We start from the raw sequence: 72089 nt of genomic DNA, 5'->3' as shown, positions 1-72089 counted from the left end.
AACTCCCTGATGGAATATGCCACGGCCATGCAACAGCAGTTCCTTGAGGGCTCAGATGATGAAGATTCTGATGAAGACTCTGCCCCTGAGGATACTTCGGTTGTGAATGCAGATCAGGTAGTTCGGTCGGAGCCCATGGTGGAAGATCTAACTCTTGATCAACCAAGTGAAGCCGTGGCTCCAGCCGAACCCGTTCTCCCTTCTGAAAGTGTTGCAGCGCCTGAAACCGGTCTTCGGGTTGACGCCGATGCTGCTTTCGACGCCGAAATAGATGAACTTTTCTCTTAATTTTGTAATCTTTTCTTTGTAACCGAACTAAGCAGCCTTGTAATGACTTCTTTTTGAATGAAAATTTTACTTCTCTTATTCCGGTTATTGTGTGTATGCTTGCGTTTGTAATGTCTTCTATTACTCCAAGTGTTATTTCGGTTTTTGGTTGGTTAAACTATACTTACCAGCCAACCACTCCTTAGCCGACATAATTACTTCGGCTGAGGAGTATTAAGTGTTGGTTTAATCCAGCCAATCACTTTTCAGCCTTATACTTACTTCGGCTGAAGAGAAACAAGAGTTGGTTTATTCCAGCCAACCACCCTTCAGCCTTACACTTACTTCGGCTGAAGAGTAACAAGTGTTGGTTTATTCCAGCCAATCACTTTTCAGCCTTACACTTACTTCGGCTGAAGAGTAACAAGTGTTGGTTTATTCCAGCCAACCACTCTTCAGCCATACACTTACTTCGGCTGAAGAGTAACAAGAGTTGGTTTATTCCAGCCAACCACTCTTCAGCCATACACTTACTTCGGCTGAAGAGTAACAAGAGTTGGTTTATTCCAGCCAACCACCCTTCAGCCATACACTTACTTCGGCTGAAGAGTAACAAGAGTTGGTTTATTCCAGCCAACCACTCTTCAGCCTTACACTTACTTCGGCTGAAGAGTAAAAGTGTTGGTTTATTCCAGCCAACCACTCTTCAGCCATACACTTACTTCGGCTGAAGAGTAACAAGTGTTGGTTTATTCCAGCCAACAATTGAAGTTAGTTTTTCCAGCTAACTTCGAGTATTTGGTTATTCCGACCAAATGTCCTGCAGCCTGGATCCTTATCCTGGGCTTAGGAAGGGTGTTGGTTTAATCCAGCCAACCTCTAAGTTTGTTTTTCTGGCTAACTTAGAATGGAATGCTTGCAATATACTCAAGTCTAGCTAACTTTTACAAAGAGTAATCTGTGCTAAAAAGAATCTCATTTTATTGAAGGAAGAGAAAATTACATAATGTTTGAAGGATAAAAGCTAAAAGTAAAATATCTTGAGATTGGCCGTATTCCATGGCCTAGGGATTGCCTTGCCATCCTTGTCTTCTAGGTGGTATGCCCCTTTGCCGGCTAACCCAACCACCTTATAAGGACCTTCCCAATTTGGGCCTAACTTGCCGTCTCCCGGGACCAAGGTGTTTCCCATTACTTTGCGCAGTACCCAATCGCCAATTTTGAATTGTCTTGGATGAACCTTTTTGCTGTATTTTTTGATTAACTCTCGTTGGTATGAGGCGATGTGGACCAATGCTCTTTCTCTTCTTTCTTCTGCAAGGTTGAGTTCTAAGGCTATGGCTTCTCCATTTAAGTCTGGATCAAAATTTTCGCTTCGAATTGTGGGGAGGCCAACTTCTAGTGGGATCACCGCTTCCATTCCATATGCTAAGGAGAATGGTGTTTCTCCTGTTGATCGCCGAGGTGTCGTGCGGTAGGCCCATAAAACATGAGGAAGTTCATCTGCCCACTTGCCTTTTGCCTTCTCTAGCCTTTTCTTTAGTCCATCCAAGACGACTTTATTTGATGCTTCTGCTTGCCCATTTGCTTGGGGATATGCCGGTGTGGAATTGTAGAACTCTATCTTGTACTCTTCACAAAAGCTTCTAAAGATCCTGCCGTCGAACTGAGTTCCATTGTCTGAGATCAGTGCTTTTGGTATGCCAAACCGAGTGATAATATTCTGCCAAACAAACTTCTTCACATCCTTCTCTTTGATTGACGCCAATGCTTCTGCTTCCACCCACTTTGTGAAATAGTCTGTTGCTGCGAGAAAGAATTTTCTGCCTCCGGGTGCTGTTGGAAGTGGTCCTACTATGTCTAAGCCCCACATTGCGAAAGGCCATGGGCTAGTTAAAGGTAGGAGTTCTCTTGCTGGTTGATGTATTTGGTGTGCGAATTTCTGGCATTTTTCACACTTCTTCACATATTTTTCTGAGTCTGCTTGCATATATGGCCACCAATATCCTTGCGAAATAGCCCTGTAGGCGAGCGACCTTCCCCCTTGATGACTTCCACATACCCCTTCATGTATTTCGAATAGGAAGGCTTCTACTTTGCTGGGATGAACGCACTTGAGGTAAGGCCCAGAGAATGACTTCTTGTATAATGCCAAAGATGGAGATAGCCAAAATCGCTGCGACTTTGCCCTTATTTTGTTGGCTTCTTTTTTCTCTGCTGGTAGGATGCCGTCTTTTAGGAACAGGATGATGGGATCCATCCATGAAGGGCCTAATTCAGTGCAATATACTTCTTCTGCTTCGGGGTCTTCTATACTTGGTCTTGGTAAGAAGTCGATGAGTAATGGATGAGGGATCGATGTATCTGCCATTGAGGCCAGGCCTGCTAGCTCGTCCGCTCGGCTGTTTTCCTCCCTGCCAATTTGTTCTATCCTTACCACATCAAACTTCTTGATCTCTGTTCTGACTAACTCTTGGTACTTGGCCATTCTGTCGTCCTTTGCTTCGTATTCGCCCGAAATTTGGTTTACCACCAGCAGAGAGTCACTGTATACCATTAGTTCGGCTGCTTTCATGAAGTGTGCTGACTTGAGTCCTGCGATAAGCGCCTCATACTCTGCTTCATTGTTGGATGCTGGGAAGCCAAGGTTGATTGCTTGCTCTATAACCAGGCCGTCTGGAGAGATGAGGACTATGCCAAGCCCTGCACCATGTCGGTTGGATGCTCCATCCACAAAGAGCTTCCACATCTCTCCAACAAATAGTTTCCAGCATGTGGAAGGGTCAGACGATGCCGTGGGGTCAAGGATGGTGTTTTCTTCAAAGTCCATATTGGCTGTCTGCCCTTCGTCCTCTGTTTGAACTGCTGGTGAGCCTTTGTTTGGCTCTTCCTTGTCGTCCTTAATGTGGTCTGCCTTTGTGCTTGATGGACTACTTTCCACTAGGGGTTGCGCTATTCCGGCGTCAACTTCCGTCCCTAGTTCGGTCGATGGACTACCTTTCACTAGGGGTTGCGCTATTCCGGCGTCAACTTCCGTCCCTAGTTCGGTTGAGTCAGTCAGGTCGACTGGACAGATATGATGACTTCCAGGAGTAAACTCTGCGACGAAGTCTGCCAAAGATTGAGCTTTTATTGCGGTCTTTGGTTGGAACTTGATATCGAATTGTCCCAACTCTACTGCCCATTTCAAAATTCGCCCACTGAAGTTCGCCCTTTCAAACAGAGCTTTTAATGGAAAGGCCGTGAGGACGACTATGGTGTGGGCATGAAAGTAGTGCGCCAATTTCCTGGATGCCATCATTAATGCTAATGCTAGTTTCTCCAATGGTAAGTACCTTGTTTCGGCTCCCAACAATGTCTTGCTGACATAAAAGATGGGCAAGTGTTGTATTCCTTCTGCACGAACCAACACTGCGCTGACTGCGTGTTGAGAGACTGCTAGGTACAAAAAGAGTTCTTCACCAGGTACTGGAGTAACAAGTAGTGGTGGGGAAGACATGTATTCCTTCAAGCTTTCCAGAGCTCGGTCGCATTCTTCATCCCACTCAAACTTGGCTTTTAAAGCTTGGAAGAATGGTCGTAGTCTGTCTGACGACCTGCTTATGAACCGGTTTAGCGCAGCCGCCATACCAGTGAGATGCTGCACTTCTTTGACTGAGTTTGGTCTCTCCAACTCCTGGATTGCTCTGATCTGAGAGGGGTCTGCTTCTATACCTCGGTTGGTCACCAGGAAGCCCAAGAATTTGCCAGATCCAACTCCGAATGCGCATTTGGATGCGTTGAGGCGCAACTTGTGTTTCTTCAGGATCTGGAACATCTCGCCTAGGTCTTTCAGATGGTCATTCTCATCCTTGCTTTTGACCACCATGTCGTCGATGTACGCCTCCATTGTTCTGCCTAACAATGGTTCAAACATCTTGGTGACCATCCTTTGGAATGTCGCCCCTGCGTTCTTTAGGCCAAAGGGCATGACCTTGTAGCAATATAACCCCCTTGGTGTTGTGAAGGAAGTGACCTCCTGGTCTGGTTCATGCATGGCGATCTGGTGGTAGCCTCTGTATGCATCCAAAAAGCTAAGTCGGTTATGTCCTGCTATTAAGTCCACCAGTTGATCTATCCTTGGTAGGGGGAAGCTATCTTTTGGGCACGCTTTGTTGACTGTTTTGTAGTCGACGCAGACACGCCATTTACCATTCTTTTTTGGCACTACGACGGTGTTGGAGATCCATTTTGGGTAGTGCACTTCTCTTATTGCTCCTGCCTCCAGCAGGTTGCCTACTTCCTCCGCCACTATTTCGGCGTGGTGGAGTGCCGATCTGCGTGTGCGTTGAATGACTGGTCTGGCGGATGGGTGGACATTGAGTTGGTGACTGATGAAGTTTGGATCAATGCCTGGCATGTCGTATGGTGTCCAGGCAAATACTTCGATATTAGAGGTCAAGAATTCCATGACCTCTAATCTCTCAGCGCTGGACAATGATGAGCCAAGCAAGAAGAACTTATCCGGGTTCTTCTCATCTATTTTTACCTCCACCAAGTCTTCCACCGCTTTCTGATCAGCTTCTTTGCCGACGTCAGCGAATAGTTCATTACTCTCTGGTTCTTCCACCGAATGAACGTATCCTTTGGCAGCTCGGCTTCCATTTGCTGTGGCGAAGCACTGTTTCGACATGATCTGATCGCCATAGACTGCTTCAATTATACCGGCGTCACTGGGGAACCGCATTACCTGATGGTAAGACGACGCCACCGAACGCATGGCATGCAGCCATGTTCTGCCCAGGATGATGTTGTAGGTGGAGGGGACCTTCAATACCCAGAACTCCACCTGTTTTGATACACTTCCTGCTCTGACTGGAAGGATTATTTTGCCGACAGGCCACTCTGGCATGGAGTTGAATCCAATCAGGGGAGAAACTGCGGGTGCCAAGTCTTTGTCCTGCAGCTTTAGTTGCTTGAATGTGTCGTAATACATGATCTCACATGAACTACCCTGGTCAATCAGAATCCGCTTGACGTCAAAATCCTTGACTCGGAGAGTGACAACCAGGGCATCATTGTGGGGGCAGTAAATTCGCTCCAAGTCCTTATCCGAAAAGGTCATGACGTTTGTTGCCTCTGTCCTCCCCTTCTTGATGGCGGGTTGGGCACTCAATATTTCCCTAAAGTGCTCAGCCTTCTTGATCGAACCTCTAAGCTCGCATACGCGCTCAGGTTCAAAAACTCCATGAATTACATTGATAATGCCTTGAGGTGGTGCATCGTTTGGCATTCCATTGGGATGGTCATTATGATCTTGGGGGGCCGGCTGTACTCCTCCTTCAATGTATTCATCCAAGTGGCCTGCTGCCACCAATTCTTCCAAGTGCTGTCTTAGTGGCGTGCAATTCTCAGTTCGGTGCCCCTTTTCTTTGTGGAAGGTGCACCGTGATCTGTCGTCGTAATTCTTCTGAGCTTCCCCAAGCTTGGCTGGCCACTTGACAAAAGGCTCATCTTTGATTTCGCTCAGAATCCGATATATTGGTTTTTTGAACACCGTTGTTATGGCAGTGCGGATTCTCAACCATCTTTTGTCTGGGTCTTCTCCGTTATCACGTCTGCCACGTCCGTTCTTGTTACTTCGGTCAACCGTGTTGACCTTGGCAGGGGTTTTCTTTTCTGGTGCTGCGGTCGTGCTTGATTTTGCTTTAGCACGCGCGCCATCCTCTTCTACCCTGATGTGCTGATGCACTCTTTCCATCAGGGCCTCCATGGTGAGGGGTGGCGTCATGGTGATCGAGTCCCTTAGTCGATTTCCTACTGGTAGGCCTCTTTTATATTGCGCAATGGCCAGATTGGTGGGGCAGTCTCCAATCTGGTTAAATGTCTCCCAGTAGCGACTGTTGTAAGATCTGAGGGTCTCTTTTTCACCCATGTCGATGGAGAGTAACTGGTCTATCTCCACCGGTGTCTTAGTATTTGTCCGAAACCTTGTTACGAACGCTTCTGCCAATTGGGCCCAGGAGGCTATGCTACCCTCTGGGAGCTTTTCGAACCAAGTCAAGCCTAGGTCGCCCAGACTTGATGGGAAGAGTATGCACATTAGGGCCTCGTTTCGCCTGTACACGGCCATGACTTGGCGAAAGTGGCTCAGGTGAGAATACGGATCCGTCTTTCCTTCATATGTATTGAACTTCGGCTGAAGGAAGCCTGATGGAAGGGGTGCGTTTTCGATCGCTGGGACAAACGGCGAATTTTGTAGTCTTGCCAATGCTTTGTCCGCTGGTTCGTAGGCCGGTCTCGGTATTGGCATTCCAACCTCGATGCTTCCATGCGTTCGAGGAGCCAACCGTTGTAGGGCCGAAATTCGGTGTGGATCCTTTGCCCTGGCATCCTCCTTGCATCGTGCTTTTTCTTCTAGCACGGTTCGTAAGTCGGATGACCTGGGTAGCTCAGTTTGTCTGGATCTGGTTTGGTGTGAATGTGAAGGCCAATACGTGCTTCCTTCAGTGTATGATCTTTCGGATCTCGTCCTCTCAGACCTGGAGTGACGAGTCCTTGAAGATAAGGAGTGAGTGTCGCCTGTCCTGAGGCTTCTGCTCTCTCCTTGAGAGGGTGTAGTATTCCTACTACGACTTTCTGAGTGGCGAGGGGGCATCTTGTGCTTGCGCCCCCCTCCTGTCGCCACATCTTTGGTCTTCATCTGGCGTTTCAAGGCCTCCATGTCCGCCGCCATCCTCCGAATCAGTTCATCCTGTTCCTTTACGCGATCTTCCAGGACTTGAGGATCAATCCTCCTCCTTTGCCTGTCGGGACTTTGAGAGTGACGAGGGCTGCCATTCCGCCTTCCCCTGCCGCTCCTCCTGGAATTATGTTGTTGGGGTTCCAAGTCCGCCATGGGAGGGACAGCAGGTAATCCCTCACGCCTTGCGCCCCCTTCTGGAGTTAGTCCGTCGACGGCGGACTGCGGCAAGTCTTCAATGTGTGCCATTGAATGAGAAAAGGAGAAGCTTAGTCAAGAGGTTTTTGTTCTTGTCTGTTCTTCCCACAGACGGCGCCAATTGTACGGGGAGGAAATAATTCTCCTCGTATAATCCTGTTGACCAAGTCCACGCTCCTCCGTACGACGTCGCTTTGTCACCTGAAAACACAAACGTGAGCTAGCCGGCGGGTGTGTGCCGGAAACCTCTCCGATGCCTAAGTCAGAAAACTTGACAAATAGACAAAGCTCTAAGTTCTCAAAAAGATTGTGTTCAATTACCCCCTCCAAGGTGATGCTTGTGAGCTTTTATAAGTTTCATATGGCACAATCCTAGTAGGACTTGTATTTCTCCATACAGAGTCCTCCTAGGATTCAATCTCTTAAGGATAATGCTTATCCTTTTACACCCTCCCCCACTGCTTAAACCAAGTGGGATGGTTTTCTTTACGGCCGAACTTCCTTTTGACCGAAGTAAACTTGGCTATACCGAGCCACAGAAGGCCGAACTATCCTTAGTTCGGTCTTCTCCTCCAACTCTTTACTTCGGCTGCCCTGTTCGACCTTGATGCGCTTAGATCAAACTTCCAGGTAACAAGTTCGGACCAACCTAACCAATGTAAGTCACGACCGGACTAATTCCGACACCGGTCTTCTCAGAACATACTGCGACCGGACTAACTCTGAGTTGCCTCCAGACCGGAGTAATTTTACTCTTCCTTGGGCCGAAGTAACATTTATTTCTCCCAGCCGGAGTAACTACGCTTCTCCTGGACCGAAGTAACATTGCTCTCTAGGCCGGAGTATCCTTTACGGCCTTCTTACTTAGTCCTTCGCGTTTTGGGCCTCAAAGCTCAACTTGCAGCTCGGCCCAATCTTTCCCAAAAATTACCCTCTCAGTTACAACTAGGGTTTTGATAAAACAAACCCTAAAATTAACAATATATATATATTGATTTGGGTGTGCTGTAAGTAGTAGATTGATTGAAAACCAAAAAAAGTGTGCGGCGGCCATACTATCACGTTACTTCGGAAACAGTGCCAAAGATTCATAGATTGGTTCAATTTCGGTTTTTTGAAGCTCGGTTTTTTTTGGGCATCTTCGATTGATGTTTGGTTCGTTATTTTGGATCTTCTTCAACTCTGGTTCTGAAGATTTTGATTCATCTATTTGGTGAGGTCTTTCCTCTTTGTTTATTTGTGATTATTTGGAATTCACCTAAGGGTGGTTTTGTGAGACCATTAGTGTCTCGTTTGTAATCGTTTGGAACTTATTTGGTTGATAGTGGAATCGGATTTCGATCCCGTGGACGTACCTCACATTGAGGGAACCACGTAAAAATTCTTGTGTTGCCTTTGATTTAATTTTTCCGCATTAGTTTTTATTCCTATTGATTGATTTACTTGTGGGGAATCACATCGATTTTCCCTAACAACTAGTATCAGAGCTTACGGTTTATTTGGATTTATTTATTTGTGTAAATCAATGGAGGGGAATGTGGGTCGTATGTCTAGCTTTAATGGAAGCAATTGGGTAACTTGGAAAACTAAAATGGAGGACCTATTATTTTGTAAAGATTTATATGGACCCATTGAGGGTGATTCTGGCAAACCTGAGGGTATGAAAGATGATGAATGGAATAGGCTTAATCGAAAAGCCGTTGGTGTTATCCGTCAATGGATTGATGACAGTGTGTTTCATCATGTTGCTACTGAAACTTCAGCACATGATTTATGGAAAAAATTAGAGGGCCTTTATGATAGGAAATCAGCCACAAATAAAGCCTTTCTGTTTCATAAGTTGGTTAATTTAAAATATAAAGAAGGCAGCCCTATTCCGGAACATCTGAATGAAATAAAGAGTATTGTTAACCAACTTGCTTCTATGAAAATTGTTTTTGATGATGAGTTGCAGGCTTTGATGCTACTTAGTTCTTTGCCCGAAAGTTGGGAGACTTTGGTTGTGACCGTCAGTAATTCAGCGCCCGATGGAGTTGTCACAATGGGCCAAGTCACTAGTAGCCTGTTGAATGAAGAAACTAGAAGAAAATCAGCAGGTTCCTCTCATTCGGAAGCATTCGTTGTGAGAGGCCGAAGCAAAACAAGGGGGAGGAGTAAGACTCCTCATGGTCGTGATCAAAGCCGTGACAAATCGAAAGATGGTTCTTTTTCAAAAAAAGATATTGAGTGCTATTATTGCCATGAGAAAGGGCACATGAAGCGAGAATGCCGAAAGCTCAAGAATAAGGAGAAAATGCGTGATAAAAGTGTGGATAAGAAGCAAGAAGACACAACAGCAGTTACTACCAATGGTGATCTCATGGTCGTTTGTGAAGATGATTGTATCAATTTTGTGGGCCAAGAGAGCAATTGGGTGATTGATTCTGGTGCTTCTTTTCATGTGACTTCTCGAGTTGATTTCTTCACTACCTACACTGCAGGAGATTATGGTTTTGTTCGAATGGGTAATGAAGGTTTGTCCAAGATTATTGGCATGGGTGATGTTTGCTTGGAAACAAATCTGGGCTGCAAGTTGTTGCTTAAAGATGTGAGGCATGTTCCCGACATTCGCCTCAATTTGATCTCTACCGGGAAGCTAGATGATGAAGGCTACAACAACAAATTTGGTGATGGAATATGGAAGCTCACAAAGGGTTCCTTGGTAGTGGCTAAGTGTAAGAAGACTCATACACTTTATTCGATGCAAGGAAGAATTTGTAAAGGTGTTGTCAATGCACTTGAAGAAGATACTTCTACTGAATTATGGCACAAGCGGCTTGGCCATATGAGTGAAAAGGGGCTGCAAGTATTATTCAAGAAAGAGCTTCTACCCGGTTTGAAAGGTACACATCTTAAAACTTGTGTTCATTGTTTGGCCAGTAAACAACATAGAGTTTCTTTTCATAAAAATGTTGCTTCTAGAAAAGAAAATGTTTTGGAGTTGATTCATTCGGATGTTTGTGGTCCTTTAAAAGTTAGAACACATAGTGGTGCACTTTATTTTGTTACTTTCATTGATGATTATTCAAGGAAAGTTTGGGCTTTTCTACTAAAAACTAAAGATCAAGTTCTAGAAGTATTTAAGCATTTTCAGGCCATGGTTGAAAGAGAAACAGGGCAGAAATTGAAGTGCATCCGATCAGACAATGGTGGTGAATACATTGGGCCATTTGATGAGTATTATCGTAGCCAAGGTATTCGGTATCAAAAGACAGTTAAGAAAACTCCTCAACAAAATGGAGTTGCCGAGAGGATGAACCGCACCATTGTGGAAAGAACAAGGTGTTTGCTTTCACAAACTAAATTGCTAAGATCCTTTTGGGGTGAGGCATTGAAGACAGCGGTTGACGTGATCAATTTGTCACCCTCATATCCTTTGAATGGTGATGTTCCAGAAAGAGTTTGGACCGGTAAAGATGTATCTTATGAGCACTTGAGAGTGTTTGGTTGCCGAGCCTTTGTTCACATTCCAAAAGACGAGAGGTCCAAGCTTGATAGCAAGTCAAGACAATGTATTTTTCTTGGCTATGGACGTGATGAGTTTGGGTATAGATTGTGGGATCCGGTCGACAAGAAAGTCATTCGAAGCCGTGATGTTGTGTTTCTTGAAGACCAAACAATTGAAGACTTTGGCAAAGGTGATCAACCAGAGCCAAAAACTAGTGATCTCATTGATATGGATTTATCTCCTTCATCTTCAGTTGATGATGAAAATGGGGGAGATGTGCAGCCACCTATTGAAGATATGGAGGATGATGCTAATCCTAATGAAGTTGAGCCAGAAATTGAGGAAGAACATCCAACTCAAGTACCGTTACCACAACTTGAGTTGAGGAAATCTACAAGGGACCGACAACCTTCAAGAAAGTATCCTCCCAATGAATTTGTGTTGATTTCTGATCAAGGGGAGCCTGAGAGCTACCAAGAAGCAATTGAGCATGCAAAGAAAGGTGATTGGAAAAAGGCTATGGAAGAGGAGATGAATTCCTTAGTTGAAAATCACACTTATGATTTAGTGAAGTTGCCTAAAGGGAGGAAAATTCTGAAAAATAAGTGGGTCTTCAAATTGAAGAATGATGGCAAGAATTTGAGGTACAAGGCACGTCTTGTTGTGAAAGGCTTTGGGCAAAAGAAAGGTATTGATTTTGATGAAATTTTCTCACCGGTTGTAAAGATGTCTTCTATTCGGGTTGTACTTGGCATGGCTGCAAGTATGAACCTTGAAGTTGAGCAACTTGATGTGAAGACCGCATTTCTTCATGGTGACCTTGAAGAAGAAATTTACATGGAGCAACCGGAAGGCTTTGTGGAAAAAGGGAAAGAGAAATTTGTTTGTAAATTGAAGAAAAGTTTGTATGGCCTCAAGCAAGCCCCGCGGCAATGGTACAAAAAATTTCACTCTTTCATGATGAATAATGGTTTTTCTAAAACCACTTCGGACCATTGTGTGTTTGTGAAAAATTTCCCGGATGGTAAATTTATTATTCTTTTGCTTTATGTTGATGACATGTTAATTTTGGGTCAAGATTCTACCATGATAAACAGGTTGAAATTGGAGTTGAGCAAGTCTTTTGCTATGAAAGATTTGGGACCGGCAAAGCAAATTCTTGGTATGAAAATTGTTCGTGATCGCAAAGAGGGGCTGATTTGGTTGTCTCAAGAAAGCTACATTGAGAAAGTTCTTGAGAGGTTCAATATGGATAAAGCGAAGCCGGTTGGTTGTCCACTTGCGGGTCACTTCAAGCTTAGTTTGAATCAATGTCCTATAAGTGAGAAAGACAAAGAAGAGATGTTGAAAGTTCCTTATGCTTCAGCAGTTGGTTCTTTGATGTACGCCATGGTTTGTACAAGGCCGGATATTGCTCACGCAGTTGGTGTGGTGAGGCGGTTTCTCTCTAATCCGGGTAAAGAACATTGGGCAGCGGTAAAATGGATTCTAAGGTATCTTCGAGGGACTTCGAAGGTGTGTTTGTGTTTTGGGGATGGTAAGCCGATGCTTGATGGGTTCACAGATTCTGACATGGCTGGTGATGTTGATTCTCGGAAATCTACTTCGGGGTATTTGATGACTTTTGCAGGGGGAGCTGTGTCATGGCAGTCTAAATTACAAAAATGTGTTGCTCTCTCAACTACCGAAGCTGAATTTATTGCCATTACGGAAGCTTGCAAAGAAGAGTTATGGCTGAAGAAATTTTTGCAAGAGTTGGGTTTGAAGCAAGAAAAGTATGTGCTTTATTGTGATAGTCAAAGTGCTATTCACTTGAGTAAAAATTCTACTTTTCATTCGAGATCGAAACACAATGATGTGAGATACCATTGGATTCGTGATGTGTTAGATTCAAAATTGTTACAACTCGAAAAGGTTCACACAGATGATAATATTTCAGATATGTTGACAAAGACTTTGTCGAGGGACAAACATTTAAAGTGTCGAACTTTGGCGGGTATGGTTGATATCTCCACCTAAGTCGGTAGGGGGAGAATTGTTGGGATATACCTCCTTATTGGAGTGTGGGACCCAATTGGTTCATTAAAAGAGTTTGATTTAGTTTGGTATTAGTTATAATATATTTTTATATATTATATCTAATTTGTGGAGGCCCAATCCAATTTAGTTACAACTAGGGTTTTGATAAAACAAACCCTAAAATTAACAATATATATATATTGATTTGGGTGTGCTGTAAGTAGTAGATTGATTGAAAACCAAAAAAAGTGTGCGGCGGCCATACTATCACGTTACTTCGGAAACAGTGCCAAAGATTCATAGATTGGTTCAATTTCGGTTTTTTGAAGCTCGGTTTTTTTTGGGCATCTTCGATTGATGTTTGGTTCGTTATTTTGGATCTTCTTCAACTCTGGTTCTGAAGATTTTGATTCATCTATTTGGTGAGGTCTTTCCTCTTTGTTTATTTGTGATTATTTGAAATTCACCTAAGGGTGGTTTTGTGAGACCATTAGTGTCTCGTTTGTAATCGTTTGAAACTTATTTGGTTGATAGTGGAATCGGATTTCGATCCCGTGGACGTACCTCACATTGAGGGAACCACGTAAAAATTCTTGTGTTGCCTTTGATTTAATTTTTTCGCATTAGTTTTTATTCCTATTGATTGATTTACTTGTGGGGAATCACATCGATTTTCCCTAACACCTCTTACATGTGGAAACCAAATTAAGGACACTTGAACAACCAATAAGCCACAAATGAAAGTTTTGATATCAAAATTGGGAATGAGATTGATTTGTGTTATGTAAATATAAAATTATAAGAACTGACTCGAAGTTACAAGTCAACTTCAATACCAAAAATCGAACCACATTGTGACCAAACTGTCACGATTCTTTGATCCAAACATAGCCTTCGCGCTGTGTGTTGTGTGCCATGTAAATGTAACGATTCTTGCATAGGTTTCTTCAAATGGAGTTTGAGGATACTTGTTAAAGCTGATGTAGTGATCAAAGATGCCTTCAGTAAGTTCAATGCTTGCATGAAAAGAAAAGAAAAATGTAAAACCAACTCTGCTTATATTTCGTAGCAAAAATAACATCTTACCTCATGCTTTCTGATTCTAATCACATGTTCCTCAATATCATCAATAGGAACATTTTACTCCTTGAGATAAGAGATGCTTGAAGTAGTACCAACCGATCATTGCCAAACCATCGGATACTAGGAAAACTGCTGGTCTATTCACAGAAGTTTCAGAACTTTCTTCACAATTAGGGGACTTCGGGTCAATTAAGATAGTCACTAATACCTACCCGTAATTGACACAAGGGTAATCGTAGGTAAGATAACAAACATCGCTTAACAATTTATTATAACAATATCAAACTGGAGTTCTTTCCTCGAGTTGGAATGGCTGCCTAGAGCACTTGAATTTCTGAGCAAGCCCAGGATCGAGTAGTAGGTCATTTGAGCATTTAGGGAAATCACTCCATGGCAATCTATGTGTTGCAAACCACTTATAGTTCAAATCTTTTATGCTTTTGAACAAGTTATCTACACATCCCAATGAAGAATCTCCATCCAAACATTCAACTACATTTGCTAGAGGAATTGTGAGGAAGCTGAAGAGAAGGTCAACGAAATCTTCTATGGCCTCCGTGTACAATGCCTTCCCATCGGACTTTCTTACCATAATCTTCAGAATTCTAGAATCTGAGCCAAAATCACTGAGTTAACTCAATGAGTCAATCAATGAATTAACTCAATTCGTCACTCAATGAATTAACTCAATTCAACAGATGCAGCCAAACTGTGCTTGCTGCTTGCGGATGAGTCGGACAATGGTGACTATTGGTAAGGTCAGGAAACCGAAGAGCATGTCGACAAAATCGCTACCAGCTTCAGCACAAACTATCCTGTTCTCTTGATCATCTATCAGAATTCTCAGAGAAACTGTAGTAGCACCTTGTTTGGCAGGAGCCATGCAGATCACAACAATTCACAAAATAGGTGTTTTTGTAAATTTGAATTGGGGTCTTGTAGGATTGATTCAACTGTGTCTTCCCTATTTATATACTACCCAATAAACAGAAGACAGAGAGGTACAAGGGTTGAAAGCTTAATACATTCAGTCGTGTGGAATCTTTTATTAATGCCATAGATGATGAAAGCCGAAGGGTCGAAAGGCTGCATTTAAACCGTTCCTGATATCAAGAGAGGCTATTTGGCAACCACTAAGGCCGTGTTTGAATCATTAATTTGGAAACAAAAAGGGAAAAACTTGACAAAATATGAATGAAATACATACATTTTTCTTTTTTCTTTTCTAAAACTCTATCTAAATCCATAATCTAAACTGAGAGGGTAATTTATAAGTAAATTAGGCCGAGTTGGTAATGGGCCGTTCTGTGGACCACAGTAAGAAGGGTTGAGTAAAAGAGCCTTGTAGTAGCTCGGTCCCAAAGGAGCCTTGCAGTTAGCTCAGTCACCCCGGTTGGAGTGGTAATTAGCTCGGTCACAGTGTTTTGGGCCGAGGTATTATGGCTTCTTAAGGTTGACCTTGCTATGGTTAGCGCGGTCAGAGCTTGCGGTATTTAGCTCAGTCACCCCGGTTGGAGTGGTAATTAGCTCGGCCACAGTGTTTTGGGCCGAGGTATTATGGCTTCTTAAGGTTGACCTTGCTATGGTTAGCGCGGTCAGAGCTTGCGGTATTTAGCTCGGTCTTTAACGGACACAACCGAGGTATTGGTGAACAAGGGCTGAGCTATGAGTTGCATGTGAAGGTAGTGGTTTGAACATGACAAAGAAGTATTGTTAGTTCGGTCGTTTTGTCATACTACCGAGGTAAAACCATTTCACTTGATTTGAGCAGTGAGGGAGTGTTGAAAGATAAGCATTATCTTTTTGGAGTATGATTCCTAGGAGAACTCTACATGGAGAAATAAGAGTCTTACTAGGATTGTGCCACACGGAACCTATAAAAGCTCATAACAGAACCCATGGAAGTGGTAACACAACTTTAATTTCAGAATACATAGAGCTTTTGTCCATTTGTCTATTTGGTTGACTTAGGCATCGGAGAGGTATCCGGCACACACTCGCCGGCTAGCTCACGTTTGTGTTTTCAGGGAGTAAAATGACGACATTTGAAAGAGGGCACATTTAATCAACAGGATTATATGAGAACATTATTTCTTGCTCGTATATAAACAATGCATAATAATTGCTCAGATCATAGAATTGAATCTTCACATAAATGAGTTATAAGAGAAGATGAAAATGGCATAGTATGTAAATTCTTTCTGAGGCTGCATTCTGAAAAGAGGGAATATTGTTTAAACCTTACCACAACATAGTAACTTAACAAACATGTCCTAATTTTTCTCATAAAATTTCTTCCCACCATTCATACACTACAAGAAATTAAGATTTTAATGACAAATTTTGAAGAACAAAAATAATTTAGCTGTAAAAGTTATATTTTTAGAGACGAAATGAAAGAACTTTAAAAAAATTAAAATTTAATTATATTATCTATCTATATTATATATTAAGTAAAAAGGAGTTTTTAATCCCAAACTTTATGAGAGTTCCAATCTTCTAATCTAAATTTTTTGATTTTTTGATTTAAAAAAAAAAAAACCTTATACTTTTAGAGACGAAATGAAAGAACTTTTAAAAAATTAAAATTTAATCATATTATTATATTTTTAAGACAAAACTACTTGGTTGCAAAAAGTTCAGTGTGTTTGGTTTGAGTTTTTTGAATTAAGTTTTTTGAAAATTGATTTTTTTGATTTTCATATTTTTTTGTTTTTAGTAAATATTTTTAAAATTTTTAACATTTTTTTAACTTTTTTAAATGCACCTTACTTAGATGTATTTAAAAAGTAAAAAATTTATGAAAAAATATTTTAAAAATTAATAAATACATAAAAATATAAAAAATGTACTGAATTTTTATATTTTTGATATTTAGTGAATTTTTAAAAGATTTTTTTTATAATTTTTTATTTTTTAGGTATATTTATATTAAGTGTGTCTAAAAAATAAAAAAATTATTTAAAATATTAAAAAAATTCAAAAAAAACAAAAAAATATAAAAAATAAGAAAATAAAATTTTCTTAAAAAGTATTTTTTAAAAAGTAAAAACAAGCAAGATAGGTTTTTTTGCCAACAATTTTGATTCGTCCCCAATAAACACAACTCATATATTATTTTATTTTATTTTCATTCTTTCAACGTCAATTGGGGATTTCATTTCCTTCTCCCCACCACTGTCTCTCTCGCTCTCTCTCTCCATCGAAGGCCTAATTTCATTGTTCTCGGTGGTTTGTTGATTTCAATCCCTGATCTCTCAGAGACTCCTCGACAGCGATTTCAGTATCCTGGTTTGATCGATTAATCGATTATTCATTTGAGCTAAAATGTGTGCGAAATCGATGATGTTTTTATGTCTTCGATTCATTCGTTTTTAGTTTATTTCTTGTAAATTTACAGTTGTGAAGATCTGTTGTTTGTTGTGATTCACATAGATCTATTGTAAATTTCAGATTCCTTTTTGTTTCCATTTTGATACACAAATCTTTGAACGTGATTTTTTTTTTTTTTTTTTTTTTTGTTTGTTTCGGCATGACATTGATTCGAGAGATAGTGTTTCTTCAATTTGTTTGCTTGGAACTTGTATTCTTTGGTTTCAATTTATACTTGAATTTGGTTTTCTGAACATTAGGATCTATTATTGTAGTATTGAAAGAAAATGAAGGCAAATTTGACATGGTTCTGTGGATATTCCTTTTCTAATTATTTTAGAGAACAAATATTTTCGTTCTAAGTGGCATGGTTCTGTTTTTAGATCAACTTCACTCCTTGCCAAGGCCAAGGCCAAGGCCAAGGCCAAAGGAGTATCTCTTCTGTTACCCACTGATGTGGTAATTGCCGACAAGTTTGCTCCTGATGCAAACAGCAAGGTTCGTTCCTTGAGCTCCAGTTGGAATTTCATTTTGCTCAAGTTTTATTACTTTTGCCATTCAAAATCTTTAGGTCCCTTCACTGGCAATGGAAAACCTATCATTTTGTTTGATTAAAACTGACAGTCTGATAGTAACCATCATTCAAAATCTTTAGGTCCCTTCACTGGCAATAAAAAAAATTGTCTTTTACTTGTTGGGTTAAATATAAACATTTATTATTTGGTTGTTGCAGCAAGCAAACCATGGAAAAATATTGATGGAGCTGGTCAATCGTCTTATGAGTATTGTTGACCGCATGGTACAATTGAGGACGGTAAAGGTATTTATTTTTGGAGGAGAATTAATGTTTGATTCTTTAATAAATGTTGCTTCATTTTCTTGTTGATGTTAACTCTCCCAAGGTCTACTTCACTTAATTGGGTATGGCTTGGGTGGTAATTGTGATTGTTAGAATGATTGAAAGTGGTGATAAGAATGTGAATCTGAATAATGATTATTTGACAACTTGTTAGGATGATTCTGGACAAATCTCAAAAAAAAATTTTGGGAATAGCTTGACATTTTTTTGATCCTTTAGAAAATATTTGATGATGACACTGGTGATAATAAGTTTTGAAACTAATTTTTTTTATTTATTTGTTTTGATTGTTTGTTTGCATTAGAAGTGTTTTCATGACAGTAATTTCCTTATTTCTATGACTCTTTAATTGATTTTTGCATTTTTTGGATTTCGTTTATCAACATTGTTCTTCATTTTGTGTCAAAATTTGTTTGATATCATTTTTTTTCTCCTGTGTTCATGTCAATGATTTCTCTGTGTTCATTTTTTTTCTCATGTGTCAACGATTTTATGTGTGCTTTTACTTAAATCAAATTCAGATGTATTTTTTGAATTAATTATAGCTAGATGATGCCCAAAATTATGTCCAATATTTGATTGAATGATTTTTGTTTTGATAGGCAAATCTGATAAAATTTCAAAATGGTGATGTAAAGTTTTAATAAACCTAAATCTTGAATTGTTGAGCCAACTATTTGGCTGGTCAACTGATATATGGATGTCTGTTTTGGCATTCCTTCTAACCATGTTGATCTGAACTTAGCCCATTACCTGTCCATTGCAACTTTTGTTCTTTATAAATTCATAAAGAAACAAAATACTGCTTATTTAATTTTATTTTTCATGATATACATCTGAAATCCATTTTTACTTTCAAACTTGCAGATTGAGCAAGGAATTTTGGACTTGTTAGCACTCGACTCTATCTCAGGTATTATTCCAGATTTAACTTTTCTTTGGGAAAATTTTGTCATATGTTGTTTCAGAAAACCATTTCAGTTATGTGTTCTGTTTCTGGCTCTTAGGTGGTGGTCAAGCAGATGTAAACCTGTTTCCTAATGTTGATAGCTCCTGGAAAGTATGCAAGAGAACTCTTCTCTATGATTGCTCATGCTCTCATGCTAGTTTTGCCACTTTCTCCATTATCAGTTTCCATGTACTATATATTTTTGTAACAAATTGTGGCATGTTGCTGCTGTGATTCTGGTGATAGGCATTACACATTCATATATAGTTGTGATTCTAGTGATTGGCTAGAATGTTGCTGTTGTGATTCTGGTGGGAATTGGTAGATCTGTGACAAATATGTATACATCTCTTTTGCTTAAATTTTGTATGTTAATATTAATATTAACAGGTATGCTTATCCATGGTGGAAAGACAAGGTTATAAACTCTACAAAGAAAAGAAAAGCAGGGCTGTGCCCTATGACTCCGGAGGAAGTGGCTTTGACATTGCAAGCATTGGACATTGATCGAAACATCCAGATTTATATTGCTGCTGGAGATATATATGGAGGAAAGACGAGGTTGGCGAGTCTAGCAGCGGCTTTTCCAAATTTGGTTAGTAAATTTGAGTTCAAGCCTCAAGAACAGCTACCAGCTGTGTACAATCTATCTGACTTTTAATAGGGTTTGAGAGTTTTTGACATTAAAATTTGGGTAAATTTGGGTTTATGTGATGTGTGAAACAGGTGAAGAAGGAAACATAAACCCTCAGAGCTATTGCCATTCCAGAACGATTCATCTCAAATGGCAGCATTGGATTATATTGTTTCGGTTGAGAGTGATATATTTGTCCCAACATATGGACGCAACATGGCAAAAGTTGTTGGAGGCAACATGGCAAAAGTTGTTGAAGGCCATAGAAGGTATCTACTACAGTGAAATGAAATGCTTCAATTTATTAATAAGAAAATGGCTTCTCTCCCCAGGCCTCTCCGGTTCAAAGCACTTGACACACAGATATAGAAGCCTGACCTATTATAGTTATATACCTGCGTGTGGAGTATTTGAAAAGAGCAGTGATATACAAACAACAGAAAATCTATACAGAATGATTTGACTGGATTTTGAGCCTATCATTTAAAACAAAGAAGCCATTGAGATGTCTTTAATTACCAAAATAAAACTGTCACATCATCTCTGGTATAAAATTTTGTTCACGAATTTTGGTGGAATAGCATTTTCCATATGAAAATGATCTACTTGTTCCATCCTATATGGTATTGTGTAATGTATTGTATTGAATTGTCAGGTTCCTGGATTCAAGAAAACATTGTTATTTTATTTTTTATTTTTTTCGTATATATCCCACTCTCTGCTCCTCACAACATTTCAAATCCCTAGCTAGTTTTTGTTTTTCCAATGAAGTTTTTTTTTTTTGCTTCCTTTAATTTGTGTCTTGATTTTACCCCAAAAAATAGAGAAGTTGGAGCTTTGAACTTCGTCCCAGTTCAGTGATGTTAAGTGCAAACTTAAACTCATATAAATGAATCTGATTTATATCAAAAGAAAAACAGTGAGTTCGAAGTAGTGATGGGGTTTTTTGGTTTTTTTGGTAAGAAGAGTGGTTAAATGATTAATTGTTACTAATTGCTTTTTTGTGCCTAACACAGGGTTCGATTTTATTTTAATCTTTGTTAACTCTTGAATATTGATAGTGAATTTTGGACGGCTTTGTGTACTAAGATTTATGTGTGATTGCTGCAGATACTACAATTGGCACATTAAATTATAATCTATTAAATTAATATATCATTGGATAATTTTTCATTGGTAATGTATTTAAGAGTTTGGCCTATTCTATGCAGGTTTTGCAAGCTTGCGTCGATTTGAAGCTTGGGAGCTGTTTGCTACATTTTGAATGCCATTTCAACGAAGCGCTTGAGAAAAAGATGAGATGAGTTGAGTTGTTTTGTTATTTAGGTAGATATAACTCCAATTATAATATGTTCATTGAATAGTTGAAAGCTACAAACAATGCTTATGGCACTAGCCTTATATATGGGAAATGATACTTTTGAAATCTCTGTCAGTTTATGATATACAATCAAGATATTACATACTAATGAATTAGAGCATGGGATATTTGTTTGTTATTGAAATATCTTTTGATTAAGCCTCTTTGAATGTGATAAACATTTTATTTTATTTTATTTTGGTGTAGTTGAATTTTAATTTGGAGATGAACAGATGGATTGGTGATATATTTGATATTTTTTGTTTGATTGTTGAGAAATTAAGAAAAGAATATAAGTTGATGTTCAAACTAGTATTTTTAGAGTAATTGTTACAAAAAATATATATATATATATATATATCAAACTTTTAGAGACTAGTTTTAATTGTCTCAAAAAAATTATAATCTTTACGCACCATTTTCATTTGTCCCAAAAATTAAAACTTTTAGAGACATTTTTTATTTGTCTCAAAAATTAGAACTACTATTAGTGACAAATTTTGGTTGTCTCAGAATCAAAACTTTTTGCAATCACATATTTTGTCTCTAAAAGTCTATTTATAGTGTCAAATGTAAAATTTTGTCTTTAAAAATCATTTTTTGACTTTTCCAGCCGGGTCATTTGGGACAAACTTCACGAGAGAGAAAATTAGTGGGCTAAAGTTTTTTCTAACAAATATTACTTTTAGAGACGAAATAAATTTGTTCCTAAAAAGCTGATTTCTTGTAGTGATAACATAATAACAATAGTTGGTAACTTTTACTGGTGCACAGGGGTGCACATAATACCGTTGAAACCGCCGAAACTACCAAAACCGCATCGAGCCGCACCACCAAGGCAAATTCGTTATTATTTGCCAATCGAACCGTCAGCTTTTGATAAGAAAAATGGCAAATTCTAGTGACACTTTTATCAATCCGTCACCCGCCATGTGGTTTCTATTTTTCTCTCAAATCACACTGACCTGCACTGCGCACACCCCTACTGGTGCACACAATTTATTCATCTTTTCATAACTTTATCACAAATTAACATAACACACCATAAAAGTTGACAACTTTCAAATGATAGAAGGTGTTCATAGCAACATTTTTTTTTATATATATTAATGATTATAAATGTCATATCAGATAATAAATAAAATATAATCAAAATATTCAGTTGTCTTAACGTTATTGTCCATTTTTTTACCACACGTCTGCAAATTATGAAACATTGCTAAAGGAAGTCGAGGGTTTAAATTAATCAACTCATATTACATATAAAACACAATTTATTGGTATGAACAATTATATATCACAATTTAATTCTCAAAAAATTCAGAACAATATAATTTTTTTCCCCCAAATATTTATCTCATCTAACAGTTGCTGTAAAGATCAGAAAATAAAATGTCTAAACCAATAACTGCTATCCGCTAGACACGCTCTACTCTCACCTATAATTTTGTACCCACAATCTCCTGCGCACGCTTGGTATACGTACACTTCTAGTTACCATTAATTTGAGCAACAACCATAATAAAGGAAACTTGCATTAGTTAAGATTTTAGGCCATGTTTGTTTAGGCGGACTGGATTAGCATTCCCATGACTAATAGTCCTAAGACTACGAATCCGTTGGATTATATATCCTATCTTAACTAATAGCCAAGTTTAAAATAATTAATCCGTATTTCAATTGTTTAACCAAACATCGGATTAATAATTTTATTGGACTATTAGTCCAATCCCAACCTCATGTCCATCCAAACAAACATGACCTTAAGGAACATAGCCTTGGATTGTACTATCTACGATCAATAAGTTCCCACAAGAAATGACATAAATAAAATTGCTTGGCTCGTCCCTAGATATTGTGTTTGCTACTAATGCTCTCGTGTTATAAACTAACGACACAGTGTCACTAAAGCCACAACAGAAGTTTTGATATTAGAATGCAAAACAAGAACCATAAGCCATTCAGTTTACACAAGTCAAGTTTAGCACCCAAAAAAAAAATAAAAAAACCCCAAAAATCATTCAAACCACTAACTTTGCAATTCAATTTCTGCCTCGTTGTCCCATGAAAGTTCTACAGTTCTTGCTTAGTCTTCCTTGAAGAAGGGAGGTTGAGGGCATTTGTTAAAGCTGATGTAGTGATCAGAGCTGCCTTCAACAAGTTCAATGCCTACATCAAGAAAATTAATACACTCATTAAAACCAACTCTTTTCGTGTTTCTCAAAAAGAATAAGAAAGGAAAATTTCCATAGTAAGAAGGTGCATGTCTGTTTCCACTCATATTTGAAAATTGATGTGTTGCTGTGTGTATATCATGTCATGTTGTCTGTTCAAGTCCGTACTTCTTAGACAGTATACATAACTGCCACATGTGGGGAGAGTCAGAGATAAAGGCTATGGGTTTGTTGTTGTGCCTTATGCCCTACAGCGAGATCCATGAGGAGTTTTTATTGAACCTATTTTGATGATTCAAATTATTTATTTTGTAAGGTTAAATATATCATTTATGAAAAAAAAAAAATTAATTGGACATTTATAGTCTCGTGATCAGGTCCTTATTGTTTTTAAAAAAATTATCAAAATCATATCAATCGTTTATTATTATTTTTAAAAAATAAATGTGTTCTTGTTACGAGGTTACAATTGTTCAATTAATCTGATTTCTTGCATGGATAATTTACTCGATAAATCTTACAATATGAACAGTTCGAATCATTGAAATAGGCTCGAGATAAACCACAGACCCTCACAACAACCACCCCAATAGAAAGCTAGTCAAATACTGTGAAATTTAACAATTTCCCATATCAAATCCTACTAGTTGAATTTAAGGAAGATTTTATGTAGGGGTGTAAATTTGACTCGGTCTAGCCGATGTCGGGTCTCGCGGGCTCCCTCCAAAATTCAGGGCCAACTGGGCCAGCAAATTAGGCCCAGGCCCCAGGGGTGTTCGGGCCTCGGCCGGGCCGTTGGACTTGGTTGGGCCTAAACAAAAAAAATTTGTGATTTTTTTAAAAAAAATTTCTACCAAAATTTTATTATTTTTCACAAAAAAAGACATTGGGTCTCAGTCGGGCCGGTCTTGAGTAGACCTTATGAGGGTCGATGGATTGGGGCCGGGCAAGGCGTGCTGGGCTTAAAAATGATGACCCAGGCCCAGGGTCTCAGGCTGGGCTCGGGCCTAAACAGGCCGGGGCCACCCCGAGCAGCGGGCGGGTTTCGGCTTGCCCACAGGCCTTTTTTATACTCCTAATTTTATGGCACATGTTTTCGAAACCAAATTTTTTTAATGGATTAATTTCAACCAAAAAAAGAGACAAACCCTTGAAAAAATATTTAAAAAGAAAAAATTGTACTTGTCATATACTCTTTAATATTTATTTAAAGTCATACCCAGAAAATAATTTCAAAAAATTATCCAGAATTGAACACGTGTAGACTAGATTTGTTAGAAGTGGAACACACAATACATCAAGTTTGCATCTACACCATCCATACACTTTCTGGCCAACTTTCATGGTAAAAATTCTAAGTTACTAGGTTTTCCCTTTTATTATTATTATTATTATTATTATTATAGAGGACTCGTGCCAAATGATAGCAAACTTCGAGGTTTTAATTAGTTTAAGAACAAGAAACTTACCTCTTGCTTGTTGATTTTTATGACATGCTCCTCAATATCCTCAATAGGAACATCTAACCCCTTCAGATAAGAGATGCTTGAAGTGGTACTGACTGATGTTTGCACTACCAAACCATCAGATACTAGGAATACTGTTGGTCTTTTCACAAAATTTTCAGAATTTGCTTCCAAATTAGAGGTCTTCGGGTCAATTAAGATTAAATTTGTTAATGCCTCCCCAGGATTGATACCAGGCCATTTGAAGGTCAGAGAACAAACACCGAGCGATTTACTTTGACAATAATAACTTGCATTTCTTTCCTCGAGTTGGAATGGCTGACTGGAGCACCTGAATTTCGGTCCAAGCCCAGGATTGAGTAGTAGTTCATGTGAGCTTCGAGGGGGGTACTGGAGGTTCGAACTCCATGACACTTCGTGTGTTGTTACAAACCACTTGTTGTTCAAAACTTGTAGGCTTTTGTACAAGTTCTCTACACATCCCAAAGACGATTTTCCATCCAAACATTTAAGTACATTTGCTAGGGGAATTGTGAGGAAGCTGAAGAGAAGGTCAATGAAATCTTCCATGGCCTCGGCACACAATGCCTTCCCGTCAGACTTTCTCACCATAATCTTCACTGCCATACTTCCATTGGTGTCTGCTCCTGGTATGTTTTGCGATATGAATTGATTATCTCTTTGCTCGAGCAATTTGCGCCTTTTGGAGTTGAATCTTTCATTTGGCAAAAATACATCCGTCAAAAGGGACTCGGAAAGCAAAGAGTGCTTGAGCAGATTCAAAATCTAGAGACAATATATGTATGTAATAATTAGGACCATAGTATGGTCACTATGGTAGATCTCAAAACCGAAACACTATAATTTGTTTTGGTATTGTTCTTAGGGATAGGATACACAATCCAACACTTGGACTGATAGTTGGATTGAGTATCCTATCCCTCCCACCCTCACCTTTACTATTAATTCGGATTTCAATTTTCTTAGACAAACATTGAATGTTGCATTTTCGTTGGATTATTAATCCAATCTCAGAGCAACGGCCTAAGTTCATTATCTCTATCCTTATGGAAAACAAAATTTGAATGTGACTTTATGACCTTCCATCATAAACTCATGGTTATAGATATGAATGCACTTACCTGCTCCGAGCCAACCTTCACAACCTTTTCCTCGAGACTATTTATATCTTTGATGCCAACATTGCCAAGAAATTCGACTAGAGCTAGTGGTGTGCTCACCATTACTTGGAGATTGTCACTAACAATATAAGCCGCTGATTGTTTGACAAAAACCTCATCTGTAGCATTGGCATTAGATCCAGAACCCGATGCATATATCTCTCTGTTCAACAACTTCCCACATTTGCATTTTGTGTTTACATAGTTACTTAACAATTTATATTTACATGCCGAATCAGAACATATGAAATACTTGGTGGGCTTTGTATCATCTATATTCACTTTCAAGCCGCGGCAAATGATTTCGCATAGAGTTCTCGGATGAAGCAGCATATCCTTGCATGCATCAGTCTGCAAATAGGATGTGCTGAGATTTTCTACACTTCGGTACAAGCTGTTCATGCAGCCAATTTGTGCTTCTTGTGATGATTGCTGATTGCGAATGAGTCGGACAATAGTGCCCATTGGTAAGGTTAAGAAACTGAAGAGTATGTCGACGAAATCATTACCAGCTTCAGCACAAACTACTCTCTTCTTCGCTTCATCTATCAGAATCCTCACAGAAACTTCAGCAGTTTGCTTGGAAGCCATGGCCGCCTTCGCAACAAAGCACAGAGGGTTTTGTCCTGCAAGGGTCAACGCAGCCGAAGCTGTTCAGGAGGTGTTTGGCATGGATTTGATCCTCCCCCTTACAAAATTGCATATTTATAATAATTATGAAATAAAAATGTAAATTTATAATTATTTTAAATTTTTAAAAAATCATTACATTTACTATAGGATGATATAATAGAGAGAATGACAATGGTTGGTCCATTATAATTTTAAAAAGTAGGTATGTTTGAAAATTGCTATAAAAAAAAGTTTATATTTTATTAGTGGGAAAGTTTTGTTTTGTTTTGCTTTTTTTTATTTTTTTTTTTAACAGGCTTCTACCTTATTTAAAAAAATAAAATAAAATAACTTAGCTTCCTCTTCATGGACATCCCAAGTATCGTTTTGATGATCCGAATAGTTTATTCTGTCAGCTCTTTCGATATATCATTCAAAATAAATAAATAAATAGATCGATTTGATAATTGTTATTTATTCAATTTATTACATTTATATCTAAAAAAAAGACTATCAATTTTTGTAGTAACAAATGTGATAAATTGAATAAGTTACAAGTATTAGGTCAACCTATTTTTTGTGTGTAGATGATATACGCCTAACAAAATAATAGTTTGGATTATCAAAACGAGACCCATAGTAGAAGCTCAACGGGCCCCAAACAACGTCCTCCAATCTAGATCATGAACTGGAAGCTATCCAGGCCCAAAAAGAAATTAGTTGATCGGAGATAGAATCTTAGGAAGTGTTTGGTTTGTTTAAATGAACCGTAATGAAATGATCATTCTATCAAAATATTTATTTATATATTTGGTTAGACTAAAAATATAATGATAAATGCATTATAAATGAAATCATCTTTCACTATGTTATGTTAAGGAATGATCATTTCATAAAAAAGCTTAAGGAATTATTATTTCATTCCATTTACATCTCATTCTAATGAACCAACTAGAGCATTACAGTTGAATCAAAGCATTCAACCCAAAAAAGAAAAAAAAGAAAAAAAATGATACGGAAGCCGACTCCTTAAACCAACTTCTTAGACCCAATTTATGTGGCGGAATTAAAGATGAAAAATGATAAATTATATCGGTAGTTTTTCATTTATTTTGTTGTTTGTGTCATTTTAATCTCTATAATTTTAATTGGCTTGATTTTGACTTTTAATTTTAGATTTTGTATCAATTTAGTCTAATTCATAATGTTGGTATGGTTTTTGACCCAAAAAAAAAATTCATTAAATTGGTTGAGGTTTAGTAAATTGATCAAGTTAACAATTTTACTCTAAAAGTATGATGCATATCACTTATATACACATTTACTATAAAAAAAAAAATACTAACAATTAGAAGCAATTGGACTAATTTGAGACATAAAAAATTTAGGATCAAAACTGATTTAATTGAAATTATAAGAACTAAAGTATTGATTTAATAACACAAGGACCCAATTAAAAATTAACAAAGACCCAAAAAAATAAGAAAATAAATAAAAGAACATTTATTCACAAATAAATAAATAAAAGAGTAGTCGCCTTCGTGGCCAACAGAACCGAAATTGCAGAACCTACTCTTCTACTGATGAATTCGCACCAAACTAAACAGTTTTCTGTAATCGCAGATCTTCAGCTTTGTTTCGTTAAGCCTGGGAAAACAGAGTTCGACAGAGAGTGCAAAGGAGCAGAACGTACTAGGAAGGAGCTATATAGACCCAGAAAGAGATGAGAGCGGTAATCTACTAGTATACTTTTAATTTTTTAGGAAAAAAATGTGAAATGTGGGTTAGGAATGAAATAATATAGAGATGATGCGACTCAAATAATAATATGTGTGATTTTAACACATGCCAAATAATCTCTAAAATTAAAACTAAACCAACTTTGAGTCCAACTTAATTTTTTTAAGCCGATCTATTTGGTTTGATTTTTAAATAAATTTTTATTTATTTTTGGTGTTTTTTTATTTTTATTTTTATTTTTGTATTTTTTAAATGCACTCAATCAAAATGCATTTAAAAATTAAAATAAATTGGAAAAAATATAAAAAAATACTAAAAATAAATAAAATTTCAAACAAAAATCTGTGTATTTTTTTTTTTTTGGGTTTTCATTTATTTTCAGTGAATTTTTTTTCATAACATAGTTAAGTTTTTTTTACTTTTTAGATGTAGTTAACATTGATGTATCTAAAAACTAAAAAAAAAAAAAAATTGACTAAAATATGAAAAAGTTAAGTAAACAGGTGGGCGCGGGTCGGTTGCGGCCACGGAACCTCCAATCCGCCATCCGTCCGCCAGATTGGCGGATTGAAGAAAATCAATCCGCATCCGTCCGCCAATTCGGCGGATGTAAATTGAGCGGATTGGCGGTTTGGCGGATGGATGCGAATCGGTTTGGCGGTTTAAAATTTTATAAATTTTCAACATAATTCAACTTGTGCACTTCCTCAAACGAAAAAAGAAAAAAAAGAAAAAGAAAGTATTACAGTCAATGACTTAAAAAAAATATTACAATATGCCTTATCCAAAGAAAAAAAGTTTGAAACTTTAGAATATCATGATCACTGCATACCTCATCCACATATTACAATCACAGTATGATTCATCCCCATAAAGTATTACAATCTGTGATTCTTAAAATATAATAACAATTCAAATCACCAAAACCATGAACAAAGCAGTAGTAGAGATTGAATGTCTCTGTATTGTTACATCTACATATGTTTTTGAAAACAAAAACCAACCAGCATATATCATATTTTCTATTTATTATTTTTAGAGTTACATTTAAAAACTAAAAAATATATATGAATAATACGTTTATTTTTTTCAATTCAAAAAATATATTCAAGTTGAAAACTTTTTTTCAACAGAATATTTAAACTCTTTTTCAATTGAAAACACAAATACAATATTTAAACAAATTAAAAATACAAAGTCTTATAAATTACTAGGGGTGCTCGCGATTTGGCGGTTTGGCGGTTCGGTTGCGGCCAAAAAATCTCAAATCCGCCATCCGTCCGCCAAATTGGCAGATTTGAGAAAATCAATCCGCAACCGTCCGCTCGTCATCACGCATCCGTCCAAAATGCGGCGGATCGGTTTGGTTCGGTCGGTTTTGGCGGATCGGTATATCCGCTGCTCACCCCTAGTAAACACAAACGAAAATCCATTTAAAAATAATTTCTACAAATGTAAACCAAACAAAGCCTAAATCTTTTAAAAAAAAAATCGTCTAAAATAAAATAAGCTAAATTTAGGTAAAAGATTGACCTTTTTTTAATTTTGGATTTTTTTTAAACGTCTAATTTAAATGAATTTAAAAAAAAAAACAGATTCAAAATTTTAAAAAATTTGCTAAAAACAAAAAATAAATTAACTTATAAGTTTGTTTGAGAAGTAGCTTTTTAAGTAATTTTTTTTACTAAAATATGTGGTGAAAAAAATTAAATGGTTTGTTAATAACTTTTTGATTTTTTTACAAAAAGTAAAGAGAATAGAAAAGAATTTTGGGGGATGCACCAATAAATCCCAAATTAATAACTTATGCACTGTTTAGTCCTAAAAGTTTTTTTATAGACTGAAAAGTCACATTACAATGTTAATAACATCAGATACAATGTTAATAACATCAGAGTCATGTTACAAACATTGGATTTCAAACATCTAATGTTCATCAAATTTCAATAATGTTTGAAAATATAGGATGAAAAACATCTAATGTTCATCAGATTTCAATAAATTTTGAAATTATAGAATGAAACATCAGATCATTTACATCATTCACATCATGTTGATGTAAAAATGGGACTAAATGGAGCATAAGAAAACTTTTAGGACTAAATGGTTCAACGTTTCAAAAACTAGGACTGATGGGTAAATTTTCCAAAAATTTTTAATTTTTTTTGTATGATTTTATGTCTTTTTTAGTAAATTTTTGGCCATTTTAACTTATTACCAAACCGTAATGAATTACACCATAGTTTTTGCACAACTACTTTATGGGCTTTTAGAATAATTCCAAAGGTTAAATTCAAAATAATTTGGCTAAAGTTATTGTTTTGCTTCTTACAACGCAAACGTTATTTTTTTGATTATAATATTTCTATGATTCACGTGTCATTTTAACACAATTAATTTTTACATTAATTTTTGGTTGTTAGATATTCTTCTCCGAAAGTATCTTATGATCATGATTTAATTTTGTTAATGTAAAAAATTTTATGTTAAATTTGACTTGAGATTTCAGTTTGTAAAGAATTTTTGTAATGTCGTGTGATAAAATGACTTTGCAAGCCTTACAACTCTACCATTAGAATTGTTGTTAACAAATTTTTCTCTCGAACTTATTCGCAAAGATTGACCATTCAAGTAATAAGACAACTTATGATTTTTAGACAAGGTTAATTAATTAAATAATATTATTTTTGATAAATGTTACTCCCTCCGTCCCAAAATATTAGTCCCTTATTTCATTTTTTATTGTCCCAAAATATTAGTCCCTCTTCAAAAATCAAGTACAAAAATAATATAAATTTCCTATTTTGCCATTCTTTTAAATTAATAAACACCATAAAAAGTACAATTATGACACTGATATTCCCAAAAAATGTACTATCAAAAGGATAATTTTGAAAAATCAACTTTTTTCAAATGCAATAATTGTACTACTAAAAAAAGTTAGATTCCTCAAACGGGACCATTATTTTGGAACAGAGGGAGTACTAAACTAATAAATCTTTTTTTTTTTTTTCTTTTTTCTTACCAACGGTTATGTCTTGTAATAACAAAATTTTGAAAACTAAAATTAAACTCACTTCAATAATATATTTATAATTTTCATAATTGAGGGGGTCAACATATATGTGTTCATAAACAAATAAATTGATATTCATTAATACTTATGAAAATGTTAGCACAATGAAATTATTAATTTGCACAACAAACAAGCATAAAAACAGCAGATAAAAAATAAAGGAAAACTTGCATTAGTTAATAATATGACGTAGGCCCGGAGATTGATTAAAGGAGCAATTATAGTATAGTGGGATAGAGATAAAAATTATAAAAATATGTGGGGTACAGGGGATTCTGTGATGGTCCAAGTGAGAAGGAGTGGGGGCAACAACAATGATTCATCCCACTAAAAACATCACTACTAATAGCACTAATGCATTAAAAAAGTAAAAAAAAAAAAAAACACAACTCCAAGACCAAAACATCACATCATTAATGACGAGACCCACTGCCACCTAATTAGTGGGAGCACTAATTAGTGCTCCCAAGCATTTTTCGTGGGGGCAAGTGTGACTTGTACCGTTTCATGTTTGGGTAAAAAAAATTGAATAAATTGTGTAAATGGTCCATGTGATTTATACTATGTGTCAATTTCATCACGGTTGTTTTAATTTGCTTGATTTTGCTTATTAATTTAATGTATTGTGTTATATTGGTCTAATAAATAATGACCGCTAGGTTTGATAGATAGAAAGCCGTCATGTACTAAAATAATGTGTTAATTTAGTCATTGTAATTTATACTAAATTACTTATGAAAAGAGGACTAACTATGTGAATTAAAACCTTAGAACTTGGATTATATAGACTTGACTAACTTTTTCATTTCTTTTTTTAAATTTTTATTCAAATTTATGATTCAAACACTCTAAAACTCTGGAGCTGTGTTTTTTTTATGAATTTGGACAAGAATTTGAAAGAAAAAAAACAAGTAAAATATGAATCAAATATACACATATATTTTCTTTTTCTTTTCTTTTCTTTTCTATTCTAAATTGCTACTCAAATTCATAAATCAAACAAAGCGTAAAAATAATTATGCTAAACATTAGCGGTAGTTAGTGTAATTTTACCAAAATATAAAAAAGTAGTCACCTTCGTGGCCGGACTGTGTATAGAGCCGAAATTGCAGAATCTACTCTTCTACTGATGAATTCACACTAAACAATTTTTGGTAATCGCAGATCTAGCAAGAAAACAGAGTTTTAGAGAGAGAGAGAGAGAGAGAGAGAGAGAGAGAGAGGGGTTGGAGTTCTGTGGTGCAGAGAAGCAGGATCTACCAGGAAGGAGCAATATAGAGTGAGAAAGAGAAGAGAAGGGAGGCTTTATAGTAAAGGTTGAAAACATGGATACTTTTTGTTAGGAAAATTGTATATTAGAGGAATAGTGGAAAATATATATATATACATTTCTATGATGTTGCAATTTTTTTTTTTGTGGTATATGATGTAAATTCATTCTTGTATTTGGTGCAATTTGACTTCGTGTGTCAAAGTTGCACTTAAAAATATATTCAGTGTCTGTTTGGTAACGTTTACGTTTTCAGTTTATATTTACAAAAATTTTATAAACTAGTTTTTGTTTATTTTTAGAAAAACATAAACTACAAACGCGTTTGGTAATTGACAAAATGTTTAAAAAATTTTAAAAATATAAAAAAGAGTGAGAAATGGCACGTGGCGGCGAAAGATGGTGGTGGAAAGTGGTGACGGTGGGTGGTGGGTAGCTGGTGGTAGTGGATGGGTGGGTGACGGCGGCGGGTGGTAGCGAGTGGGTGGTGGTGGTGGCGGCAGGTGGGTGACAGATGGCGGGTGGTGGCGGTGGGTGGGTGGGTGGGTGACGGTGGCGGGTGGTGGGTGGTAGCGAGTGGGTGGTGATGGCAGTTGGTGGGTGGCGGATAGCGGGTGGTGGTGGGTGGGTGGTGGATGGTGATGGTGGGTGGCTGGGGTGGGTGATGGTGGCAGGTGGTGGGTGGTAGCGAATGGGTGGTGATGGTAGTGGGTGGTGGTAGCAGGTGGGTGGCGGATGGCGGGTGGTGGTGGATGGTGGCAGGTGGGTAGTAGGTGGTGATGGTGGGTGGGTAGGTGACGGTGGCGGGTGGTGGGTGGTAGCGAGTGGGTGGCGGTGGTGGTGGTGGCGGGTGGTGGGTGGTGGTGATGGTGGGTGGTGGCGGGTAGGTGGCGGGTAGGTGGTGGTGGTGGTGGCAAGTGGGTGGGTGATGGTGGGTTGTGGCGGGTAGGTGGCAGGTGGTGGTGGTGGTGGTGGCAGGTGGGTGGGTGATGGTGGGTGGTGGCGGGTAGGTGGCGGGTGGTGGTGGTGGTGGATAGGTAGGTGACGGTGGGTGGTGGGTGGTGATGGTGATGGTGATGGTAGTGGCAGGTGGGTGGTGGTGGTGGTGGGTGGCTGGTGATGGATGGTGGTGGCAGGTGGGTAGTGAGTGGCGGTGGCAAGTAGGTGGCGGGCGGTAGATGGTAGTGGCGGATGGATGGCAGGTGGGTAGTGGTGGTGGTGGCGAGAGATGGGTGGTGGTGGCGAGTGGGTGGCAGGTGGGTGGTGGCTAGTGGCTGGTGGTGGCTAGTGGTGGCAAGTGGGTGGTGTGTGGTGGTGGCAGGTGGGGGTGGGGGTTAGGTGGTGGGTGGTGGTGGTGGCGGAAGACGGTGGTGGAAAATGGTGGCTGGTGGTGGCTAGTGTTGGGTGGTAAAAAAAAAAAAACTGAAAACTCAAAATGAAAACACATTTTTTGTGTTTTCATTTTTTAGCCAAATTTATAAACTGAAATCACTGATTTATAAATCAAAAATTTTACCAAACAAGTTTTTGTTTGAATTTTTAAAATTTTTGTAAATATAAAGAGAAAACTGAAAACGTAAGTGTTACCAAACGACACCTCAATGTTTCTGGTTTCAATTTTTTAGAAATTTAGTATTTTGTTTTTCATATTTTTTTATTTTTAGTGAATATTTTTAAAATTTTAAAAAAAATTTAAACTTTTTTAGATGCACTTTACTTAGATATATCTAAATAATAAAATATTTGTGAAAAATATTTTTAAAAATTAATAAATGCATAAAAATATGAAAAATATACTGAAATTTCATTTTTTTTTTTATATTTTTGGTGTTTAATGAATTTTCTTTAAACAATTCACAAATATTATACTTTTTAAAATTTTAAAATATTAAAAAAAATTCAGTGAAAATAAAAAAAATATAGAAAATAAAAAATTAAAATTTTTTTAAAAGTGAATTTTAGAAATGAAAACCAAACAAAATGATTTGTAGTGTAAATTTATTTTTTCTTCAATGCTCAATGGATTTGCAATTTTTCCTTTTTATTTCTTTTTTGGGTGGGTGTTCCCTCCTTTTTATTTCGGTCGTACCAAAAAGGAAAAAAAAAAAAAAGAAAAAAAAAAAAAGAAAAAAAAAAAAAGGGACTGGCCTGCTTTTTGTCGTGTGTGTACGTGAGATTCATTCCTTAACCCTTAAGGCTGATTTGTTTGGTTTGTATTTGAAAAACATGTTTTGAGATAAAAAGTACAAAAATTTATTTGGTTTGATTTTTTTTTAAAAGATATTTTGAGAAATTATTTGGAGAGAGAGTTTTGAAAAAAGTGATTGATTTAATGTGCATGAGAGAGAGATTTGTTTAGAAAACTTGTAAACCAAACAAGTTTTGAAAAAAAATTTTGAAAAAGTTTGTTTGGTTTGATTACTTTTGAAAACTTATTTGTAGAGAATTTTTTCCAAAATTTTTTGAGAAACACAAACCAAACAAGGTCCGATCTTTGTCAAGTCTACGCATTTTAATTTCAAAAATGTTTAAGGCTCCAAAAAAAAAATTTACAATTATATTCATAATAATGTGAAATTATATCAACTTTTATTTTATTATACACTCGATGACATGAGACTTAGCTTCTTTAATATATCATTGTAAGTTAAAATATGAATTTAAAAATGTAAGCATGTAGTATTTGGTCTTTTGAATTTTTTTGATCAATACGTGAGACTCGTATTTGTTGCTTGGTTTACGAGAGAAAACATCTCAAATGTCATCTGTTAAACGGTGCAGAGCACTATTTTAAGGATATCAAATAATCACTCTTCTAAAGCTTGTTTTTGGTGGATTGCAATCACTCTATTTATATATTGGGGTTAGATCCTTTTTAATTGGGATATTCAATTGAATGGTTCTATCTGGCCTATTGTAAGTCTATTTTGAGCCCGTCACAATAATTTAAACTGTTTATTTTATAGAATCATTTGAAAACATTATGCATACAAAAAATTAAGTTGATTAGGCATCGAAAATCACTCGATCGAATCACATTTATTTGAAAAAAATTAATGGACTACTTTCAAAATTATGGTGTCCGTTAATTAATTTTTAGACAAACATGTTCCAATTGAATGGTTCCCAATGTTCAATTGACCTGATTTTTTTTACGCATGATCTCTATCACGACCTAAACCCCTCCCCAAGAGATTAGCGAGGTGACCGGCTAATAATCCTAATAGACTCATAATAATATGGGCTAGCAGAAGTAAATAAACAAAATATATCGTCCAATGAACTGTGCAGACGTACATGAGATAGAAGAATTTTAAAAATTTATAAACATATATTATCACATCAACAGTACGTTATTCTCATAATGCAATCAATCAAAAGGGTTTAAACCCGATATACAGAAACTTGTCCTTAAATTCAAACATCTTAATTAACAAAAGAAAGCAAGGATTTAATCCTTGAACACAAAAGCCCTATCACACGGCATATCTAGGACTTTCACATGAGGCACAAAAGTTGACTGACAAAACAGAATCTAAATTGACACATCTAAGCTTGGTCAAGCATTTGGTCACCTACATACATAAATATAGGAGTGAGCTGGAGCCCAGTGAATAGCAACAAAGTAGAAAGTTTATGAATGATGTCATAATTGCAAATTCAGGAATCAGAGTTTTAGATCATCACAGAATCAGATTCATAATCAGACTTATAATCAGTCATACGTGGTACATCCATTAGCAAACAGAGCAGATGGTCTTAAAAGGCCTGTGTAGATCAGAAAGATGATTATGTATAATCCAGACAGATAACCATTAAGGTTTAACAGATAGTTCCATGATTGGAACCCATAAAGATCTCTGATAACAGGTAACAGATACTAAGCATACCACGAATACATTTCAAAAAATGGACAATCATTCATTCATTCAGAAAATATCATTTCAGAAACATAATATAACTTGTAAATCAGAAAATACTTATAAATGAAACATATCTTTACAGAGTTGTTACTTACATATGACTCCTCAGATAGATTGGACAGATAGCTGTATGTGACCTACACAAACACATAACAGATTCACATTGAAACACACATTCCCAAACGATATTCACTTAATCTAATCCTCCTTGTTGTGTTTCTAACTCAATTTCTTATTATTGTTGTCTAAACAATGACTTAAGAATGCCAATAATGGAATAAGGAAAAAATTATGCACTTAGGAATGCATTTCAAAAATGTTGAAAACAGAGTAGTTTGCTCAAGCACAACTTTGGTCCCTCGAGCAGTTTGCAAAACTCTACAAAACTTTTGGATGCTAAAAATCTAAGCTCGAGCCAATTTTTTGATCGCTCGAGCCATGAGCTAAACAAAAGTGAGTTCGATTGAGCGCACTCTTGGTCGCTCGAGCCAATTGTATGCAACTACAAAAATACTGTGAGCCTTGAAAGTGTGCTCGAGCCACAAAAGTTTCGCTCGAGCGATGCGACCAAATTTTGAAAAGTCCAGAATTGTGTTTGAACTTTAAAACCCAAGTTTAAATGCCAAAATCTTTGCATGTCATGTTCTAAATCATATAAACACTTCCAAAAACATGATTCCAAAATACATTTCAAATCTTTTGCTCAAAATTCCAAGAATTTACAATTCATAGTCGAAATTCTTTTCAAAGCTTCAAAAGTATGCAATTCTCCTTCAAACCTTGATAATTCATGTATGTATGTGAAATTCACCTTCAAAATCCCATGAATTATGCATGCATGTTCTAGAAAACTCTAAATTCAAACTTAAACTACATGAATTATTCTCAAATTGAGAAACCATGATGAATTCATGCTTGCATGTATGATTTAATCCACAATTCAACACTCATAGCTCAAATCTTGTATTAATACACCTAGTTCTCTTGAATTCGCATACTAATCATCTCAAATTCATAGATTAAGGGTTGAATTCTTACCTAAAGCTTTGGTTTTGAAAGTGTAGAGTCTTATTCTCTCAAATCCTCTTCAATTCTCCCTTTTTCCTTGTCAATTCTAACTTTTCTTTCCCTCTAAGCTTGACCCCAATCTTTTTCTCTCTCTCTCTCTCTCTCTCCACGCGTTTTTGCTCAAAGATGAAGAAGTGTAAATATGTGTTCTTGAGTTCATAAGTGCCTTATATAGGCTAGATTCGCTTAAGTTAATTAATCTTGCTTAATTATAATTATTTGGGTTCGAATCAAATTCTAATTAAATTTGTCATGTGGTTCTAAAAATTCCGCTAATCCTATCCTATTGACTTAGTCAATTTCAGTTTCAAGTGCCATTAAGGCTTTCAATTTCCATAAAAAAACAAAATTCTCAACAGATAATCCTATGATAACTGACATCAATCCAAATGTCATACATAACACACAATTAACAAATAATTTCATCTTAAACACTTAATTAACACTCATAATTAATGATTATTAGCATATTACGAAATGGGGTTATTACAATCTTCTTGGAAGGCTTTACATTTGAACGGTTTGAATCATTAAGACAGGCCCAAAATAAGTCCATAATGAGCAAGACTGGATCATCCAGTTGGATATCCCAATTGGAGATAATGCAATTCCTCATATATTAAATTTACCATTTGTTTGGAGGAGAAGAAAAAACAAAATTATTTTACTTTGTCCTAATCACTCGTTTGAATTATTCATTACAATATATAAGAGTTTTAGAAATCAAACTTCTTCTTGGTGATGTTTCCTTTATTCATTGGGTTCCATTTTACTTTTTAAAATTTCATACTTGATTTGTAACAACAATTTGTAAAAAAGAAAAGTCTACAAATCATAGAAAAATGTGGCAAAAAGGGTTACTATGTAAAGAGGTGTGGCAGGGTGACCCTCTTTCCCCCTATCTGTTTGTGTTATGCATGGAACGCCTTTCTAATATGATATACCACCAAGTGGAGAGGAAAAAATGGAAAGGCCTTTCTGTGTGTAGGGTGGTCCTTGTATTACCCATCTATTTTTCGCAGATGATTTGATGCTCTTTGCCTCAGCCGAGCTCTCTATTTGTGAGAGTATAATTATGACCCTCAATGATTTTAGTACTGTTTCTGGGTTAAATTTGAATCCTCACAAATCAAAACTTTTTGTTTCACCTAATGTGGATATAGTTCATGCTAGAGCTTTGAGCTCTAGGTGTGGATTCCCTCTTACTGATGATCTGGGGAAATATCTTGGGGTTCCTCTTCTGCACAATAGAGTGAGCCGGAGATATTTCAATTCCATCTTGGAGAAGATGCAAAGAAAACTTGCTGGATGGAAGACCCATACTTTATCCTTGATGGGTCGTGCTATACTCATTCAATCAGTTTCATCCGCCATTCCAGCTTACTTGATGCAAACTCAATTACTCCCTAAAGGGGTTTGCGAAGATATGGACAAGCTAAATCGAAACTTTTTATGAGGTGACACCTCGGACAAGAAAAAAGTGCACCTTATCAAGTGGGATAAGGTATGCAGGAAAAAAGAATATGGTGGTCTTGGCATTCGGAGAGCTAGGGACCATAACCTAGCCCTCATTGCGAAGCTTGGGTGGAAATTGGTGAGCGATGACAATGGGTTTTGGACTGAGGTTTTAAAAGCTAAGTATCTCAAACACCACACTGTCCAAAGCTGGTCAAGGAAAGGCCAAGCTTCTCCTATTTGGAGAGGCATTATGAAGTCCAGAAGTCTGTTGAAAAAAGGTGTGAAATGGACTATTGGAAATGGTGCTAAAGTTCGGATCTGGCATGATTGGTGGTGTGGGGATAGGCCTTGGGTAGAAGCTGTCCCCAACCACAGTCTTACCAATTCCAATACTGTGGATACTTTGATTGATTTGGAGGGTCAATGGGACATGCATGCTATCAATACTCTTGTTCCTCCAGAGTTGGTTCACGAAATTCTCAAAATACATCTCCCTTGTTGGGTAAATCTCACTGATACACCTAGTTGGCAGGGCTCCACTGATGGAGGTTTCTCCTCCGCAGCTGCCTATGATCTCTTGCAAGCTCACTCACCCAATGTGACTCATTGGAAGTGGGTGTGGAAACTTAAGATCCCTCAAAAATTTAAAGGATTCTTATGGCTTGTGTTGCATGGGAAACTCCTCACTAACTGCATGCGCCTAAAATGCGGTATCACTGCGGATCCAAGTTGCCCTTCTTGTGGGGGCATAGAGGATTTGAACCATGTGCTAAGGGCTTGTCCCGTAGCAATGGAAGTGTGGAGTACCATTTTTGGTCGAAGGTGGTATGTGAATGGCCTGGGCATTTCACTGCAGGACTGGATTACCACCAATTCGACTAATAAAAAACGATTTACGTATGGAATTCCTTGGGCAACAATTTTTATAACCACTCTTTGGCATACTTGGAAAAATAGAAACAAAAAGATTTTTGAAAACAAGGCTTCCAATGTGTTTGATAGTGTGAAACTCATTTTGGAAACTTCTTAAGAATGCTTTAATGCATTTGCCAGATCTATAACAGCCCCAAAATCAATTTGTAGCCTAATTAAGTGGCTTCCTCCTCCTGCAGGTGTCATCAAGCTAAATGCCGATGGTTGCACTGGAACTGGAACTGGACGGGGGCTTTGGTGGATTGTTTCGGGATGAACAGGGCACATGGATCAGTGGCTATTATGGGCACTTGGAAACTTGCACAAGCTTGGAAGCTGAATTGTGGGCTGTCTACAAAGGTCTCACTATCATCCTCCAAAGGGGCCTTACTAATGTAATTGTTGAAACGGATGCGGAACAAGTTGTCAAGATGTTGACAGAGAGTTCGGGAGATAATTTCCAATTCCGGGGTTTACTAGAAGATGCAAGAATCATCATGCAAGGCTGTGCATGCGAAATCAAACATTTTCTGAGAGAAGGGAACACATGTGCGGATGCTCTCGCAAAATTTGGAGCGGAGCAACCGGAGGATTTACTTGTTGTAAATGAACCCCCGATGGAGATACGGAGCCTTTTGGTAGCCGATATATTAGGTGTTTCGAGGGAGAGGGCCTAGCCTCCTTTCCCTCTTTTATTTTCCGATGTACCTAAAAAAAAAAAAAAAAGAGGTGTGTGGTTAATGGATGTATTGTTTGGTGTTCAAGTATCAAATGAATTTGAGTCATATATTAATAATTTTGAATAAAATTTTTAAATTTTTAATATTTATATTATTATATTAAGTGAAAGTTGAACTTGTGTGCCTCATTTTTCTTTGGGGAAATATCACATCTGTGGGGTGTGGAAAAAATAATTACAAATTAATGAAAAACTTCATAAATATTAATAATTAAATTTGTAAACTTTTCCATGAGTTTGTATTTTTCCCTCCTTATTTCTATTTAAAAAAAAAAAGATAAATAAAATACTTGAACCTTGAATACTTTTAAGAAGACTTTTGCCACTTAAGTAACATATAATATACCATACATATTTTATTTTATTTCTACTTAATTGAATTGCATACATATCCCCTTTGACAACCACCAGTTATTATTGTAAGAGCATTGATAAAGATCCCCTCCAATCACCACCCTTACCAACCCCATACACACGTGGCGGGTGGTAATTGGAGGTGAAGGAAAAGAAAAAAAAATAGAAAAGAAAAACTGACCAATAAGAGAAAAGAGGAGTGATGGAGACCCCCTTCAATCATTATCCCCACCACTCTCATACACATGTGGCAGGTGATAATCGGAGGACAAGGGAAAGAAAAAAAAGAAAAAAGAAAATTCAACCAATGAGAAAGAGAGGGGGTCAAAGGGGGTGAGAAAAAAAAGGGGGTCTTAGACATTTTTCAAGAGAAAAAGAGGGTCAAAGGGGGTGAGAGGGAAATGGAGCCTCAAACATTTTTGTTATTGTAAAAAGTTGGTTTGTATAATATTTTCTCCGTCAATTGTATCACACTGAGATGATAGATTATCTATCAACTTTTAATCTATTACAAATTTAACTACGTGAGGGTTGTTGGGTACAAATTTTTATAAGTTAAAAATTAATAATAAAAAGGTACAAATCAAAACATCCCTTTGCGTAATTTTTTTTAGGATAAATTATGTAAATGGTTCCTGTAGCTTATACGATGTGTCAATTTGGTTCATGTTATTTCAATTTGCTCGATTTTGCTCATTAATTTAACTGATTGTGTCATTTTAGTCAAATAAATAACAATTGTTAAGTTTGGTAGACAGAAAGTCTACACAATGTGTCAATTTGGTCATCGTAGTTTACACAATGTGTCAATTTAGTCTTTATTGTTTTAATTTACTCGATTTTGACAGGGACCAAATTGACATATTGTGTAAACTACAAGGACCAAATTGACCCAATCCGTCCACATAACTTAACAACCGTTATTTATTGGACTAAAATGACACAATTCGTTAAATTAAGGGACAAAATCGAGCAAATTGAAATAATATGGACCAAATTGACACATTCTATAAACTATAGGAACTATTTGTATAATTTACTTTTTTTTATATATAAAAAAAAAATTAGAACATGAAAACAAATTGTGTAAATTGATTTCTTTATTTTTTCTCAGGAAAAAGTAAAATAAATTGTTACTTATGATTTCCGATCAAGTGATACTCTGTAAAACAGAGACAAATGGAGTAGGCAGGTGAGAAATTCCGATAGCCAAAACTGAAGCCAGTGTCGACGAAATTTGATCTGCCGTCCGCTTCTTCCATAATTTTTTATTTATTTTTTATTTTTATGTCATCTCTGTCATTTTTATTTGGATAAAGGGGAAAAAAATTAAGAAAAGCGCTTGTAGTTGATCAAAAATAAAGGAAAAAACTTGCATTAGTTAGACCATCTCCAACGCTGAACCAAACCCAGCATCAGATTTAAATTTTGATGAAAAACCCACTTTTTCACGCTCCAACGGTTGCACCAAAGTCATACCAAAATGAGAATTCAGCAAACAAGACATCAAACTGAGATCAAGACACAGATTTTACCAAATCACTGTTACTGACCGTTGAAAATGCTACACCGGTCGACCAACCGGTTGCCCGGCCGGTTGACCAACCGGTCAACCAGTAAAAGATTCAAACAGTTCAGAAAAAATAGTTCAAACCGTTAAAAAAAAAAAAAAAAAAATTTTTTTGCCTAACCGGTCAACCGGCCGGTTGACCGGCCGGTCGACCACCCCGGTTGTCCCGAAAAAAGTTCAGAAAGTTCAAAAAAAGTTCAGACAATTCGCAAAAAAAAAAAAAAAAAAAATTTTTTTGGCCTAACCGGTCAACCGGCCGGTCAACCGGCCGGTCGACCACCCGGTTGTCCCGGGATAGATTTGGTGAAGGTGAACCGTTGGAACCTGAAGTATCAAATTCAGGAAATGACCATTTTTGAACTCAGAATTGGTGAAATTTTTGATTCACGGTTGGAGATGCTCTTAATAATATAATTAAGTACATAGGCATGGATTGATCAAAATGTCAAGAATTTAAACACACAACTTTCTAATTCACTTCGTATCTCATGAAAATGTCACGATTTTTGCTTAGGCTTCTTCAAATGAAGGTCAAGGACACTAGTTAAAGCTGATGTAGTGATCAAAGATGCCTTCAATAAGTTCAATGCCTACATCATGAAAAAAAATTAAATAATAAATAATAATTAATTAAAGCGAAATGAAATCCCATCATATTTATTAGCACATGTAACAACATCATACCTCTTGCTTGTTGATTTTAATCACATGCTCCTGCATATCATCAATAGAAACATCTAAATCCTTCAGATAAGAGATGCTCGAAGTGATACCGGCAGACGGCAACACTTCCAAACCGTCAGATACTAGGAATAATCCCAGCCTTTTCACAAATTCTTCAAAACATATTTCCCATTTAGGGGACTTCGGGTCAATCAAGGTTAAATTTGATAATGCCTCCCCAAAATTGACATAAAGCCGATTAAATGTCTGACACAAAACATCGGTTGACGATTTATTATGATAATAATAAAATCTTGGAATTATTTCCCCTAGTTGAAATGGCTGGCTGGAGCACTTGAATTTCGATGCAAGCCCAAGATCGAGTAGTAGGTGGTTTGAGCATTGATCAGAGGGACTCCATGGCACTCTATGTGTCGCGAACCACATGTCGTTCAAACTTTTTACGCTGCTAAACAAGTTGTCTATGCATCCCAACGAAGAATCTCCATCCAAACATCCAACTACATTTACTCGGGGAATTGTGAGAAAGCTTAAGAGAAGATCAACGAAATCTTCCCTGGCCTCGGCGTACATTGCCTTCCCATCAGACTTTCTTACTATAATCTTCACCGCCATACTTCCACTGGTGGCCGTCTAGGAAGCACAGATACGGATACGAGATACGGATACGATACGATACGATACGGATACGGCGATACGACAAAACCTAAAAAAATAGGATACCGGTACGGTTAGGATACGTTTGTAAAAAATATATTTCTTAAAATTATTAATAGTGAGTTACACAAGCTAAAGAACATTGAGAAACCACAATGTAATTTTATAATGCAAAATACTAACCTTTAAGAATTTTGTATTAATTTAAGCTAGTAGCTTGTTTACTTTTTAAATTTTTAATAGGTCTTGTAAATATTTCATTTCAATATCAAGTTTAATATATTTATATTATAACAATAGAACAATTCACAACTTGTCCCTATGCTTTTTTCTTGGACACCAGTGAAAAAAAATTATATTCAAGTTTATTTACTTATTTATTTATTGATATTTAATTTTACCATTGTTATATTCTCTTGTTAATTCTTACTTTCAATGTAGTTATAGGGGACATGCATGAAATAATTAGGATACATCAATTTGATAAATTCTATTATTTAACTCACTATGCTCTTCTTATCGAAGAACTTAACGAAGTATTAAAAAAATATTCTTATATTTATTTTTGCAATTATATTACTATGTAAGAAATTTTACAATTTTAATTTCATAAAACAAGTAAACATGACTTAGAGTATCCAATACTTCAAAATTAAGTATTCGATACTCCAAAATTAATGAAAAAATAATTAAAAAGTATCCGATACTTTTAATAAGTATTCGATACGTATCCGCGAGTATCCAAGGAGTATCGATATCCGATACGGATACAATACGGATACGTTACCCTATTTGAAGTATTCGTGCTTCATAGGTGGCCGTTCCTGGTATGTTTTGTGATAGGAATTGATGATCCCTTGGCTCGAGCGAGTTGCTCCTTTTGAAGTTGAATCTTTTGTTAGTCAAAAATACATCCGTCAAAGGTGACTCAGAAAGCAAAGAGTGCTCGAGCAGATTCAAAATCTAAAAACAATATGTACATAGTAATTAGGACACATTATTCTGAATACCAAAGAACTATAATTTGTTTTGGTACATCAGAGGCCATAACAAATAATTGCTAGGTAGCCAGCATAGATGTAATCTTTTGTATCCTAAATCAAGAATGAAGAGGTAGTGCCCTTTTTGAAATTATGAATCACAATGGAAAAATGTTTTGTTTTGAAATGAATGAACTACCAAATACCTACACAAAAAAATGAACTACCAAATGCCAAATCAATCTTTAAAGATATTTTTTATTACCAAATATGATTTTTGTGGCAATATTGGATGGGAATCATATAAACCATGGCCTCATGTATATATTATGTTTGATGAGGGTAAGATATAGCATAGGATAAAGGGAAGAGAATTATTTATAAATGTTGGATGGAAAATGAGATCTTTTCCCACGAGTGGTATTACACTAGTTCTCTTCTAATTCTGTTAATCAAACATGCCCTACTAAAATCTTGGTTAACTTCTCTATAGTTCTGGGAAGCAAATTTGAATTTAATTTTATAACACGTTATCATAAATTAAGGGTTATAGATATAATAGTTCTACATGCACCTAAATAGATCACAGAACAATCACGATATTGAACATACCTCCTTTGAGCCAACCTTCAGAACCCTTTCCTTGAGACTGTTTACATCTTTGATGCCAACATTGCCAAGCAATTCAACTAGAGCTCCAGGTCTGCTGACCATTACTTGAAGATTGTCACTAACAATATAAGCTGTGGATGGCTTGACAAATATTCCATCTGTATCTTTTTCCATTGAATCGGCACTGAATTCACAACCCTGTTAGAGAAAATATGTGATTCCCCACAAGTAAATCAATCAATGGGAATAAAAACTAATGCGGAAAAATTAAATCAAAGGCAACACAAGAATTTTTACGTGGTTCCCTCAATGTGAGGTACGTCCACGGGATCGAAATCCGATTCCACTATCAACCAAATAAGTTTCAAACGATTACAAACGAGACACTAATGGTCTCACAAAACACCCTTAGGTGAATTCCAAATAATCACAAATAAACAAGAGGAAAGACCTCACCAAATAGATGAACCAAATCTTCTGAACCAGAGTTGTAGAAGATCCAAAATAACAACCCAAATTAATTCCACCAAAACAGCCGAAACGACGTGAAGAAAATTCCACACGCCAGCCACCGAATAATAGTGCTTTTGAAAGAACAAAACTTGAATCAATTTGTAGCACATGTATCAAGATTGAACAAACAAATAGCTGCTGCCTCACGTACTATGGAAAAAAGGTGAAGAACCAACAATATATTATATATGTTGTGAATCTTGGATTTTTATAATTAAATCCTAATTGTATCCAAATTGAATTGGGTCTCTTCAAATATAATATATAAAAATATATTATACTAAATCAAGCCAAATTAAAACTCTTTTAATAAATCAATTGGGTCCCACACTCCAATAAGGAGGTATACCCAACAATTCTCCCCCTACCGACTTAGGTGGAGAGATCAACCATACCCGCCAAAGTTCGACACTTCAAATGTTTGTCCCTCGACAAAGTCTTTGTCAACATATCTGAAATATTATCATCGGTGTGAACCTTTTCGAGTTGCAACAATTTCGAATCTAACACATCACGAATCCAATGGTATCTCACATCAATGTGTTTCGATCTCGAATGAAAAGTAGAATTTTTACTCAAGTGAATAGCACTTTGACTATCACAATAAAGCACATACTTTTCTTGTTTCAAACCCAATTCTTGCAAAGATTTCTTCAACCATAACTCTTCTTTGCAAGCTTCTGTAATAGCAATAAATTCAGCTTCGGTAGTTGAGAGAGCAACACATTTTTGTAATTTAGATTGCCATGCCACAGCTCCCCCTGCAAAAATCATCAAATACCCCGAAGTAGATTTCCTAGAATCAACATCACCAGCCATGTCAGAATCTGTGAACCCATCAAGCATCGGTTTACCATCCCCAAAACACAAACACACCTTCGAAGTCCCTCGAAGATACCTTAGAATCCATTTTACCGCTGCCCAATGTTCTTTACCCGGATTAGAGAGAAACCGACTCACCACACCAACTGCGTGAGCAATATCCGGCCTTGTACAAACCATGGCGTACATCAAAGAACCAACTGCTGAAGCATAAGGAACTTTCAACATCTCTTCTTTGTCTTTCTCACTTATAGGACATTGATTCGAACTAAGTTTGAAGTGACTTGCAAGTGGACAACCAACCGGCTTTGCTTTATTCATGTTGAACCTCTCAATAACTTTCTCAATGTAGCTTTCTTGAGACAACCAAATCAGCCCCTCTTTGCGATCACGAACAATTTTCATACCAAGAATTTGCTTTGCCGGTCCCAAATCTTTCATTGCAAAAGACTTGCTCAACTCCAATTTCAACCTGTTTATCATGGTAGAATCTTGACCCACAATTAACATGTCATCAACATAAAGCAAAAGAATAATAAATTTACCATCTGAAAATTTTTTCACAAACACACAATGGTCCGAAGTGGTTTTAGTAAAACCATTATTCATCATGAAAGAGTCAAATTTTTTGTACCATTGCCGCGGGGCTTGCTTGAGGCCATACAAACTTTTCTTCAATTTGCAAACAAATTTCTCTTTCCCTTTTTCCACAAAGCCTTCCGGTTGCTCCATGTAAATTTCTTCTTCAAGGTCACCATGAAGAAATGTGGTCTTCACATCAAGTTGTTCAACTTCAAGGTTCATACTTGCAGCCATGCCAAGTACAACCCGAATAGAAGACATCTTTACAACAGGTGAGAAAATCTCGTCAAAGTCAATGCCTTTCTTTTGCCCAAAGCCTTTCACAACAAGACGTGCCTTGTACTTCAAATTCTTGCCATCATTCTTCAATTTGAAGACCCACTTATTTTTCAAAATTTTCCTCCCTTTAGGCAACTTCACTAAATCATAAGTCTGGTTTTCAAGCAAGGAATTCATCTCCTCGTTCATGGCCTTTTTCCAATCACCTTTCTTTACATGCTCAATTGCTTCTTGGTAGCTCTCCGGCTCCCCTTGATCAGAAATCAACACAAATTCATTTGGAGAATACTTTCTTGAAGGTTGTCGGTCCCTTGTAGATTTTCTTAACTCAAGTTGTGGTGGCGGTTCTTGAGTTGAATGTTCTTCCTCAATTTCTGACTCAACTTCATTTTGAATAGCATCATCCTCTACATCTTCAATAGGTAGCTGCATATCTCCCCCATTTTCATCATCAACTGAAGATGAAGGAGATGGATCCATATCAATGAGATCACTAGTTTTTGGCTCCAGTTGATCACCTTTGCCAAAGTCTTCAATTGTTTGGTCTTCAAGAAACACAACATCACGGCTTCGAATAACTTTCTTGTCGATCGGATCCCACAATCTATACCCAAATTCATCACGCCCATAGCCAAGAAAAATACATTGTCTTGACTTACTATCAAGCTTGGACCTTTCATCTTTTGGAATGTGAACAAAAGCTCGGCAACCAAACACTTTCAAGTGCTCATAAGACACATCTTTACCGGTCCAAACTCTTTCTGGAACATCACCATTCAAAGGATACGAAGGTGACAAATTGATCACGTCAACCGCTGTCCTCAATGCCTCACCCCAAAAGGATCTTGGCAGTTTAGCTTGTGAAAGCAAACACCTTGTTCTTTCCACAATGGTACGGTTCATCCTCTCGGCAACTCCATTTTGTTGAGGAGTCTTCTTAACTGTCTTTTGATGCCGAATACCTTGGCTGTGACAATACTCATCAAATGGCCCAATGTATTCACCACCATTGTCTGATCGGATGCACTTCAATTTCTGCCCTGTTTCTCTTTCAACCATAGCCTGAAAATGCTTAAATACTTCTAGAACTTGATCTTTAGTTTTTAGTAAAAAAGCCCAAACTTTTCTTGAATAATCATCAATGAAAGTAACAAAATAAAGTGCACCACCATGTGTTCTAACTTTTAAAGGACCACAAATATCCGAATGAATCAACTCCAAAATATTTTCTTTTCTAGAAGCAACATTTTTATGAAAAGAAACTCTATGTTGTTTACCCACCAAACAATGAACACAAGTTTTAAGATGTGTACCTTTCAAACCGGGTAGAAGCTCTTTCTTGAACAAAACTTGCAGCCCCTTTTCACTCATGTGGCCAAGCCGCTTGTGCCACAATTCGGTAGAAGTATCATCTTGAAGTGCATTGACAACACCTTTACAAATTTTTCCTTGCATCGAATAAAGTGTATGAGTCTTCTTACACTTAGCTACCACCAAGGAACCCTTTGTGAGCTTCCATATTCCATCACCAAATTTGTTGTTGTAGCCTTCATCATCTAGCTTCCCGGTAGAGATCAAATTGAGGCGAATGTCGGGAACATGCCTCACATCTTTAAGCAACAACTTGCAGCCCAAATTTGTTTCCAAGCAAACATCACCCATACCAATAATCTTGGACAAACCTTCATTACCCATTCGAACAGAACCATAATCTCCTGCAGTGTAGGTAGTGAAGAAATCAACTCGAGAAGTCACATGAAAAGAAGCACCGGAATCAATCACCCAATTGCTCTCTTGGCCCACAAAATTGATACAATCATCTTCATAAACGACCATGAGATCACCATTGGTAGTAACTGCTGTTGTGTCTTCTTGCTTCTTGTCCACACTTTTGTCACGCCTTTTCTCCTTATTCTTGAGCTTTCGGCATTCTTGTTTCATGTGCCCTTTCTCATGGCAATAATAGCACTCAATGTCTTTCTTTGAAAAAGAACCATCTTTTGATTTGTCACGGCTTTGATCACGACCATGAGGAGTCTTACTCCTCCCCCTTGTTTTGCTTCGGCCTCTCACAACGAATGCTTCCGAATGAGAGGAACCCGCTAATTTTCTTCTAGTTTCTTCATTCAATAAGCTACTAGTGACTTGGCCCATTGTGACAACTCCATCAGGCGCCGAATTACTAACGGTCACAACCAAAGTCTCCCAACTTTCGGGCAAAGAACTTAGTAGCATCAAAGCCTGCAACTCATCATCAAAAACAATTTTCATAGAAGCAAGTTGGTTAACAATACTCTTTATTTCATTCAGATGTTCCGGAATAGGGCTGCCCTCTTTATATTTTAAATTAACCAACTTACGAAACAGAAAAGCTTTATTTGTGGCTGATTTCCTATCATAAAGGCCCTCTAATTTTTTCCATAAATCATGTGCTGAAGTTTCAGTAGCAACATGATGAAACACACTGTCATCAATCCATTGACGGATAACACCAACGGCTTTTCGATTAAGCCTATTCCAGTCATCATCTTTTATACCCTCGGGTTTGCCATTATCACCCTCAATGGGTCCATACAAATCTTTACAAAATAATAGGTCCTCCATTTTAGTTTTCCAAGTTACCCAATTGCTTCCATTGAAGCTAGACATACGACCCACATTCCCTTCCATTGATTTATACAAATAAATAAACTCAAATCGACCGTAAGCTCTGATACCAGTTGTTAGGGAAAATCCGTGATTTCCCACAAGTAAATCAATCAATGGGAATAAAAACTAATGCGGAAAAATTAAATCAAAGGCAACACAAGAATTTTTACGTGGTTCCCTCAATGTGAGGTACGTCCACGGGATCGAAATCCGATTCCACTATCAACCAAAAAAGTTTCAAACGATTACAAACGAGACACTAATGGTCTCACAAAACACCCTTAGGTGAATTCCAAATAATCACAAATAAACAAGAGGAAAGACCTCACCAAATAGATGAACCAAATCTTCTGAACCAGAGTTGTAGAAGATCCAAAATAACAACCCAAATTAATTCCACCAAAACAGCCGAAACGACGTGAAGAAAATTCCACACGCCAGCCACCGAATAATAGTGCTTTTGAAAGAACAAAACTTGAATCAATTTGTAGCACATGCATCAAGATTGAACAAACAAATAGCTGCTGCCTCACGTACTATGGAAAAAAGGTGAAGAACCAACAATATATTATATATGTTGTGAATCTTGGATTTTTATAATTAAATCCTAATTGTATCCAAATTGAATTGGGTCTCTTCAAATATAATATATAAAAATATATTATACTAAATCAAGCCAAATTAAAACTCTTTTAATAAATCAATTGGGTCCCACACTCCAATAAGGAGGTATAACTACCGAAATCTCTGTGCTCATCAACTCCAAACATGTACTACATCTTGCATTCGCGTAATTACTCAAAAATCCAGTGTAGTTCCTTTGAATGCATACATTAGAACATACAAAGTACTTGGGAGGCTTTGTATCATTGACATTCACTTTCAAGCCCCTGCAAAAGGGTTCGAGTGGACTTCTCGGATGAAGCAGCATATCTTTGCAAGCATCGGTCCACAAACTGGTTGTACTGAGATTTTCTATGCTTCCATACAAGTTGTTGATGCAGCGAAGCTCTGCTTGCTGATTGCGGATGAGTCGGACAATGGTGCCTATCGGTAAGGTCAAGAAGCTGAAGAGTATGTCGACGAAATCATTACCAACTTCAGCACAAACTACTCTATTGTTCTCTTCATCTATCAGAATTCTCAGAGACACTTCAGCAGTTTGGTTGGAAGCCATGGTCTTCACAACAAATCACAATGGGTTGGTTTTGTTCTGTCAAGGTCCGACAACGATTTAGTTGGTCTACCAAATCTATAATTCAAACACAATCTTTAAAAAATAAACACATTTTCATTGATTGTCTGAAATTTCTAGATTTTTTTAAACACTTTTTTATTTTACTTTATTTTATTTTTTTAAAAGTGACTATCAATATTATTAATATATGGTACACCCTCTCAAAGGATGTGTACCGTATGCACCTTCTAACTACACAGCAAAATAACGTAACTTTATAATTTTTAAATCATAACTAAACACAAAAAAAATCTTAATCAAATATTTCAAAATAATGATGTAACTAAACATTTGTGGTATGAGATGTGTATAATAAAATTCTCCTATTAATATTAGGGTAAATTACAAATATAACCTCTGAGTTTTGCTTAAAGTACAGATTGGCCCCTGTGGTTTGAAAAATTACAAATTCCCCTTGTTAAAAAAATTTATTTAATAGAATTAACTAAAAAATTAAAATTCATAATTTCTCTCTTAATTGATTTGATGATTTATTAATAAAAATGACGATTTGTTATGAAATTAAAAACCTCAGGGGGTGGAATGTAATTTTCAGAACTACAGGAGGCGATTTATATTTTAATCAAACCTCAGGGAGTATATTTGTAATTTACCCTTAATATTACTATATCCTCCCCTTAATACTATTGTACTCATAAATAAATAAACCTTAGTACTGTTGCAGAATAAATATCAAGTCACATAAAAAATACACTAAAATCACTCCACAAAAAATCATATTTTAGAGGATCTGAATTTATAAATTAACTCAAACAATAAAAAGTATAAAATAAATTAAGACTGACAAAAAATAAATAAATAAAATAAATAAAAATAAAAGAGCATTGTTCACTAATATGAAATATATTTAGGATAAATTACACTAATCACTCCTGAGATTTAGATAAAATACAATAAATCCTTTAAATTTAGTTTAATTATACTGATCTCCCTTTTAGAAAGATTAAAGTGACTAAAACTAATGAAAATACATGAATCAACAAGATAATATATATATATTTCAGTATAAAAAAGATAACAATATTATTTATTTATTTATGCAACTAATGAGTTACTTATGAAAGGAGGACTAACTAGGTGAATTAAAACCTTAGCACATTATATAGACTTGACTAACTTTTTCACTTCTTTTTTTAAATTTCTATTCAAATGTATAATTCAAACACTCTAAAGCTGTGTTTTTATTTATTTATTTTTTTAATGAATTTGGATAAGAATTTGAAAGAGAAAAAAGACAAAAAAAAATAAAAATAAAATGTTAACAAAATATACACATATATTTTCCTTTTCTTTTCTAATCTAAATCGCTACTCAAATTCATAAATCAAACACAGGACAAAAATAATTATGCTAAACTTGCGGACTTAAACGGTAGTTAGTGTAATTTTACAAAAATATAAGAAAGGTAGTCACCTTCGTGGCCGGACTGTGTATAGAGCCGAATTGCAGAATCTACTCTTTTACTAATGAATTCGTACTAAATAATTTTCGGTAATCGCAGATCTAGCGAGAAAACAGTCTTAGAGAGAGAGAGAGAAGCAGAACCTACCAGGAAGGAGCTATCTAGAGCAAGGTTCTAAATATCGGCTGGTACGTTCCGTACCGGCCGGTTCGTAACGGAAAATGGGAGTGCCGAGTCAGATACTCTCCGGTATACCGGTGAGAATGAATTTCGCGTTCGTAGCAGCCGATTCCCGACACGTATCAGCTTGAATCCGATACGTGAGCGATATAGTTCCGATACTGTCCGATTCGGCTGAAAATGAGCAAAGCATCTGCAAAAATAATTGAGCAAAGCAAAATCACCTGGAAAAGAAAAAAATAATGAGCAAACCCCTCATCGATTTCAAGCTTCTTCGTTGAAGGTTTTTCTCTCATGCTCTGTTTGTATTTGTTTCATGCTCTGTTTTTTGTTTTGGCTGAAGAAGTAAGTCTGTTTTTGGTTTTGGTTTCATGCTCTGTTTCATATACTTACATATATTTGTTTCATGCTCTGTTTTTGGTTTTGCTTGGTGTTCGGTTTGTTTATAATATATATATATATATATATATATTTTCTTCTTTCTTCTTTTTTTTTTTTTCTTTTTTCTGTGGTTATTTTTTTATTTATATTATGGTATGGGATGGTTTTGCTTGGTAAGTTGTGTTTGGTTTGTTTAAAATTTGTTTTTTTTTCTTTTTTCTGTCGTTATTTTTTAATTTATATTATGGTATGGGATGAGAATGAGATATATTTTAATATATATTTATAATTCTTTAAATATTTATATATATATATATATATATTAGGAGCATTTATATACCTTAGTATTGTATATGTAAGTATTGTATTAGTACCTTAGTATTGTATTGTATTAGTACCTTAGTATTGTATTGTATTAGTACCTTAGTATTGTATTAGTACCTAAAAAATAAAATATTTGTGAAAAATTAGTAATTTTTTTATAAAAAAATATTCACAAATATTTTACTTTTTAAGTGTATCTAGATAGTGTATCTAGATAGTATTATTATTGTGTTGAATATTTTTTTTTATTTGATGGGATCCTTGATTTTTTTAAATAACCAAACTATATATAATAAAATATTAATAATACAAATAAAAAAAAGTTAAAAGCTTTTGTTTGCTTGATGGGGGATGAGACTAGAGTCACCTGATTATTGATTGAAAGTGCATTAAAATAGATAAATAAAATTAATAAAAAAATTAATTAATAGAAGATCCCAAGCCTAATTTGATATCATTTCAGGCTCTCGTGCTTCATTTGAGTCATAGAGAATTAGTGATCCATGAAAAACTTAGAAGCCATGACAACGAGTTGATTAGGATAATTATTTCCTTGTAGTGTGTTTGTTTGAATATGTCAAATTTTTGAATCTGTCAAATCTATATTAAAGTTTATATTAATTTTCACATCAATTTTATATTAAAGTTTAACATATATGCCAAATAAAAACTTGAGACTAAAATAAATACATATCATTTAGTTGAAAATGAGTCAAAAGTGCCTCTACATATCAAAATTTTGATTAAAAAGTGATAAATTAAGGCTAAAAGAGTCAAATAATGCATAAAGTTGAGTTTTAAAGGGATTGCTAATGATTTTTAAAATTTCACAGCCGCGACGCCCGATACCGGATACGAACCGGTCGATACTCCCGATACCGATACTCCGCGATCGATTCCGCGATCGATACCGTTACGTTACCCGATACCGCGATTTAAAACTATGATATAGAGTGAGAAAGAGCAGGGAGGCTTTATAGTAAAGGTTGAAAACATGGCTACTTTTTATTAGGAAAATTGTATATCAGTGGAATAGTGGGAAAAAAAAATATACATTTCTATGATGTTGCGAATTTTTTTTTTTTGGGTATACGATGTAAATTTATTTTTGTATGTGGTGCAACCCGACTTGTTTTTGTCAAAGTTGCACGTAAAAAACAATTTCTTCACTGTCTTGGTTTCAATTTTTTTTTTAATTTAATTTTTTGAAAATTTAATTTTCTATTTTTCGTATGTTTTATTTTTAGTAAATATTTTTAAAATTTTAAGTATTTTTTTTTCTTTTTTAGATGCACCTTACTTAGATGTATCTAAATAATTAAATATTTGTGAAAAAATATTTTAACAAATTAATAAATATATAAAATTTGTAAATGTACTGAATTTTGGTTTTTTTTATTTTTGGTATTTAATGATTTTTTTTTTTAAAAAAATCACAAATATTATACTTTTGAAGTGTATTTATGTTAGGTGTATTTAAAAATTAAAAAAAGAATTCTTAAAATATTTTAAAAATTCAGTGAAAATAAAAAAAATATAGAAAATAAAAAAGTAAAATTTTTATAAAAGTAAATTCTAGGAATGAAAACCAAACAAAATGATTTGTAGTGTAAATTTTTTGTTTTCAATGCTCAATGGATTTGCAATTTTTCCTTTTTATTTCTTTTTTTGGTGGGTGTTCGTGTTCCCTCCTTTCTATTTTGGTCGTACCAAAAAGAAAAAGAAAAAGAAAAAAAAAAAAAGAAAAAGAAAAAGGACAAGTCTGCTTTTTATTGTGTGTATACATGAGATTCATTCCTTAGCGTAAGGATCCTCTAGAGTGATCTCCTAAAGTGGATAATCGGACGGCTGATATTAATACTCACCAAAACGACGTCATTTTGGTGAGTATTTTCAAAAAAAAAAAAAAAAATTCAGATTCGGGGGTTTCAAAATTCCCCCAGATGAAGATGAAGAACTATACAGATGGTGGGAAGAGAAGAAGCGAAACGAGAGAGCGAAGAAGAGTTAGAGAGGCCGATACCTGCATCCCGTCGCCCAGCTGTCGCCGCCGTCGTGCCGTCGCCACTGTCTTGCCGCCGCTGTGGCCTTCGCCCCTGCTCCAACCGATTGAAATGTATATAGGTATAGTTCTTACATACAATGTTGAAATATATGTTTTTTTTTGGTCCCGTCGATTAATCTATGTTGAAATGTAAGAACTGAGCATTATTTATAACTGAGTTATAGTTTTTTTTGGTCCCTTCCAGTTATGATAGGTATAGTTCTCTTACATACAAGAGTTAGATAGGGTCCCGTCGATTTTGTTTTTTTTGGTCTCTTCTAAATCAATCCCAGATGAATTTCAATGAGCTGGTCATGAACCAAACAAAAGCAGCTTATTTTTTTTTTTATCACTTCACACCAAATCAGTCAATCCGAACTGACTGTTAAAATGTAAATTTGTTTTTTATGGTTTGTCTAATTGCTCATTTGTATTGAGTAGTTGGGTTTGTTTCTGTTAAATTGATTAGCTTTAGTTGGGTTGCGTATGTAATAACAGGGCGTTCAGGTGTTCCGTGAAGATTGAGTCCCTATCATGTACATTGTACTATAGTAAGTAACAAAGAGAAACAGAAACGAGAAGAACCAAATTAATGAAAAATGCTAATTATGCAGAACTTTTGTATTGAAAATCGAAACAGGATGTTGTGTGTTAGTGGCATATTTTCAAATATGAATCAAAGTGATTGGCTCTTTGATTTCCAATGAATGAGTGTAAAGATGCCATATCACTTTGTATGAAGTTCTTTTATATAAATTCTGTTTGTCTCACATTACCCATAAGTCAATGATCTTATTCTTAGTTTATGTATTAACACCTATGATTCATTGTGACGAAAAGGCAGGTGTTGTGGAGGATTAATTTTTAACATGTATATATAGTTATATATACATACACACTAACCAAACCTGCTCCCGTACCAAGATTGAGGGTTGTACCTTATATTAATAGATATGCATAAGAGGAAGATGAAAGTAGGAAATGTTATAGAACCAAATGAATTTTCTATTGAGGTTCATTAATGTTTGGAAGTGCTTGTGTGATAAAGGAGAAGTTTGGCTGATCAAATTTGTTTCATAAGATTTTGAATTTTAAGAAACTTATTGATGAATGGAGTGAGAAAGTTCATGAAATTCAATATACAAGAACAATGGGTATATTCAAAATTGTACTAATTATTATTGTAGAATTTTTGTACATATGAGGAAGGTGAAAGTAGTTTAAATATATAGACAATAGTTTAGATATGTATATAGATTTAGAACAATCCTTGGAGAATTTGATCATTTAGAACAATAGCTTAGATATATATATATATATATATATAGATTTAGAACAATTTTATTATGAAGTTGATTATTTAGAACAAATATTCATTGTCATTATATATATATATTATATAGATTTATAGATAGTTTAGGTATTTCCTACAAAAATAATGTTTTTTTTTTTTTTTTTTTTTTTTTTTTTTTTTTTTTTTTTATTTAACAATGAATACCTGCTATAGTGAACATCTTAATTTTTTAAGTGACTTGGCACATTGATATGGAACCTAACAATCATGATTATCTTATTCAGTTTGTTATTCGTTGATTATCTTATTCAGTTTATATTATTTTGCAAACATAATTTACAGTTTTTATGCTAATATTGAGCACTTCTTTATTTTTTAAGTGACTTGGCACATTGATATGGAACCTAACAATCATGAGAATGACGGGGGTGAGTGTGATTGGAAGCCTAGAGTTCGTATGACATTTGATACAAAACAAGAAGCATATGATTTCTATAATACTTATGGAGGAAGGTTGGGCTTTAGTATTAGAAGGGGTTATGTAAACAAGAGCAAAGACGGGCAAATCACTTCAAGGCAATTTGTTTGTAATAAGGAGGGATTTTGGGTTGCCGACAAGCGAGATCCATTAACAAAAAATCCTAGGCAGGAAGTGAGGACTGGTTGTCAAGCCTGAGTTGTCATTAAGTGGGATAGGAATATTCAGAAATTTTTTGTTAGTGATTTTGTTGAACAACATAATCATATTCTTGTACCAGCAGAATGCACGCATATGTTACCATCCCAAAAGAAGATATCTGAATCATAGGCAACCGAAATAGATTAAGCCGAAAAATCTAGAATCTGTCTTAATGCTGCATTTGAGCTCATGGGTAATGAAGTTGGTGGAAGGGAGTTGCTTGGGTTCACAAAACTGGACCAAAAAAATTATTTGAGAACGAAGAGGCAAAACAGTTTAGCATATGGGGAGGCAGGTAGCATTTTGCAATATTTTCGTGACAAATCATTGGAGAATCCATCTTTTTTTTTACTCGGCCCAATTAGATAACGAGGAGTAGATTACAAACATATTTTGGGTCGATGCTTAGATGATCATGGATTATGGGCAATTTGGTGATGTTGTAACTTTCGACACTACTTACAAGTTAAATAGTGCACATAGACCATTTGCGTCTTTTGTTGGATTTAACCATCATAGGGAAACTGTGATATTTGGTGCAGCTTTGATGTATGATGAGACCGCCGATTTTTTTGTATGGCTTTTTAGAAGATTCTTGGAGGCAATGTCAAGTAAGGCTCTAAAAACAATTTTTACGGATCAGGATGCTGCAATGGGTAAGGCCATACCTATTGTCATGCCTAACACAACCCACCGCCTTTGCACTTGGCATTTGATGCAAAATGCATTAAGGCATGCAAATTCTATCTTCAAGGATAAGGTGGTGAAGGATAAGGGGATGAAGAGTGTTTTATCCACGTTTATGTACGACATTGAGGATGGGGAAGAGTTTACGTTAAAATGGGAGGAAATGCTTGACAAGTATGAAGTAAGAGATAATCATTGGTTGAAGTTAACATTTGGGGTCAAGGAAAAATGGGGTTGGCCATATGTTAGAAATGCATGGGCATGAGTAGCACCCAGCTTAGTGAATCCTTTAATGCTTTCTTGAAGGATTTCATTCAATCTGATCATAACTTAATGCAATTTTTCATACATTTTGATCGAGTTCTTTCTGAGAAGAGGTACAAAGAGTTACAAGCCGAATATGCTCTATGCCAAAAGTTGCCAAGGGTGAATATTAAAGTGAAGATTATAGAGCAAGCTGCAGATGTTTACACAAATAAAATTTTTGAAGAATTTCAGGATGAGTATGTCAAGTCCCTTGAAGTCAACATTGAAGAAATTGAAAATGATGGTGATAGTACCGTTTATACGGTTCTTGATAGTGATGGTATAAAGGTGAGGAAGGTGAGGCAGGAGTGTGATGATTCGGCCACTTGCAATTGTAGGAAGTTTGAAATGAAGGGCATTTTGTGTAGTCATTGTTTGAAGATCCTTAAAGAAAGACTCAAATTCAAAGAGATTCCTTCACAATATATTCTGACGAGATGGACTAAAAAAGCAAGATCTAAAAATGTGAAAGAGAGGTGTGGGCATGATATTCAGGTTGATGTAAGATTGCATCAAACTTCACGTTATAGGTCATTGATGGCAATATTCAGATCAGTAGCGTGTAGAGCTTCTGAAAGTGAGGAAACATATAATTTGACGGTCGAGAAAATGGATGAATTAATTGCAGACATTGAAACCATGTTAAGCGCAAAATTCAATATGCCTTGTTTAGATACTATTCAACAAGAAAGCCCCCCCAACACATGCCCCGAAAGCTTTGAAGTGGATGGTGTAGCGGATAAAAATGTAGTTCAAGCAAAAGAACTCAAGAGAAGAGAGTGCACTAGCAAGGGACGAAGGCGGACAAAAGGTGGTTTGGAGCTTGCGTTGGCAAAGAAAAATAAAACAAGTTCACATAATGCTTCTCAAACTTCCATGTCTGTTACTCCTCAAACTCCTCCCTTATTTTCGGCTAGTGCTCCTGAAGCACCTCCCTTATTTCCTCAGTCGGCTCCTTTATTTTCAAGTGCTCCTCAACTTCGTCCATTCTCGCCGAGTGTTCCTCAAGTTAGAGCTTCTTCGTCTCAATTTATGTATCTCGCCTATGATGTAAGTTGGTTTAATAAAAAGTTTTAGTAGGGATTTGTAGGTGACTATTATCATTTTAAATTGATATGTGTTTGTTATTGTTGCAGCCAAGTTTTATTCATCACAATATGCATTTTTCAATGCTATCGATGTATTCCGTCCATGGAACCTATCAACCAGTGCTTAACAATGCAAGTAGTTATCACTCGCAAGCTTCAAATAGTCCCGCATGTAGTCAAGTAATTTATTTTTCACCATTCCTCTTTTATTTTGTCATTCATTCATTTAAAGTTCCATTTTATTTTATGGTTCCTTTGATGTAATATTATTTTATTTTTTTTGTAGGAATTATATGGTCGTGGTCATGGGCATGGGGATGTGGATCACACGCCAACATCTTAGCGTTATTTTGTTTTGGGAATTTTTGTGAATTTTTTGTTAGATATGTAATATTCAAAACCTTTCATTAAACTGTTGGTAAAAATTTGCTGATACCATCCCTGAAATGTTGCTGAAATTTGGGTTCAATTGTTGCTTAAATTTTGATGAAATTTTTCTGTTCAAATGTTGCTTGAATAATGTTGAAATGTTGCTGAACAGTTGATGAACAATGTTGACATGCTGCTTGAACAATGTTGAAATGCTGAATTTATGCTGAATAATGCTGAAATGCTGAGTTTATGTTGAAATAACAGGTTGCTGAATTTGTAGTTGAATAATGCTGAAATCTTGTTGAATAATGCTGAAATAATGCTGAAATTTCTGTATAACAGGTTGCTAAAATAATGCTGAAATTTCTGTATAACAGGCTGCTAAAATAATGCTGAATTTATGTTGTATAACAGGTTGCTGAATTTGTAGTTGAATAATGTTGCAATGTTGCTGAATAATGCTGAAATTTGTGTGATCTTTGTGCTGGTTTTCTGTCATAATCCAAGAAAATCATCACCTTTGTGTGATCTTTGAAGCTGCAAGGTCCCATACTCATTCTCTGATTTTATTTATTATGTTTTCCCAGAGTGCTAAATGCATCTTACATCTTTTTGTCAATATAAATATGTTATATTAGTAAATGAGTTCCTAGTTTTTTTTTAAATAAATATTTGAAATAATTTTTTTTGTTAAAATGTTGGTCATGAACAACTTGAATTTCAGAAACCTGTTATACAGCATTGAACATTTCATACAACATTTTCAAAGCATCACATATAATACACACTGTTAAGCAACCAACATAATTCAAAAGATTTCACACACTGTTCATAATGAATACCCACTTTAAAAATTCAACACATTTCATCTCAAAGAAACCTGTTATACACCTTCAACCTGTTCATTGAACACCTTGTTATTCAACTTGTTCAACTTGTTCATTGAACACATTTCAATAGCTCATGTTCAACCTGTTAATCAATATACCTATTTTTTTTCAAACCATCACATATAATAGACACTGTTAAGCAACCAACATAACTCAATAGATTTCACAAACTGTTCATTCAACACACTTTATCTCAAACAAACCTGTTATACACTTGTTTTTGCAAGCCATCAGATTTTGAAACACCAAAAAAAAAAATTACAAAACAAGTAGAAAAGTAGATTACATTCATAGCATGTTCGAAAACCTAACAACTGAGTCATTTACATGATAAAGTACAAAAATACACAAATTACAATGACATAAGTCATTGCCTTGAACATCTTCTCCATCCTTTGAAGCCTTTTATCATGCTCACCAAGCCTTCTCCTTAGATCATTCATTTCTTCTGTTCTTGAATCTGTCCTAGGTCCAGCATTGGTTGAAGTTGATGAGGTAATGTCGTCGTCGTCATCATCATCTGCGAACCACCTGAAGTAATTGCAGTGGTCGTTCGTAGACTACAATGGACACGAATCAATTAATCAATAAAGGACAAATAAAATTTGTAAAAAGTAACAGATTCATTTATATAACAGGTACTTACATATTTTCTTGGGCAAACAAAATAGACACATCCTTCATTTCCATTTGCATTGGTTCGTACAATATGCACGGAAGCTGTTCTTCCACAATGACAAAACCCTGGCTTTAATCTTAAGTTCGTATTATTAGTGGAAGATGAAGCCATTTGTTTATCTGCATAAAAAATACCACATACATGAATATTGGGTTTGTAGAGGGGGGGAAAAAGGAAAAGAAAATTGAAAAAAGAAAAAAGAATAAAAAGCTTCTTCAATTATTTATATATATTTTCTTGTCATCTCTTTATAAAGCTTCTTCATGTGAACGCAAAGCTTTATAATAAGATGGCCTGTGTCACCCTATTTTGTTGTCATCTCTTTTTCATGGTGACAATATCACTCACATTAAAGTATACCTCTCTCTACTCTCTCATATGCTTCTATATGAAACTGTTGTTTTCATGAAGGCTCTAAACTTTGCTGGTATTAGTTTGGTTTTGGTAATACCAATTGAACACTACTTTTCCAATGAAAATGCCAATCATCTCTATAAAATTCATCATCTTGTCATCAAAATACCTGTCCTTTTTTAACAAACTTGAGTGGTTTGGCATCTTACTTTAAAAATACAACTTCAATTAACCAATTATAGAACTCAATGAACTAACAAAATAAAAAAAAGTATAATAATTATGCATCAAAGTAGCATCTAGGCAACAGAAGCCATGCATCCTATCCTTCCTAAACACATGGGATGGGAGGAGAATACTCCTACTACTTTATAGGTCTGTCCAATTAGTTCAAATTTGATACATGTTTATCTGAGCCTCTAAGCATCTAGCTCAAACTATGTTAGTAATCAACCCCAGCTAACAAGGTTCAGAAATTGATGATTGTACAGATGCATTTGCCCTAATTATGCCATAATATCACATTTACATGTTACCTGTAGGCCCATCAGTTCATGTTTTAATTTTTAGATTTCTATTACAGAGATGGTACCCTGTAACCTCTGGTCATAATTGGTTATGCGCCTATAGGAATGCACTTTTTACAAGCTTTAAAGGCAATTCTATATTCTATATCTGATTCCTGTTTCTAAATAGTTGATGATGAGGGGCAAAATGACAGGCAAAGTATGAACTCATTTGAGTCTTCTGATGACTTTGAGCGTCGAATATAGGCAAATCCCAGTAATGTCCCAAAATAAATGCACATACAGGTATGAAGGCAAATCCCAAAGCTTAACAGGTATCACAAATTAAAGCCAAATTTGGAACCCTAACACAAATAGCAAACAAAATCCAACCTGAAACACTCCCAATCGACTAATTTCTACAAAAATTGAAGCCAAACACAAACCCTAACTTCACGATGATTCAGGTTTACCTCGATTTGCTGTCGCAGGCTCCCCGTTCGTCCTCCGTCGTGGTTCGTCGTCCTCCGTCCTCCGTCGTGGTTCTTCTACCTCCGCTGCCGTTCGTCCTTTGAATCCCAAACACTCCTTTGAACTCCTTCGCACTCTCACCCTCTCACAGTCTGTATACATATGGGGGGAATTTTAAATCCCTTTTGAAACCCCCGAATCTGATTTTTTTTTTTTGGTTGAAAATACTCACCAAAACGACGTCGTTTTGGTGAGTATTAATATCAGCCGTCCGATTATCCACTTTAGGAGATCACTCTAGAGGATTACTCTAGAGGATCCTTGAGCCATTCGCTAACCCTTAAGGCTGGAAAATAAGGTCTTAGTCAAGTCTACGCATTTTAATTTGAAAAATGTTCAAGGCTAAAAAAAAAATATATATATTTACAATTATACTAATAATGATGTGAAATTATATCAACTTTTACTTTGTTATAACTCAATGACATGAGACTTAACTTCCTTAATATATCATTGTAAGTTAAAATATGAATTTAAAAATGTAGGTATGTAGTATTTGCTCTTTTGAATTTTTTTGATCAATACGTGAGACTCATATTTGTTGCTTGGTTTAGGAGAGAAAACATCTCAAATGTCATGTGTTAAACAGTGTAGAGCACTATTTTAAGGCTATCAAATAATCACTCTTCTAAAGCTTGTTTTTGGTGGATTGCAATCACTCTATTTATATACTGGGATTAGATTCTTTTCAATTGGGATATTCAACTGAATGATTCTATCTGGCCTATTGTAAGTTTATTTTGAGCCCGTCACAATAATTTAAACTATTTATTTTGTAGAACCATTTAAAAAAATCATGCATACAAAAAATTAAGTTGATTAGGCATCGAAATCACTCATTTATCTGGAAAAAAAAATTAATGGACCACTTTCAAAATTATGGTGTCCATTAATTAATTTTTAGACAAATATGTGGCTATCAAATAATCACTTTCCTAAAGCTTGTTGTTAGGACCCTTTGTTGTCAAATTCCATGGATCAAAACCAAGGTTGTAACATGTTATAATTTCTCCAGTTTTTCCAGTTTTGATCTTCTCGCTCGAGCAGGGAAAGTGACGCTCGAGCGGGGTTTGCACACTCACAGCATCTCTGTCAAGCCTGCAAATATACTGGATGGTGTGATTCGATGCTCGAGCGTGGAAACTTCCACTCAAGCGTGGACCTTATATGAATCACAGAATATGCAGTCTCCGCTTGAGCGGGAAGTCCCACGCTGGAGCGGACCACGCGGTCTCAGACTCTATATATTCGCGTGTTGGGTTAAGTTTAGGATTACTTCTCCTAGATCTTGTTTAAGGTTTTTTAGGGTTTTGTTTGAGGTTTTCTTCTGGAGATTTTTGTGAGTTTTCCTTGGTAAAATTGAATGAGTATTACACTCATGAATTGAGAAGCACATATCAAGGAGGTTGATCGAATACATACAAGAGTGTTAATCTTCGGTGGATTCTAAAGATTCAAACGTAGAGTTTCAAAGGTGTTTGATTCTGTATGTAGTCGTTAATTCGACAAGTGAAGTTGTGAATTGAACTTCAGATTAATCAGTTCCGAGACGAAGGCTTGGTGAAAGAGTTACAGAAGGTGTGAAGACAAATTGACTGAGTTGGGTAATTTGTGTATTATCTTTGTAATCTTTCTTTCTTCAGTAGTAGATTGATTAGTGACGTTTCGCCCGTGGTTTTTGATTACAATTGAAGGTTCTTCAATTGTGATTTTTTTTACGTAAAAATCGTTTGTGTCGATTTATTGTTTATTCAGAAAAACAACAATCTAAATCACATTCGTAAGTGCTTGATGATTTAGATTGCGTATTTTGAATAATTGGGATTTGGAATATTTTAATCTTGATCTAATCACGAATCACTTAGGATTTTCAATTGGTATCAGAGCAGGTCACTCTTTGTTTTTATCAAAACTATAGGAGTGTGATTTTGTGTGACTAGTGATATGGATTCTATATGTGAAGGTAACTCAGCCCATAGACCTCCTTTACTCGATGGTACAAACTATTCTTATTGGAAAGCTCGTATGAGGGTGTTTTTAAAATCCATTGATGAGAAAGTTTGGCACTGCGTGATCTATGGGTGGAGTGAACCTATTGTCACCATTGATGGTGTTGATATTCTTAAACCCCTTGATAAATGGGACACAACTGATTACCAAAACTCGAGTTGGAACAGTAAAGTTCTCAATTCCCTGTTTTGCTCCGTCACACCTGAAGAGTTTCGTCGTATCTGCACGTGTGAGGTAGCAAAAGAGGCTTGGGACATTCTTGAAACGATTCACGAAGGTACTACTTTTGTCAAAAGGTCAAAACTTCAACGTCTCACCTTCGCCTTTGAAACCCTTTTTATGCACGAAGATGAGACGTTTGATGATTTCTATGCAAAACTTAGTGATATCGTGAATTCCTGTTTCACACTCGGTGAAAAAATCCCAGAAGCTAAAGTTGTTGGGAAAATTTTGAGGTCTTTACCCGGGAGGTTCTAATCAAAAGTGACAGCCATTGACGAGGCTCAGAATGTTGATACCCTCAAGCTTGATCAGTTGGTTGGAAACTTGCAGACTTATGAAGCCCACCAGTTTTCAAAGAAAAAACAAAAAGATAGTGTGGCTTTCACTAGTGCTCATGAGACTGTAAAAACTCTAGAGACTGAATTTGATTTAGAGTCTGAGATGACGGCTATGTTTACTAAATAATTTAAAAAAATTTTGAAGAAAAAGAAGCCTAATTTCAGAGACCCTATTTCAAAAGACAAGAGTAATGAAAACCCAAAACTTTTCCACCAAAACTTGCTCCAAAAACTGAAAAGAAGATTGTAAAGGGGCAAGGGGTCAAGTGCTATGAATGTTAAGGGTTTGGTCATATTGCCCTTGAATGCCCTTCGAAAAAGAATCGAAAGAAAGTCTACACTGTGACTTGGGATGATGAAATCGGGTCGGAGCAAGAACCCGAAGAACCTGAATTCGGAGAAGACGGGGATAGTGCTTTCATGGCATTTTGGTCCACTTTCACTCAACCTCTTCCAAAGCCATCGGAATTAGCTTGTGGTCAGAACCTGCATCATGCTCCCACCTTTGATGGGAGTAACTACCTGTATTGGAAGATCAGAATGAGGGCTTTTCTGAGAGCTTTTGATCCAGAAGGCTGGCAGGCCATTAAAGAAGATACAGAAAGTGCTGACAATCCGAGCAATCAGAAAGCCCTGATTACTATTCGTGGAGCAATTTCTGATGAAGAAAAGTAACGGGTTGCTCACTGCACAAAGGCTAAAGATGCATGGAAAATTCTGAGCCAATTTCATAAAAGAGGAGATTCACCTTCACCATCATCCAGCAACTTTCCTGCCTTAGTTGCTAGATTGGATGAGGTCAAGGAGAATGAAGAGCAAAAAGAGGATGATGAAACATCAGAAGACAATGATGAGATTAATGGTGATGAACTTCAACAAGCTTACGAAAAGCTTTACGAGGAATCTCTAAATTTGTCCAAAATCAATGACAAACTCTCTCTCAAACTCAAAGCATGTGAAAGTGAGAATGTCAAGCTGAAAGGAGAACTTGTAGTAGCAAAGCAGAATATCATCAAGATCTCAAGTGACAGGAAAGACTCATGTGGAAAACTTCTATCCTGTGAAACTGAAAGGAATGAACTTCTGAAGGTATATTCCACATATGAAGAGAAGCTTGAAAGTCTTGAGATGTCACAAGCTACATTGGAAGAGATAGTTTGTCAGAAAGATGAAGAACTCCGTATTGCTAGAGCCACTATTGCCATGTGGAACAAAGGTTCCAAATCTTTAGAAGACATCCTCGGGTCTCAACAAATGGGTTGTGACAAAAGTGGGCTAGGCTATGGTGCGACAGCTCACAAGGGACAGGCCTCTACTTCACATGACATGAAGACTCAAGCAAAGGGAAAGTTGAAGGTAGACCAGGCTGATCTCTCTCCTCATCTACCTAAAGTTGGTAAGATCAACAAAAGAGAGGTAAAACCTAGTTTTATTTGTCATCACTGTGGTAGGTATGGCCACATTCGTCTTTATTGCTATGAATTGTTTGGCAAGGTGTCTCAAAATGGCAGAAATTCGAATATTTTTTGGGTTAGGAGACAACCTTACATGTCTAGGCGGAATACCAAGATTCATGAGGGTGTTCATAACGCCAAGACATTTACCAAGACCAAAAAGATTTGGGTGAGAAAAGATGATTTGACTTGTTTAGTTGTTCACACTGCACTAAAAGCACATGACTCACACATGTGGTATCTTGATAGTGGGTGCTCTCGTCACATGTCCGGTAACAAATCCTACTTCACTTCCCTTGAAAAATATGAAGGAGAAATTGTTACCTTTGGAGATAGCGGCACTTCTAGAGTCATTGGTAAGGGCTCTATAAGTGTTGTTGGTTTTCCTAAGATCGAAAATGCTCTTCTTGTTGATGGTCTTGAAGCAAATCTTTTGAGCATTAGTCAAATTTGTGATTCCAACCATGAAGTATTGTTTTCAAAAAATAAATGTGAAATTTTGGATAAAAGGGGAAATACTGTCTTGCATGGGGTTCGCACATCTGATTACTGCTATGGGATAGTTACTACCAATGATCTCACTTGTCACTCAGCCATCATAAGTAACATTGATTTGTGGCATCAAATATTAGGTAACATGAATTTTAAAGACCTAACTAAGATAGCCAACAAAGAACTTGTGAGAGGAGTACCTAAATTGGGTAAGAATCTGAACCATGTGTGTGGACTATGTCAACTTGGAAAGCAAACTCGTGCCCCTCATAAGAAGGTGAACAGCTTTACAACCAAACGTCCTCTTGAATTGGTTCACATGGACTTAATGGGACCTACTCGCACTGAAAGCATCGGAGGTAAAAGATACATTTTTTTCACTGTTGATGATTTTACTCGATTTTTGTGGGTAAATTTTTTAAGGGAAAAATCTGATACGTTTGATGCTTTCCAGGCCTTAGTCCTTAAAATCCAAAATGAACAGGGTGTTTCCATTGGGCGTATCATAAGAATCCGAACTGATCATAGTCGTGAGTGTGACAACCCTCGCCACTTATTACTGCTAAACTGTGACTGAACATGATAAGTAACTGGTTAGACTGAAATTCTAAACTGATTGTGTGTGTGTGTGTATGTTGTTTTAGTGCATTTCTATCTGTTTGTCATTGATCTATCTGTTCATGTTTTAAGTTTCGAACTGTAACTTGAAGGCCTTATCGGCGGCCGAATCAGAAATTGATTGGTATTTCATGCTGATTAGAATTTATATGATTTTATGGTAGGTTTAATTTAAATTTGATTTGGAACGATTAAATTAGATTAAATAATGTTAAATTACATTAGTTCAAATTTATTACAATTTTGCCATTGAGTGGCCATTTCCTATACACTTGTTTGGGACTTAATTAGTACATTCCATACATCATTTCATCATCCTTCTTGAGACCAAAAATCGTGAGCAAGAGAGGGACAGTAGGAGAGCTTTGGATTCAATAAGAATTGCTTGGAGAATTAGAAGAATTGAAGAGTAGATTGCATAATTGAGCTCCTAGACTTGAAATTGAGGACCTAAGGTAGGATATTTATCCTTTAGTTTATGAATTCAGTTGGTCCTTGCATGGTTCATGAGTCATTAATGATCTAAGTCAAGAATTGGTTTAAAGAGTTGATTTGAGTAGCTAAATCATGCATGCATGTACACATTGTTAAGTTTTAAGGTTGATTTCTTGGAAATCCTCACATGCATGTCTACATTCTAGCTATGGTCCATGAATTCGTCATGTTTTTGAGTGAATTGACTCATTTGATCAAGTATTTGAAGCTTTGATTTCAATTGAACATTTGCATGTTACATATACATTATGTTCATGAAGTTTTGTTTGGATTTGTGTTTAATTGAACTACCTTTGGGCTTTGATTTTGCAAATTGATCTTTGAAACATGTCATATTATGAATTTTAAAGTGTTTTCTAGAAAATTGGCCCAAAAGAATCGAATTTGATGCTTTAAATGTTGAATTTGAGCTTGGAGGTTCAATCTGGAAATTCCAGATTTTGGACCCACGCTCGAGCGTAAGACTTCCCGCTCGAGCGTACACTCTGAGTTCATGCAGTCCGCTCGAGCAGGGAAAGTAACGCTCGAGCATGAAATGCGTGTATCCAGTACTTTTCATATGTTTACAATCCGCTCGAGCGAGGGAATGCACGCTCGAGCGAGGACTTGTGTCTCACGCTTGAGCGGGGGTTGAGCGCCCATCGAGCGTGAATTGCATGCATCCAGTATTTTTCATGAGTTTACGGTCCGCTCGAGCGAAGGAAGTCACGCTCGAACGGAGCTCCTTTGTCTGCATGTTCGCTCGAGCGTAGAAAGCCACGCTCGAGTGAGACCCCTGTTTTTTGAAAATTCTGAAAAGTGTTTTAAAATACATATTTGCATCCTCATTTCATCCTCGGCATTCCTAGGCCTAGTTTAAGGCATCTTAATGAGGTTATTGATGTAGAACCACACCGAGTCAAGATAAGGACTAAGTCATTGATTCTGTAACTGTGTAGGGTTGGTATCCGAGGACGCTCACTAACCTTTCTGTAGCCCAGTACTCTGTGAGTAATAATGTTGTAAAGATATGTTCAATCATGAATATTTTTTGAATGATCTACTGTACTGCTTTCTGAAATGATATTTCTTACTGAATGAATGTTTGTCCTATTTATGAACTGAATTCGTGGCATCCATAGCAATCTACTGTTACTGTACTGTTACTGCTACTGTTACAGAGATCTCTGTCAGTTCCCATGTTTGGAACCACTACTGTTTACTGTTATGATGGCCATCAACCGACTGTTCGGCCTATTAAGACCTACTATATTGTTTTGTTATTGGATGTACCACATATAACTGCTATGGTTTCTAAATGACTAGTATAATTGCTTAATGATTAAAAGGACATTCATTATTAACCTCTTTACATAACTGTTATTCGCTGGGCTTTAACTCACTGTTTATATATATATGTAGGTGTCCAGGCATCGGACCGATGCTAGGAGCGTCAGGCTAAGCTCCCGTTTTGTGAAAGCCAACCATTGTGCCTCACTTCGAGGTTCCGAGTGTGTCAAGCCAAGGCTGTTTTGGAGTGTTTTAGATTTTCCCTTTTGCCTCTGTTCTGTAATAAATGTTAAGACTGGCATTATACTGTTATGGTAGGGATTTGGTCCCTAACCTGAATGTCTGTATATGTTGTATGTATATATGTTTTGCTTATGAATGTGAATATGTTCGGAAAGTCTTTTTGCATACAGACTGTCACAGCTCATTGGACATCTTTTATTACTGTTTTGGCTTCCGCCAACCCCTGTACTCTGTATTACTATCTTTACTGTTAAGCAGGCCTTCGGTAATCACAAATTACTAGCCGGTTACAGTGCTAAACCCATAGGGGCGGGTTTGGGTCGTGACAGTGAGTTTGAAAATAGCTCGTTTTCGGATTTTTTTTGATATACATGGAATTAAGCATGAATTTTCTGCACCTATTACCCCACAACAAAATGGAGTGGTTGAGAGGAAGAATAGAGTTGTTCAAGAAATGGCTAGGGTCATGCTCCTTAGTAAGAAACTTCCACCAAAGTTTTGGACTGAAGCCCTAAATACTGTTGTTTATGTCATAAATTGCGTGTATTTAAGGCCCGGCACTTTACAAACTCCATGTGAATTGTGGAAGGGATTGAAACCTAATGTAAAATACTTCAAAACTTTTGGGAGTAAGTGTTACATTTTCAAAGATAGAGAGCCTTTGGGAAAATTTGACTCCCGAAGTGATGAAGGTATTTTTCTAGGGTATTCAACCACTAGTAGGGCTTTTCGAGTCTATAACCTGCGAACTTCTTCTCTAATGGAATCAATTAATGTGGTTATGGATTACACAGGTTCACCTACTCCAGCAACAAATGAGGATGGCAATGGTGAGTCTCCAATCTTGGATACTGAACCACAAAGTTAAAGAGAAGCTGAGATCTAATCTCAAGAAGTTGTGACAGCACCATCCTTACAAGTAAGTTCAAGTCCAAAGAGTGCACAAAGAAACATCACTCCTGATGCTTCTGTCACCACATGTCCTGAGTTCAAACCACCAACAAGGGTGAAACTGAATCATCCAGCTCAACAGGTGATTAAAAGTGTATCGGATCGAATGAAAACCCGAAGACAGATTCGAGATAAGGTATCACTTATGTGTTATGTTTCATTAATTGAACCTAAGAATTTTAAAGAGGCCTTGCTAGATGATAATTGGGTCAATGCTATGCATGAAGAATTAGGTCAATTTAAACGTAACAATGCTTGGACTCTAGTTCCCAGACCTAGAGACATGAATGTGATAGGTACCAAGTGGATCTTTAAAAATAAATCTGATGAGAATGGTACTGTGGTTAGGAATAAAGCTAGGTTGGTTGCTCAAGGCTACACACAAGTAAAGGGTGTTAACTATGATGAGACATTTGCCCCAGTTGCACGTCTCGAATCTATTCGTATTTTAATTGGTGTTGCTTGTTATCTTGGTTTCAAATTGTTTCAAATGGATGTGAAAAGTGCCTTTCTGAATGGGTACTTAAAAGAAGAGGCATATGTTGAGCAACCAAAAGGGTTTGAGGACCCTAAATGTCCAAATCATGTCTATAAGTTAGACAAGGCTTTGTATGGATTGAAACAAGCTCCTTGGGCTTGGTATGATAAACTTACTACATTTCTTCTTGATAATGACTTTCAAAGGGGTAGTGTGGATAAGACCTTATTTGTGAAACATACTAAGTCTCATATTCTTGTTGCTCAGATTTATG

At 36.3% G+C, this 72089-nt stretch overlaps 3 protein-coding genes and 1 long non-coding RNA gene across 5 annotated transcripts; 2 read left to right on the top strand and 2 right to left on the bottom strand.

The window, feature by feature from the left end:
* The first annotated feature begins 16907 nt into the window (after positions 1-16907).
* On the top strand, positions 16908-21088 carry LOC114290569 (uncharacterized). 2 transcript variants are annotated; one of them, XR_014341997.1, is made up of 8 exons: positions 16974-17106; positions 17531-17645; positions 17881-17967; positions 18874-18919; positions 19014-19066; positions 19346-19550; positions 19682-19858; positions 20801-21088. It is a non-coding gene; the product is annotated as an uncharacterized LOC114290569 (long non-coding RNA). The 2 variants fall into 2 exon arrangements; XR_014341996.1 differs by having other exon boundaries at positions 16908-17645.
* A 1769-nt stretch (positions 21089-22857) lies between these two features.
* Positions 22858-32507, bottom strand: LOC114299311 (uncharacterized). The gene is made up of 4 exons (XM_082891352.1): positions 32274-32507; positions 25732-26396; positions 24593-25375; positions 22858-23118 (listed from the first exon to the last, which is right to left on the bottom strand). The coding sequence occupies exons 2-4, from the start codon at positions 26359-26361 to the stop codon at positions 23023-23025; spliced, it is 1509 nt and encodes a 502-aa protein (XP_082747478.1). The 5' UTR covers positions 26362-26396; positions 32274-32507; the 3' UTR covers positions 22858-23022.
* Positions 32508-42937: 10430 nt separating this feature from the next.
* LOC145801102 (uncharacterized) lies at positions 42938-43803 on the bottom strand. Its single transcript, XM_082891351.1, has 2 exons — positions 43177-43803; positions 42938-43082 (listed from the first exon to the last, which is right to left on the bottom strand). Exons 1-2 carry the CDS (start codon positions 43789-43791, stop codon positions 42990-42992), a joined length of 708 nt encoding a protein of 235 aa, XP_082747477.1. The 5' UTR covers positions 43792-43803; the 3' UTR covers positions 42938-42989.
* A 14444-nt stretch (positions 43804-58247) lies between these two features.
* LOC145800376 (protein FAR1-RELATED SEQUENCE 5-like) lies at positions 58248-58784 on the top strand. The gene has a single exon (XM_082890039.1). It carries the CDS (start codon positions 58248-58250, stop codon positions 58782-58784), a length of 537 nt encoding a protein of 178 aa, XP_082746165.1.
* Positions 58785-72089: the final 13305 nt, after the last annotated feature.

The sequence above is a fragment of the Camellia sinensis genome, chromosome 10 (genome assembly GCF_055761805.1).
Source record: "Camellia sinensis isolate YWXY chromosome 10, ASM5576180v1, whole genome shotgun sequence".
Taxonomy (NCBI): Eukaryota; Viridiplantae; Streptophyta; class Magnoliopsida; order Ericales; family Theaceae; genus Camellia; species Camellia sinensis.
The sequence above is the reverse complement of the archived record's forward strand: the minus strand, read 5'-3'. Positions and strand labels throughout refer to the sequence as shown.

Excerpts from the sequence above, each read along its gene's own strand:
- LOC114299311 (XM_082891352.1), bottom strand. The coding sequence starts at position 26,361 with ATGGCTTCCAAGCAAACTGCTGAAGTTTCTGTGAGGATTCTGATAGAT. Across the intron at positions 25,376-25,731 it reads TGAAGGTTGGCTCGGAGCAG|ATTTTGAATCTGCTCAAGCA; the intron begins GTAAGTGCATTC and ends TATTGTCTCTAG. Across the intron at positions 23,119-24,592 it reads TAAAAATCAACAAGCAAGAG|GCATTGAACTTGTTGAAGGC; the intron begins GTAAGTTTCTTG and ends TTCTTGATGTAG.
- LOC145801102 (XM_082891351.1), bottom strand. The coding sequence starts at position 43,791 with ATGGCGGTGAAGATTATAGTAAGAAAGTCTGATGGGAAGGCAATGTAC. Across the intron at positions 43,083-43,176 it reads TTAAAATCAACAAGCAAGAG|GCATTGAACTTATTGAAGGC; the intron begins GTATGATGTTGT and ends TTCATGATGTAG.
- LOC145800376 (XM_082890039.1), top strand. The coding sequence starts at position 58,248 with ATGGATTATGGGCAATTTGGTGATGTTGTAACTTTCGACACTACTTAC.